Below are 70595 nucleotides of genomic sequence, written 5' to 3'. Positions count from 1 at the left end.
GGGACATGTCCAGACTGGCAGAGGCCTACTCTCCTCTCTGTATGTGGCTTTGAAGAAAGAACGTAAAAAAGTAGACGTTGTTGTTTTAAAGGGACATGATGCCGGGCTTCTCTCAGAGTAGTACATGAGACGTGACAAAATGACCATGAAGGCATTTGTAGGAAAAAACAGAAGACAAGGCAGGAGACACATTTACAGGCTCCATCTGCAGGTTCAAGTGAAGCTACGATACCACAGATAGAATGTAATGCCACAAATATAAATCAATAAAATGATACAATCTGCAAAATATGGATTAAATATATAATCAAATAAAAAAACAAAACATATGTTACAGTGTAAGTCCATCTCAAAGGTAAAAAGGAAATGGTCGTGTGAGCGGAGTGGCTCATTCAGCGAATGGCTCATTATTCAGACCATGGGACACTACCAGAACTGATGCATACCATCTACCTCACAAGAAATGAATCAGCACTCTAATATTAGTCGAACAATCCAATTAACTGTAGTTCAGTAAATACTGAAAGCTTGGTCCCCAACCTGGTCTCAAAGTCTCAATTTGGGTTAACACACTAATATTTGGCAGATGATGGACTCGCCTCCCACAACCCACACCCACAGAGAAATAGGGCAAAGAGAAAAAAATAAATTAATAAAGAGATACAGGTCTCTCCATCTGTTCAACTTGTATTGACTAATACTGTAAACTGTACAAGCCGTTTCTGATTTATGAAGCGTCATTTTCCAAAGTTAAGTTTTAAAGCCCAATAAATAAAACATTGAGACTTTTCCCTGTACTGTAAGATGAGGGTGAAGTCCATGTCTCATGACCACAGTGCTGAGCTAAGTGTGAAGGGTATTGTGGGTACTGGGTGGTAATAGTAATGCTTACATTTTAGTGTTGGAATCACCTTCATCGTTGCATATGATGGGTTAACTGGTATTCAAATGTTTGGCCATGTGGTTTTCACAATGTGTAAACTGGGAGCAACTCCAGTGATGTTAAGTCTCATGTATGAATTTTACTTATTGGGCTTTTTAAAAAAAAACAGACGAAAACCGGCCAAAATCTCACAGAAACCTTTTTTTTTCCTACATAGTCACAAAGGATATTTTTTGCATATTAATAACAGATAATACATTAGAGCCCTGACTTAGAACAGAGACAATTCTGTATACCAGACTGAATCTTATACTTCTAAGTCATGTTCCAGGCCATTCATTTAAAACACACTACACAAAAACTGACTTGGAGAAATATGACATTAAGTCTAAAAATCAGTAGAATTTGGCTTGTAGGACATGGTCTACGATCACAAATGTTTTGGTTTTACAGTAGACTGTACCTCGAGAGGCTTCCTTATTAGTGGCAAATACACACGAATCTCCAAACCCATTTCATGTATCATGATCAGGCTGGCATTACGCTTGCGAGCAGGGAAGGAGGATGTGGGCGTCATCCTAAACATCTGACACAATCGGTGCATCTCTTCCTTCTTATGGGAGGAGGTTTTCCTGATATCTCAAAGCAGCTTTTGGGTGGACAGTTTCCAAGTCCCTTAAACGCCTCAGAGGTCTTCGGTCATCTTCAATAGCTTTAGGAAAGCACCAACAGCCCCAAAATAACCCTGCACACAGCAGCATGGTCCATATAATTCCATATAATATTGGTCCATATAATATGGGATCATGGTAAATACATTTTGGCTTTTTAGACAAGAAAAAAATCTTTAATGTCCAAGTGAAAACAGATTTCTACAAAGTAATGTCAATTAATTAAAAATATATATAATGTATAAGAAGTAATCATTGCATAAATATTCACCCCATTAAAGTGACTGACCTAATTTAACTGAGGCCCAGGTAACTGGTGCTCGTAGTCTCACAGTTAGTGGAATGGAGATCACATTAGTGCAGTGAATGTGATTTAAGCTATTGCAGTATAAAGACACCTCTGTCTGAAAGGTCCAGTGATTGGTTAATCAGTATTCCTGGCTACAAATACATCATGAAGACAAGACAAAAAAAAAAAAAAAAAAAAAAACCTCTGAGAAAAGGTTGTTGAAATGTAGAAATCAGGGGATGGATACAAAAAAACTTCCAAGTCACTGATCATCCTATGGAATTTGAATAAACCTATCATTAAGAACGGAAGGAATATGAAACGTGTGAATCTTCCAGGAGAGATCGTTCTCACAAACTGAGTGACCATGCAAGAAGGAGACTAGTGAGGTAAGCCACCAAGACACCTACGACTACTCTGAAGGACATAGACGCTACAGCAGCTGAAATGGGAGAAAATTTTTATACGACAACTCTTGTCTGGGTTCTTCACCAGCCAAAGCTTTATGGGAAAGAAAGCTGCTGCTGAAGAAAGAAATTTTAAATCTCATCTACTAGTTGCCCAAAGGCACGTAGAAGACTCCAAGGTCAACCAGAAAAGGGTTCTTTGGTCTGATGAGGCCAAACAGAGCTTTTAGGCCATCAGACAAGCCTCTATGTTTGGCGGACACCAAACACTGCACATCACCACAAATACGCCATTACCACCATGAAACATGGTGGTGGCAGCTTCTCAGCAGTTTGCTCCTGAAGGCTTGTGAAGGTAGGGGGTAAAATGAACACAGAAACACAGGGAAACCCGACAGAGGATTGGGTTATATTCCAGCAAGATAATGAGCTGAAGTATATAGCAAAAGGACCACAGAAATGGTTTAAAGACAACAAGCTGAATGTTCTGGAGTGGCCGAGTCAAAGCCCACAGCTCAATCCATTAGAGAATTTGGACTTGAAACACCTGACAGAGTTTTGCAAAGCAGAATGGCATGTCCAATACTGTAATTTTACTGACCTGAAGTCAAGCACTGACTTGATGGGGGTGGATGTTTAAGCACTTGTTTTACATAATGTAGTTTTATTTAAATTTACATTACTTTGTGTAAATGTTTTCATTTTGACATTAGAGTGTTTTTGTTTGTAAATTGTAAATGCAGTGTATGTGTATATCACCTCTCTATACCTTACCGTCATCAGCAGCACAGGCTGGTGTTATAGCAGCAAGAAACCAATTAAACATTGATGAATTTGGTCAATAATTTGATTAATTTGGTCAAATTAGATGCTAATCTACTTGTGAACATTCCCTGAAGGAGGAAAAAAACTTACTTCATGTTCCAAAAATAGCGCTTTCAATTGTCCTTTTGACCAAAAGTCCATGGCGTAGGCTAGCAGCTTTGTCGACACCGTGTTGATTCGCAGGAAATTCCCAACAAAAACAACTCTCTCGATTTTCTGAAATTCAAAAGGGACAGCCTGTTATAATATTCTAGTAGCCTAGTTACTAATGAGAGACAAAAAGGAGCTCTACCACACATGCTTTTAAACATCACAGCGACTAAATAAAAAGTTTTACTGCCATCTGGCTGCGAGTTGTTGTGGTGTTGAAGGTTGCTGCCATAGCAAGAATAATAATGAAACATCTACACTCCGCATGCAGGTACTAACAACATAATTGGTTGGAAAAAAAACGTAAACCGGTGTTAAATTAAATCCACTGTTGTTTAATTGACTCTAACTGAACTCAGATAACCCTGTACCTTCGGGGAGGACTGGGCAGACCATTTGTTTATATTTGTGACAAAAGCCATTTCGTAACAATCCAAGAGCAAAACTGCGACGCACAAGATGTGTTCTTTGTGCCGCACAAGAAGAGCGAGAGTGAGAAACAGTAGCAGCTCGGGAAGGCGGAGGAGCACTGCAGTGGCTCCTGCTGCTGTTCTGTGCGCTTTGATAGCCCTGTACAATGCTGCTTGATCTCCATGCCACAAGGCAACACTGTAAAGAAGCTGAAAGCACACAGAGGGCTTTTCTGCTCGTACTGGTGACTTAGGGGTGTCAGGTGTACTTGTGGTTCATATACACTTCACATCAACAACGAAAATGAAGTCTCAAGTGGAATCTTGTGGCATAACCATGGCTCTCATGTTAAACCCTGAGACTCAAAGGGAACACAGGTGAATCCAAACTCCATTCCTCATTTGTCAATTCCCCTCTGGGATTAATAAAAGGGATCTATCTATCTATCCAGGTTCAATGTATATGCCTCAATGAATAATATGCCTTAAAATCTGATCTAAATAATAAGCATGAAGTTTAATGGTTTAAGTAATAAGATTCATAGCGGTGAAAGGGATCGTATGTTATGAATGAAGAAAAGGTGCCAAACCTCATTCACAGCACACATGCGGGCGATGGAGCCAATGTTGTTTGTGATGGTGACCAGAGTGGCTCTGGCCAAGTCCTCCTTACTGATGCTATCACGTTTCTCCTTGCTCATCATGTGACCAAAACTAAAGGGCAAAAAAACGAGAACACGAACTCCTGTGAAGCAGTCATTTCTGACATAACACCTCTATGAAGGCAGCGTCATGAAGGCCATGAGCACCCAGGGATCCTTTCGCACCTGGACGCCACGGCCGAGCCTTGAAGACCGAAGCGCTCGTAATCTCCGCCGTAAATGTCCTTCACCAGCTTGTCGACGTTAGTACTGTCACCCTTTGCTGCCATCTCCAAAGCCTCCTCAAACGTCTCGCAGCCAGTCAGCAAGCAACACAGGCCAAGGAATGTTCCACCTCCCAAACTGCAAATTACATGGGCGGCATGTTACCGACACGGCACACAACAGCATTTTGCACATCTATTTTTAGGAAGCTAACTGAGAGAAATACCATTTCACAGCCCAATAGTTTTCATCCAGGCAAAATAATAGAAATGATACCTTTTGGTATATAATATAATTTCAAACGCTTCGTAGAATTTGAGACGAAGAACAGAATTCTGAAACAAAATTACAAGAACTGGAGGAACTGTTTGTACAAGAAGTATATGAAAAGCAGTGAATTGTTACAAAGAAAAGTTCCACTTGCAACTAATGACAATGTGTATTTTGTAATGAGATACATCACAGTAGCGCAAAGAGTTAAATAAATTATAAAGGCTAACTGGAGTATTTTTCAGAGTGATACGTTTTTGAAAGAGAACTTTTCTTTACCTCCTATAAGTAGTTTTGAAAGAGATCCTACACTTGGTGATAAATGAGTACAGTTATGTTACAAGAGGCCTTACAAGAGGAATTGAGACATCAGACCATTGTTTCAAATGTAGTTGATTGTGATAATGTAACCATTGTTAATCTATTTCAAGGCTTTGATAATATTTTCAAGACATTGTGTCAAGTAAAGAGTATAGTGCTGTCAATTTGAAGTTGTATTTGTATATGGAAAGACTACTGAATCATGTGGTGAGTTTATTCTAATATATAGCACCTGTGTCAAGTGGGAGGCATGATACTCTTTGAAGGCGGATCATATCTGAAACGTGCCAGAGAGATTCTTTGTCCGTAGTCAGGATTTAATACAGGCTTTTCATTGAATGAAGAGAACAATGGAAAATTTAAGTAGGATTATGAGGTAATGCATCACGATAATATCATACCATCATATCACCCACCCTTAATTTCCAGACCTTATCCTGTAGAGACAATACACAGGACATTGTCACCACATGAGAAAACAGAGGCAGCAAACGCTTCCCCCAATGTTTCATCTGTATGACATCACTCAGCCTTTCTAGGTTTCTCCACCCACAGATCACTTGAGTTGTGTGATATGTGGGCGATATGGTTCACCATGAAACTGAGACAGCAACCACTACTGTCTAATCCTTAACCCTGGGAAAGCACTCAACCCTTCGCTATGGACTCCCAGGCACATGGAAGCTGAGCCACCGTCCTGATGTCTTCCTTTGCTTTTGTAATCATATTTTCTGGGTCACTACAGAGTCCAATTATGATTACTATAATGTAGCAAATGTAATTTAAAAAAATGGGATTTCCCAAATTACACCACTGTCAGACTCGAGATCTCCCAAGATGCCACAGCCATCTGTGGAGGCAAAGCCTGTGAAAGCATAATTTGCCTTGCTGTCTAGGTGGGTTGGATGGCCTAGTTCATCTCTCATCTCTTGAAGCTGGCCAGTAGCAGAAGTTTGTTATGTCACATGTACAAAATTAAATCTTGCTGTCCTGCAAGCGGTTTAGGTGCCCAGTGATTCTGCATGTGCAATTAAGATGCAGGGACTGGCTTCATATATCTTGATCTCGGAGGAAGCATACATTAGCCCTCACCCACCCAGGGTGGTATCTATCACCTGTTAGGAGAAATCCACCCGGCTAGTGGGTAGAAAGTGGAAACTATGAAACTGTCACTACCCCCCCCCCCCCCCCCAAAAAAAAGGAGCCTTCAACATATCATTTTGAGTGGTGAAGATTTGACATCTGTGTTGAAGCTGGCAGTTACTGGCTGTGAGCTCACTAGTGTTTCTGTGGACATGAGTGGAGGTCGCTTACCTGGTACCCGTGACCCGTTTGTAGTCATCTTTGGAGTAGACTGCCAGGATGCTAACCCCCGATCCAATGTTTACCAGCAACATGGGAAAAGGGTTGTCAAGGCAACATGGTCTCTTGACACAGTTTTCAGGGTCAGAGGGGTTCTGGAAAAAGTAGCACTCTGGGTGGCCATTGAAACCAACTGAGTCAACATAGAGCAGGCCCTGGATCAGACAGTCCAGTTCGTCCAGCTTCCGCAGCTCCAGATTAGCTACCTACAAGGCAGCATGCACCCACAGAAGAACAGTTGAAGCATCGTTAGGTCTAAAAACTCTCCAAACTTATCAAATGAACAACACACATCTGAGCGAAACACAGCACACGCTGAGGTGTTGACAGGATACTGCCGCCATGACTGGTAAAACTGGTGAATATATAGAGAGAGTACACAGAGTACTAAATTTGCCCTCTTTGCTTTCTGCACTTATGGCTTATGTGTGACCGTGAAACGATGCAAAAATCCCAGTGCACCCATGGTGGACCCTTCTCTTCCAGTACTCACCGTCCTGAAGTCCTCCTCGAACTTGTAGGCCCCGCCCCCAGTGGCACACAGAGTCGTGTGCAGGCTGGAGAAGTTCTTGTCGCGGCCCATCTGGATGAAGCTGTGCATGTCATGCGTGGGGAAGCGGATGAAGTGCAGGTTGCCCGTGCGACCGCACATGGTCAGGTTCCGCAGCTCGAGGTGGACGTCGCGGATGCCCGCGTCGCCGTACGCCACGTTGGATGTCAGGTAGCGGCGGATGCTCTTCAGGCTCTCCACCTCCTCTTGCTCCTCCTCTGCCGTGATGTCCTTGGGCTCGAAGTACACCAGCTTCACCAGCGTGCCGCCGATGTCCATGCCGAACCAGGGGAAGGCTGCAAAACAAACTGCCATTAGAGATGGATGCCTGACGCTCCTTAATGGAGTGAGAATGCTCGTTCCAGGTCTTCATGACATCGTTAGTCCCTTTCCTTGTTGAAAACACACAGTAACAATTAACAATAAACCAAATGAGATCATTTTAGCTAACTGACCTATATACTCTCATTAACCTGTGAAAGATGAAACCTTTTGTTGTTATGGTAACACTAGCTTGGGTGTGGGCTGCCTAACAATATGAATGACAAATCCTTTTGGATGAAAAAAGGTTTTCTGCACATAAAGAGCCTTCAGATACCATGTCTGTGTTCTTACATAAATACCCTTATTTTGAACAGGCATGAGTATAAAGATGCAATGTTTAAGATTGGAGAAAAGGTTATTATTATTTAATATATAGACTATGAGCTATTACAATAATCCTCTGAATTTCTGCCAACGCTCTGGCTGTTTCGATCTTTCCGGCCCAGAACACCACAGGCAGAGATTTTCACAGGAAGCAACAATCATCAGGGCAGAAGAACAGGGTTCATTAAAGAATGATCAGGACTGTGCTATAATCCAGTGAGACATATCTCTCTTTGCTGCTGTAACAGCGATATGAAGACAATTTCACAGTTAGACAGAAAGCAGTAGCCAAGAATAAGGGTTCAAAGGGTACATTAGAACAACCCTCTCATGTTCCCAGAGAAAACATACAAACCTTCAGGCTGACAGAGTAGGAGCAATGTCAATAGTAGAGACCATTTTCAACAGAAAAAAAAAGTATATATAATAATTAGTATGAATGGACTAACCAAATCTCACATTCTCTGTAATATTAAATTCAGTTAATATAATGTAATTCAATACAAAGCTGGAGTACAGCCTTTGGTCTTGAAATAAATGTCATGTTGTTTAGCTAACATCCAACCACGGATTGTTATGTCACCACACTTATGTTTGCTGTGGGCAATCTCTTCTGACTTTTTTTTTAGAATGCATCTGATGAGGAACCTTAAACTTATTACAATAGAAACACTAGACTGAGAGGTGTGTTTGTGTGTAGGTGAAAGGTATATTTACTCCTCGGTAGGAGGCTCAGAGAGAGCAAAGTACTCTACAGCTGTAAGAACAAAAGATAATAAAAGAGGCACAGACGCGCACACACGCACAAGCATGTAAACAAGGTAAGCATCATCTATGCAGCCATATTAAAACACCTTTGTGTTTATTTATACCATGTACAATTGTCTTTATGATTCCTTAAGATACAAATAAATAAACATAGATACATGCACAGCAACACCATTTACTATATTAGACAACATTTGTACATCGACAGAAATTCTGTTGAGCATTGGCCTTAAAGGAACAGCCTATGCAATACTGCATGTATGCATAATGTATCTTCATGCAGATTTCAGGCGAGCACTCAATTGTTTTTAAACGAAAATAATCTGAAGGGAGTAGATTATAAAAATTATTTTAGAGTCAGCTGCAAGATATGTGAAAGCAAGACAAAATTCTTCTTATTAGGAAGGCTGAGCGTGTCTGATATACCCTCAGCATATGCATGAAGACATGGCGTGCGCATGTCCTCATTAACTAACATTTGCACATGTGTGTTAGACGACATACATCAGTCCAATTGCAGCGTCTTGTGCATCTATCCAATCATTTCTCTGGTCTAACCCACCCCCAGTTTAGTGGTCTTCCCAACTCATTGGTTTAACCGCCTGTCATTCACACCAGACGCGTTCTGCCGGATCGCCTGAATCCGAGTTGTCCAATCAGATCCGTGCGACAGACGGTACACTATACACAATGCAAAAATACCAACATCGAGCCTGTTAATCGGACCATGACCGTGAAATGTTACCGTGTTGGTTTTCATGTCAATAATAATAATAACATTTATTTATAGTCAATTAGCGGAGGAGGTCAATAGCATGCGCTATTTAAAAACGTAGCTGGCATATTTTTGGTGCTACCACATCCGGAACAGCCGAGTGCAGTAATCTAGTTAAGATAAAGATATATAGTCTAGTCTTAATTCAATAACTGAACATCTCACGGCTCGTTTAAATTATAGTGGAAACAGACCAGAACAGCTCGAACTGATGTTTAATTTTAGGAAGGCCTGGCTGCCGGCTGTTATTAAATTCTCTTAACAGACCATGTCTATATGTGATCTGAGAGGACGTCGACGTCGACAAACCCTTCCTCAAAAATAAGACCATTTATACTTAATTGTAACGTAATCAATCAATTGTTGTATTAAATATTTATTATCTCCAAACCGTTTCACATATGAAATGTCCAGCTAATCCACTCTTAAAATATTTAGCCAGCTCACCATTAAGACACACAATACCGCTGTCTTTGTTTAAAACAGGGACCAGCAAATAAAGGCCAAGTGGACTGAAACGGTGCAGGACTTACGGGGTCTGTTCTTCTTCCCCGAATCCATTCGTCTCCGAAGTCTGCAACGTTTGGCAGGCGAGCCATGGCTGTGCACATCCTGATGAAGATGGTGGCAATTTTCGATACCATTATGGCCACCGCCACGGTTGGTGCCACTGTCATCGCCTCCTCCTCCTCCACCACCTCCGTTTGCACTGCAAGCATTGCAGCCCCCGGCGCCTGACTGCGACGGATGAAATCCGTTCACCAGGCCGTTTGTGTAGTGTGTGGGCGCTCCTTTTTCCTCGGGAGATTTGGCATTTTCCATAATTCAGGCGACACTGCGAAGGGAACGAAGCGAGCCTGAATGCTGGAAGACTCGACAGAAGCGTCAACGTTGACCGTTTTCCTTCGAGGTTACGAAGGTTTCCAGATCTACGGCTTTTACTAGGAAGTGAGTGCATAGGCTACACGCCAGCAACGCTAGCTATTAAGATATTTAAATAGTGTTTGAGAGCAGGGAGCCGACGTTCATTTTCTTCCCTCTCGCCTACTACACGAAGCTTCCGAGTCAAACACCCGGTTCACGACGTCAGCGCCTGCCGCATGTCTCACTAAGACGTCACGCATGTCGAGTAAGGGCAGGCTGCAACCTTACCACTACAACCTTACCACACAACCTTAACACTACAACCTTACCACACAACCTTAACACTACAACCTTACCGCACAACCTTAACACTACAACATTACCACACAACCTTAACACTACAACGTTACCACACAACCTTAACACTACAACATTACCACACAATCTTAACACTACAACCTTACCACACAACCTTAACACTACAACATTACCACACAACCTTAACACTACAACCTTACCACACAACCTTAACACTACAACCTTACCATACAACCTTAACACTACAACATTACCACTACTACCTTACCACACAACATTACCACTACAACATTACCACTACAACCTTACCACACAACCTTAACACTGAAACCTTACCATACAACCTTAACACTACAACATTACCACTAAAGCCTTACCATACAACCTTACCACTACAACAAGCAGCTCGCTGGAGCCTTCCAATGCCAGCATGGATTTTGGGACTTTTTGTTGACTTCAAACAAAAACCTTTCTAAATGAGGATCGACTCTGATTTAACTTTGTCATCGCTATTGTGTAAATTTTTTGGAGCATCTGAGATACTGGTTTTGCACCGTATGGTCTAGCTCTTCTGTAAGTCCCTTTTTAAAAAATACACACTATATAGGAGAACAGAAGTCTAGAAGTCTCTTGTTACTGTAAGTAAATTTTATTATTTTATTATATAGCATGTTTAAAACAGGAGTTGCTCCAAATTGAAAGGAGTAAAAAATTAAGAAAAGACAAAGGATTAAAATGAAAGGAAATGAACAGTACATAAAGACACACCACACCACAACACCAACACTAACCACACCACAACACCAACACTGCATGACTTCACCTGTTTTTAAATCCCAACCTGTATAAATACGTTTTAAATTGCGACTTATAGGACAGTAAGAAAGGAGCATGTCTGATCTCAATGGGAAAACTCCTCCAAAGCCTTGGGACCACCACCATGAGAGCTCAGTGCTTCTTCTTTGGCTGGGGAGCCCTCAGAAGGAGCTGACGAGTAGATCTCAAGGCTTTTTATGGTGTATAAACCTGAAATATGACCGATATATAAATGGGAGCCAGGCCATGTAGTGCTTAAAAACCTACAATAAAACCGTGAACTGAATTCTGAACTGGATTGGAAGCCAATCCAGGAATGTTAGGACTTGTGTAATACGATCATGCTTTTTGTGACAGAATAGCCAGGCTGCAGCATTGGACTAACTGTAGTCGTGCTAATGAAGATTGGCTAACCCCAAGAAGCATTGAGTTACAGTAGTCCAAAACAGATGAGACGAACACAAGGATAACCTTTTCCAGGTCACTGGCAGACCAATATAGTTTAATCTACTACGGTCAAATTGGTCAAATTAGAAGAACAAAATAAAATAACTGATTAAGTTTTAGAAAATTATTAGCCTTTCAGAGTTTAATATTCACAAGATAATTGTTTAGTCTCTTTAAAGCTGAGCCATCACCATACTTCAAAGGCAGATATAATTGTATATCATCATCGTAACAGTGAAATTGAATATTATGTTTCCAGACCATATAACCTAGTGATAGCACATAAATGGAGAATAAGACTGAACCTAAAATTGACCCCTGAGGGACCTTACAGGTGACTGTAGAAGTTGGGGGAGGACAGGTCTCAGATATTCACAAAGAAGGTGCTATCTCTAATGTAAGAGGCAAAACAATCAAACTCCTAATTCCAAGGTCAAAGGTGAAGTATCCAGGATTCCTAGGGAAAGGTCAGAGTGGTCCAACTCAGCATTAAGTGAATCATGATCTCACACACGCTCATATGTGTGACACGCATATTGTTTACTTTCTATATTAATGACTAGAGAGCAGTTCAAATCTAAACATTAATAAGTTAGTGACAGTACTATCAGTCTAAAGGCCTGGCTAAAGTGGGAAAGAATACATGAAATTTTTTTATTATTATTATTTTTTTTTAGAGTATATTTAAGAGCTTATTGACCCAGCAAAGAGGTGAGTCTTCAGTCTTCGTTTGAAGACAGCCTGTACCTCAGTTGTACAGACAGTCAAGGGAAGTTCATTCCACCACCTGGGTGCTAGGACACTATATCTTGTTTGTGTCTAGAAGGATGGTGGTTCAAGTTAAGACATTCTAGAGGACCATGATGCAGAATGAGGTTTGACTGATATTTTTAGGTACTGGAGCTGGTCCAATTTTGGCTTTGTAGGTGTGTGTCTGTCTTTTAAATCATGCAAACCACTACAGGGAGCCAGAGGAGGAAACACAGTAAGGGGGTTGAAAACAAGCCATGCAGCAGAATGGATAAGATGCAGTGGAGAAACTCGCTAGAGTAAATCAAGTTAATAAATGGTCAGGAATCAATGTGTAGATAAGTAACATTACTACATGTGACAAACAGAGCTCAGAAAGCAACCTTCTGTTTGCTTGGTCGGGCCAAGTAGATCCCAAGCAAGACTCAAGTGAAGAACAACCTGGTATTCATCATCATTGAGTTCATCAAGATTCAAACTAAACTGTGGATTATTAATTAAGTGGTATAACTACTTTTTTCGTTTTCAATCATCAAGTTAAGATAAAATCAAGTACATACCAGTTGCACTTCTTGTATGACATGCACTGGAGAGTCTTCTGTGGCTGTCTCAGGTGAATCTGCTAGATGTATATGAACAATTGGTCTGCTGACTCCAGCCAGCTGAAATCGCCCATGTAAGAAAAAACGTCAAAGCATTTGTTCATCTACCAGAAAGAGGGAACTCTCCATGAGGATTGGGGATGATGAAGTGACCAAATGAAAAAGTTCACCATCAAAGAGACAAGTCCTTCCAGTATTTCTTGTAATGGAAAAGTTAATATGAACACCACTTCTTTTTCCAATAAAGGTTAATAAACATTCATAACACTCATTGATTAATATCATACCCAGGATAATAGTGAAAATAATCTATGAATAACTACCGAAAACAACCAAATATGTTTGATGAGGCAAATCACCAGACTGTGGTGACCAAAGCCATTTGGGATTAGATATGAAGTACCCTGATATACTGCAACCTAACTGAATTAAGGTCATTTTGGACCATCCACAATCAAGATCTTGACTTGAAGTATTAGTGTTAACAAGCACAGACATTGTTATGGCATTGAATGGCATTGTCAGGCAAACAGTTCCACTATGTAAACCAGTTATACTGGTATATGTTGGTATGTTGTGCACTTCACTGCATATGTCCATTTCACATTTGACTGCATGATGATTGAGTTCGTCATCTCGAGCCTCCATGCTCATCCTTACAATCATTTTCATAAAGAAGGGCTTCACTGTCCAATCTACATGGATCATTCCTTTAGTGTAAAGGGATGCTACTCTTTTAAGATTTCAATGATTTGAGATAATTATTTTGCACAGGGAAAGTAACTATACATTTTCAGTACTACAACTCATATATGGTCTGTATGAGCAGATAAGGTTTAAAACAAAAATAACAGACAATCATTTAAGCATTTGTCTTGAGTTGCATTTGAGTTTACAGCATCATCACATTCAAGGTGAATGTTGATCCAGGACCAGTGCTGAACAAGGATGGTTCTTCCAGCAGCATATGTCCAGAGGCGGTATGCTTATGCAACACATATGCAACAGAACACAACATCAGTGATAGTTTCCCTAAAGAGAAAATCTAGATCTGCTTAAGGCTTTCATTATACTAATTGTCATTTCATTTGCACTTCTCTTTTATCTGATTTTCTGCACAATGATTATATGCAACATGGGGTGCGGTGTAAGTAGCTGACTGTGGGCCAAAGAAATAGTAATTCCTTGGGTCTTCAGGAACTATAGGCTAGTATGTCTTGGTAGATCTAGGAAACAAGAAAAACATAAGCTATTCTTTCACTGTATTCGTATAACAGGTACAGTGTGTCTGTACCATTAGTATCAAGTATGAAGTCTGAATGTAAAGGTGCAGACTTGTCCCAAGAAGAGGTGGGAGCATGGGAAAATTCAAAATAAACCAAATAATCAAATTACTAAAATCTTTAGAGTGCATACAGACCCTCTGTACATGGGTGGCCACTGCAGTGGAATGAGTAGTCCAGCACTTAGTTGGTCTGGCTCCTACTTTAAAGAGAGAACTTTTTGAGGGCCTATTCTCCCCCACGTCACCAGTCACTTGTGGGGTCCCTCAGGACATCATTAATGCCCAATTTTATTTTTCATGTGAATGCAACCTCTATGCCCCTTTGTTTAGAAACATATTTTATTTCACACTTATACTGATGAGTCACAGCTGGATTTGCCCCTAAATTATAGTGATGAGTTTGCCTTAAAGAGACTGGATAGCTGTCTTCTGGTTATTAAAGACTGGAAGGCTCATAACGTCCTGCCATTTAATGAGGGCACGTCAGTGTTTGTTCTGTTTGATCCTCCTGATCTAACCAGTGACTACCTTAAAAACCTAACATCTAATGTCGAGAGTGAATTTTGATTTGAACCTGAAATTTGATAAGTAAATTTCCACTGTGGTAAAAAGCAGCACTTTTTCTATAGAAATATCCACAGGATAAATCATTCTGATCTTTCAATGACCTGGAAAATATGATTCATGCATTCTTCCCATCTGATGTGAACGGCTGTAAGCTTCTTGGTGTAAGAGAATCTTCACTAGCATGACTACATTTAGTTCAAAATGCAGCAGCTCAACTACTCACTGGCACAAAATAGCGTGATCATATTACACCAGTCCTAGCATCTCTAAAATGGTGGCCAAACAAATTCCGAAACCCAGGTTTTATTGCTGGTTTTTAATCACTGAATGGACTGGCACTCATTTATATAGCTAACTTTTTTAGCTTTACATTCCATTAAGAGCCCTGATATCTTCTGATCAGCTTCTACTCAGGACCCTCCGATCTTCTGATCAGCTTCTACTTAGGCACCCCTAACACTAGACCTAACCCTGAACAGCACTTTGTCATGCACTTGTCAGTGGTGCAGCATCCAAGATGATTGGAATTCCAAAAACAGAATGTAATATGACTGCAATGCCTTATCTAGAGTGATAAAATATCAGTTACTGCTACAGCAAACAGTAAATGCTAAACATTAAGTCATTTATGTATTGTTTATAAGCATTTCAGCAATGAGTAGTAGGCAGTCAAATAAAGGGACCCTAGTATTAATTTTCAGAATAGATTGCTTTTTTTTTTCCATGAAAAGCTTGATTTGTAGTGTTCAGGAAATCACTGACAATGTTCAATTGTGACTGTTCTTTCATACCTTGAATCTAATAATTGACTAGCTTTCCAATAGTGGCTCATATTTACAAGTGCAGAGCAGCACATATCGATATTATCATACTGGACAAAGCAGAGCATATATGTTATGTAATATGAATTACATAAAAACATATGTACACAACTCAATGGAATTACATGTGACGTCCTGAGACGGGTGGACTGTGAACAGGACTGTATGAGCACATTAGTGGAGTTATATGTAGACAGTTAAGTAAAATGGCTGCATTTAAAGCAGTTGCAGTCTGGACTTTGATACTAAGACAATGAGTTGCTTCACAATATTGGCTAGATTAATAAGATTCATCCTGAACAATATTGTCATATAAATCAGCAAGCTGTAGCTAAACTGTATAGGCTCCATCAAAGCCACTAATGTTAATGAAAAATAATTTTAATGTAATTTACATATATAACTACTCACCTTACTTACAGCATTTGCAGATGTGCTAAGCCAGAGTGAGTTATATATTTATCAGTTTGTCAGCATGTATGCTCACTCGGACATAAATCAACCTGTAGTGTTTGTCTTGGAGTAACAGACTTTTCACAGGCGTAAACTTTATACATCACACAGTCTCACAAATCAAGTTTACAATTCCATTAGCACACATGAACAAGGCCTATCTGATGCTTGAACTTTAGAATAATTTATTACTGATATTCACATCAGTAGGTCTGTATATGTTTAGTCAGATTACTTTAATTGTTTGTCCTTGTGCCATTATATTCAGCTCTGCTTGAGTAATTTAGCAAGCGGCAACTCTGTAGCAAGTCTGTAATCAAGTGTGCTCACTGAAATATTAGGACCACCCCCAGACTGTTCTCATCTAGGACTGATAAGCCTTTTAAATTGTTTTTGAGTAGTGATTTATCACATTGCTGTTATTATTTTTTTTTACTGCAAATTTGCTAAATGTTTAATATAATACTTGTGTATCATATGAACCTTTTATACTTCAGAATATGTTTCCTGTGCCTTTAAAGGTGGGATCAATGATTTTACCACTATAAAATAGTGATTGTTTATTATCTTTTTCTATAAAGTGCAGCTCACATGAGATTTGTACACCCGAACAGAACCAGTTTATGGTCCATAAAGAGGCAGGAAACACTTTAAGTAGGATAGGACAGTAAAAGAAACAAAAATATATACTTTAACAGAATGGGGAGCAGAGTAAAAAATGTGACAGTGCAGTTATATTATACATGCTATCATGTTTTACAGAAGAGCAGTTTAATTTGGATTGAGAGCAGTTTTTATGGTATTAGGTGTTTGATATCATAATGGGACTAATTCCAACCAAGATTGGTAAATGTCTTAAGAATGTGGTGTTGTAAATATTTGCCAAATTTGGTTACAATATTTAGTCAGCTGGACCTAAAAAATCATAGTCATGCCCAATTGAATTATAACAGCCATAATGTGTTAAAAACTTTTTATTAATAATTTAGTTTCAAACTCTACAGTTTATTCTAAGACCAATTTTGAGATGGTCCTCAGATTAGTTTCTGAAAATCCTAAAACCAGTTTGAAAAGTGTGTGTTGCAAACAATCAGCAATAATAGAAAACTGCTCAGATTTATGACATTTGTAGTAGCAGAATGTTGCTCTGCCTTTCATCAGGTCATTACACTGTTGAATAGGAATGTTTTAAAATTGAACTTGGAGGAACTTTTGAATTATGCACACTATAAACAGCCCATTATAGCTGTCAACAATGATAAGGGAGGTAAACTTTCTAACTTTAGTTCATATTTACTGCTGTACATTAGCCCTCCTACTGCATTGGCAGTTACATCATTGGTGTTTGCAGGTCAATTTGGACACTGTACGGCTAATCCACCTCTAAACCGTTCTGCAACACATGGTTCTCTGCTATTGGATTTGATTCTACTTATCAACTGCTCACCGTTAAGCAACTTCGAGACTAACTTCACAAGAGGCCATTGATTACAAAACAGCTAAAGACTTAAGTAGCTGGACCCTAGTGCAGGAAATGGCAGCAAAGTAAAATGCCCAAGCATATCAAACCTAGCAGACAGATGCAGTGCGTGTGAAACTCATACAAGCACCCTAACAGTTCTGAAGGGGTGCTGCAGCACACTGTTAAACCCTTTGGCCCATAACATCTGAACCATGAGCCATAGATTCAAAACGGTTTGTTTTTTATGGATCATTGATGTCTGGTGAATTCTTCTAGGCCCCAACCATTCATTTCCACTGTAAAGGATTTTTTTTGTTTTGTTTTGCTAATTTGCATAATATGCCAAACCTACTTTTGCAAACCACAAAATTGGTGTCAAAGTATTTTTAAGAGTCTAATCCTCAATATTTATTAAAATATTTTTGATATTTGTAAAGAATTTGACTGTGATTGGCCAGTCAACAATCCACAGATAGCTGAGGCTATATTTACTTTAAAAACTGTAACTCCTGAACAGCATGGTCAGTTTTCATGAAATTTCCAAGTCACTACCACAGTTGATTTTGAGGTAGTTGTCCAAATTTGGAGGATCCTGTCAATAGGGAGCACTATATGTACATTTAACTGTTTCACAACAACTGCTGGATGACTCTTCAACACAGAGCCACTAGCAGGCTTTTGGAAGGCTTAACATTGGCCAAACCAAATTAAATTTTAATGTATTGCACAGGTAGGCACTTTTTATATGCCAATAAAATATTATAACATTTACCAAATGGGGGCCACTATTGCTGAGTTCAGTATAAAAACAAGCATATGTCTTAGAGAGATGTTACTGGATTTAAATCATGCATCCCAGAGAGACTGACAATGTTTCTACTACAAGTGTTATAAATCAGATAAGTTTATAAATCTGACCGGTTTTCTGCTATTGCTGATTGTTCGTAACACACTTTTCAAACTAGTCTAAGAATTTTTGCAAAAACATTTCAAACAACTCAAAATAAACTTTAAAGACAAACTAAATAATTATTTTTTTTAAATATAGGCTTTTTAAACACATTACATTTGCTACACTTCAATTAAATAGTTTGAGCAATGTTCTATGATATTTACATCACATTCTTAAGACATTTGCCAGATTTGTTGGGAATTGGCCACTTGTGGGTGCTATACTAGTGATTTGTGTTAAAATGAATTAGCGCACTACCACATTTGTAACTCTGCAACACAGCCATGCCTCTGACTTTGGATCAAAGTAACATAAAGACACAATTCTTTTTTCCTCTCTTTCCCAGAAACCTGCTCATTAAATGCTCCTTGGTTCACTTTTTTGTCTGCCATACTGAATCTGGAGGTTCAAAAAACATGAAAAACATGAAAAAGTATTTTGCAAACTAATCCTACGTTTTTTTCCCCCCAACACTTACATATTCGGTATCAAAATATTGACAAGAGACTAGATTTCAATATTTATCAAGAACATTTTGATATTTCTACAAATTATTGACTATGCCAATTGATCCTTCCAAAGTGTGCTTATTCATTAAAAATAACTGTAATTCCATAATTCCTTGAGTCATTATCATGAAACCTGACAGGAACATTTATTTGTGAACTTTGAATCTGCCAATCATGGTGGATTTCAACCGATAAGGGGCATATATATAATTGGTTAAAAATGAGTCAGTCTCGCTGTGTTTAAATTGTGGAATTGATGTTCAGTTTAAACAGTGCAATACTTTGTGTGACAGTATTCCATGAATGTTTCATATGCTTCACTATTTTTTAAAAGAAAAAAACCTAACTTGGTTGGTTGCCCTTTCACTTAATCTTTTCACTATGGGTCTAGAAACATTCTGCAGAACGTCGTTGTGAACAATGATCAAAACTTTGTCAACTTGTTACACACCATGGCTGCCATATATCAGGCACTCCTTAAGAGCAGGCTTTTTCATAAACAATTGTCTAAAACTTAGCCACGGAGTGCCAGATTGTCACCAAACATGCTATGCACAAATGTACATGCTAAAAAATCATGCAAAATTTGGTTTCAATAGGCTTTTGGGAAGTTCTATAGTTTGGATAATATGATTGCTGAATTGAACTGCTGACAAAACTACTGGCTTTAAAATAGAACTAAGATGCAAACCCCCCCCCCCCCCAAAAAACAAACAAACAAACAAACACTGCTGGCTTGTATCAATATGACGTGCAATCACATCAGCTGTCAAATTGCCACAGCATGCTAAATGTACTTAGCCCTGAAGTCTGCTGCTTGTAGTTAGCCTATGTCTATTTTGTAGTACCGTGCACATTATTTTTACTCACAGGTAACGAATTTTTATTGTTCGTTGATTAACTGTATTTTTTCCTAAATACCACTGGCCAGTTTGTGATTATTTTTAAGGCCACGCGATGGCGATAGATTCATCGGGAAGGACGTGTAGCTTCCTCATCTCATATCTAAATGTACTTTTACATCCCATGACACGTATTTTCAAATGGGATATTGTTTTAATTGGTTTGGTATTCCTGATGCTTTAACAGGACGTGCAGAATTTAGAAGAGGCGTTTATTTTATTTTATTTTATTTTATTTTTTGGTCTCTTACGGTCTAAGGATCAAACATCACTTGGGAACCTCAAGGTGATATTTTGACGCAGCGCTCTGACGTCATCGAGTATATAAAACCGTTCAGTCAAGGCCGGCATCAGATCTGTAGAGTTATCGGAGTATGAAACATATTTATTAGAAATGGGAAAAAAATATACTTAATACAAACTAGATAAAAATGTACCAGTTTCGGAAATGTATGATCGATTATAATTCGCTGTCTGATGGATATGACGAGTAATTTATTTTCCGGACCAAGGACAGGTCGCAAGCGACTAAGCGCAACATGCAGAAAGTAATTGTGTCCAGTCTGACTTCCGAGGTAGTGGAAGGTACTTTAGTGAAGCTGCAAGATACAACAACCTCCCCAGGTTCACGTTTTATGGACAATAAAACCAGCTGCGGTGAACGCATTTTGAACTATGGAAATATTGAAAAAGTGCTTATTGGAGGAGTATTGGCCATTATAATGTTTTTAACTATTTGTGGGAATTTATTATTAATTATATCTTTATGCAACGTCAAGAAATTGAAACAACCCTCTAATTATCTAATTGTGTCTTTGGCTATTGCGGACTTATCTGTGGCTGTGGCTGTGATGCCCTTTGTTAGCATCACCGAACTAATAGGAGGACAGTGGATCTTTGGTCGCGTTTTTTGTAATATTTTTATCGCCATGGACGTGATGTGTTGTACAGCGTCAATAATAACTCTTTGTGTGATAAGCATAGACAGGTGAATCTCACATTTTTCTTGAGGCTAAAAGTATATGTAAATGAATGAATAGGTTAGTAAATATGTATATGTTATAGAATTTATTCATTAATACTGCATACAAGCATAATGTAAGAGGAATCCCCCATGTAGGGCTGTATATATGTACATATATAAAGAGGATTTCAGGGAGTAACTGCAGTTTATATGTATAGATCTGTCAAAATCTTCCTGTTTCTTTGGATAGCTTGTATACTAAAGTGAAACTTTTACTACCCCTCTCTCTCTCTCTCTCTCTCTCTCTCTCTCTCTCTCTCTCTCTCTGTCTCTCTCTCTCTCCCTCTCTCTCTCTGTCTCTCTCTCTCTCCCTCTCTCTCTCTCTGTCTCTCTCCCCTCTCTCTCTCTGTCTCTCGTCTCTCTCTCTCTCTCTCTCTCTCTCTCTCTCTCTCTCTCTCTCTCTTTCTCTAATGTGTATATATATACAGTTGTCCTTCATCAGCTGGTCAACTGTGCAAGCAACATACTTCTTAATTTATTGGCGGTGGAGCCTGTTTACAGTTGAAAAAGTAGATGTTTAAATCATAACATTTATTTTGTGGGGTTCTAAAGTTCCAAGAGCATAGATCAGTTTTTTAGAATTTCCTAATTTAATTGCTGCCATAGAAACAACTGGATGAAGGACCTCTTCCTGTTTCTCTGGAAACCTTGTGTACTTCACTACAGTTTTGAATATCTCCACATTTCTTACTACAGACAAATGCAGTTACTCACCTTCTTTGTGCATGTATACATACACAGTGGCTTTTATTTTTAAGTCAATGAAACGGTACTCTACTCTCTAATTTCATCCCTCTCCACTGGCCTGTTGCAGATATCTTGGCATAACCAAGCCACTGACATACCCGGTGAGACAGAATGGGAGGTGCATGGCGAAGGCAGTGCTGTATGTGTGGCTCCTCTCTGCCTCTATCACCCTGCCCCCTCTGTTTGGCTGGGCACAGAATATCAATGAAGACAGCATGTGTCTGATCAGCCAGGATCTGGCCTACACCATCTACTCCACCGCTGTGGCCTTCTACATCCCAATGTTTGTCACGCTCACCATGTACTACAGGATTTACCGGGCCGCCAAGGTCAGCGTGGCCAGGCACACCATCGCCGTCCCGCTCAAAGCCGAGGGCGACACGGCCCACGCCGGCACTGTGCTAGAGCTGCGGGGGGGGGTGGCGGAGTGCGTAAACCTCTCGCACCACCTGAGGAGCGACCGCAGGAACGGCTCCGCCGGCAGGCGACAGCAGAAGGCAGTGGCCACGCTGGGCGTGGTGGTGGGAGCCTTCACCGTGTGTTGGCTGCCCTTCTTCCTGCTGTCCACGGCGCGTCCTTTTGTCTGTGGCGGCTCATGCAGTTGCGTGCCCCTGTGGCTGGAGAGGACCCTGCTGTGGCTGGGTTACGCCAACTCACTCGTCAACCCCTTCATAAATGCTTTCTTCAACAGGGACCTCAGGATGACCTACAGGAGTATCATGTGCTGCCACTACCGAAACATCAACCGCCGTCTGTCGGTGGCCAATATGCACGAGGCTCTGAAACTAGTAGACAGGCCAGATGTGATGATGGAGGTTGATTTTACACAGAAGGGTAGGACTAATGTGACCATGCCAGAGATATGAGGCTTTTTGACAAAGCGCTTATTGCCCCAGAGTGGTTTTCTGAAATGATACATTTTCTTCTACGGACTTGTAGAATGGCTATTTTACTCCACTTCCCCTAGGCGAACTCACTGAGATTTTTTATGAAGAAGATTTCCTGTCAACTTGCAGAAAAGGTTTCATATCCCATTAGTATGACCATTCTCAAGATTTCTAGGTAAAAATTAATATATCATGATTAGTTACACAAATGTTTATAATGTTGCCAAGCAACACAGTCATTCCCTTTCTATGTGGGACTGAGGTGAGACCACATTACTCTCTACCACTTACCACTAAGTACTCTTGCTTTCTCTGCCCTCTAAATGGTCAGTTCATTTGCCGTCAGTGACCATCAGTCTTAATGTCACTGCAAGCCAAGCTTGTCTCACCATCAGAACTCAGTATTGTTATTAGTAGCAAAGCTTTATATGTCTTGGAGCTCTGAGCAAGGCTGGGCAGGATGGAGATAATGTACCTAACATTTATTTTAGTTCATAAACTAAACTGCATGGAGTTTCTCTGAACATTCACCCAGCATAGAAAGTAGTGATGTTCTTGCATGTTCTTACCATGTGATGTGTAAGTGTAGACTATTGATGCACTTCTACGCATGATTAGTAAGTAAAGGAAGGGAGAGGGCTGATATTCAGGCTTAGAAGATGCAAATGCCATCAAGGATGATCTGTGTTTCAGGGCAGCACATTAGTAAGGTAGGTCAAAACGGTGTTAGAAAGGCTATGAATGAGACTTAAGGAAAGGATGAGTGAACTGTGGAAGCAGTGGAAAAGAGACCTCACACGTTTAGAAGGTTGCATTAAATCCACCAAAGGCTAAAGAGAATTTGTACAAAAGATCGAAAACTGCACATTACACTGTAACTGTAAGTCACTCATGATTAATGCACTCTTATAGTGTTCATTTGTGCGAAGTTTAACACCACACAGTATCAGCTGCACTCAAGTTATTCGTCCCTGGTGAGTTGACGGGGGCCAAGAAACATGAAATACCCTCACAAAACCCATTTGGTGAGAAATTATTAGTATGAAAAACCAAGCAGCTCTAAAGCAGAGAGTGAATGCAAATGCGTAAATAAAACGGCAGGCCAGAAATGAAGTTGAGTGTAAGGCATCAGTTCAAATGAACCGTCAGGATCAGCTACAGACATGGAGGTGAACTGGCAAGTAGAGATGAGTGCAGCACAGCGGCTAGCTGTGCGGGAGGCTGGCTGGATTTACAGAGTGGGAGTGCCTGGGGTGTAAATGAGGATATCTGAAGCCCTCTCACGGGGCCCCCTCAGAGCTCCTAAGTTAGAAGTCTGAGACCCGCTACATAATGTCTATGTTGATTTTTGCTTTCATTCTATAAAATGGATTTCTATTATCGAAATGATCAATGAACGTTGATCGCAAAAGGCAGTTGCTGCCTTGATAAACTGAATGAACAAGCAGTTACTGCACTCAATATGCAAAATTAGTGTACTTAATATGCTTAATAATGCTTAATATGCTTAATAATGTTATATGAAAGACATGTGCACAGTTGGATTTTATACGTGACCAGGACATATAGCCTGGGTTTTCTAATAATCACCTAACTATAGGCTTCACAGAAACACGAGCCTTCATTTCATGAGTTCTTTCTTTTTTAGTGAATGAGCTCTCTGCCATGTTCGGACACCCAAACCTTTTCTTCTTCATCATTAAACAAAATTATGCACTGAGGACAGAAAACAGTGTAAATGTTTATATTTATCCTTTTCTCTCAGTAGTTGATGTCCAGCAAAGCATAGAGACATTAACGGGCAGATATGACGGGAGAATTTGTGCAAATTCATGTTACGTTATTCGTTATTCATCTGTGAAGCAATAGATAACAAGGCTTGTTATATAACAGATAACAATGTTTGTCATACATATTTTTAGCTTTTACATTTACATTTTACAGCATGTAAAATCTATTGCATTTTACAGCATGTAAAATGTTTGTCATACACAGACAAAAAGCAGCCGTCTACATTTTGCAAGCGGTGTTTCAAGATTATATATAATAATACATTAAAATATTTATGTAAAGTGTATCTAAGTAATCAGTTATTACTGAATATTTAAGAAATATTAAGATTAAGGCTTCAAACAGACCTATTTGCGAGAACTATGTTAAAAGTTCTTTTGAAACACAATAAAGCTGTCACAAATCATCTGGTATCTGATTCCGAAAGTGTATAGAAAAGGGATGAGTTTTCTGCATGTCAGGCTTTGAAGTGATGTCAGGCTTTCTGTGCGGTGGAGTGTGAATGAGTGGAATTTAAATTCGAACATTGCCTCTCACGTTATCTAAATGAGAGAGGCATGCCCTTTATTTTAATATGGGGCTAATGGATCCAAAGTTTATGTAATGGAGCAAGCTATGTACGTAAGAACTTTGATCATCTGGGTAACTATGCAAATATTTAAAGGACTGATTCTAAAAGCTAAATGTAAATAGATATGCGCATAAATTTCACAAATAGCCACTGTATTTATGAATGTGTATTGTCTGTGCATGCATGGATAATACCCCTTTGTCCCGTTTGTGTATGTCAAGTGTATATTTTAATTCAATAATTGCCGCTTTGTTTTACCTTTAACTCCTCTGTCAGTGAGAGGAATGTTCATCATTCATTGGGAGCGGGGCCTCGGGTATAAAGGGAGCCTTACGTTGTCGTCTTTGCACAGTTCTGAACAGTTCTGTGGCAAGGTTTGTTAATAAAGTATGTATTGGCGATGGTGGGAGGGAGTTTGATAACATTCATTCCTTGGAACCTCTCTAACTCAGTAAGAACTAAATAGTGAACCCTTACTAACGCATTCTTGAGACACAGAATATCAGGCTGCTACGTTGAATTTTCAGGCAGAACTATTCCTCACTATTAAACTGACTGAAATGACTGCAAAAAGACCCTTTTATCCTAGTACACATCATTAAAAACTGAATTAACCAGTATCTGTATAGCATGAAGAAAGAAGTTTAATAGTAGCTGAGAAGGTAATTTTTACTTTGTTGGTATGGCAGAATTTTGCACTTTTACTCATTTTACAGATGGGCATCAGTGATGCTTTTAGAGACAGTTTCCCTTCTATTTAGATGAGCTCTTCCTGAGAACTCTTCATCCTTGACAGGGTGACAGCTTTTCAGCATCGGGTTCCAGCTGTCACGGTTTATTGTGGAAATCACTTGGAGCATGTCTGGGCTTCAAGGTGAAGTTTCTCTGCGCTTGAGAAACTACAGTAGCAGTATTTCTAAAAAATATCAGACTTTTTTTTTTTTTGCAGATCTGGTGTATTTGTGTGTGTGTGCGCGTGTGTGACTGGAATAATAACAGATCATTGATTATGTTGAGTACGCTAAATAATACAGGATAAAAGCAAGACTACTGAGAACAGATATTTTGCTTAAAGAGCTGATGGTCCTTTTCAAATGGATATTTTCTTTGAATTAAATATGTCAGTAATGACACCGTGAGACACCAACAGTCATAATGATACCGTGAGACACTAATCAAAAGTAGCCATAATGCTTTTCATCTTTGTCTTCCAGGACCCCCTCGACTAATTCATTTGTAATTTACCCCCCAGCATTTCAAACGAGAACATGTGCCACTCCTGTTTTCTGGTGTAGTCTCTACATTTGCTAGGACTGCTGGTAACAAGGAGGGTGCTCACATTTCACAGCAAGTGTGACTTAGTCCAGTCTTTTATTATCAGAATCAAGTGGGAGAAATTACATTTGCTTTTTTGTGCACCTATGGCACTGATGCGTTTGAATTAGAACGCCATCAAACACAGCGCACGCGCCTTCTACCCGCACGCAGACGACGCAGAGGGCCCCACTATTTATAGCACGTTTTTCAATAATAGAAAAGAGCTTTTCCTTTGTACATCCAGTGGAAGAAATTCACTAGTCACCAGCGGGTATTGCTGTTCTATCCTCCTCCACAGATGGCCCAAAGCTCCAAAGACCGGCAGTCCAAAAGTTGTAGTGTTAGGCAGACCAGGCCCCAGCAGGTAGGTTAGGAAGGGATCAGTCCGAGAAATCGGAGAAGTCATGTTGGAGTCCCCTTCTGCTAGCTGAACCCTATATCACGCCAGCGAGGCCACACCACCGCATCGTTCTGCTGTGGCCTTCGGGCAATGGTTGGGCTTCACCTTTAATCCGTTTGACTTGCGCAAAGCCATCCTTGGACCTCTTTTATAAAGCTTTATAAAGACTCCTCCATCATGAATGATTATTGGTTTGGGATGGGTACTTATAGGATGGAGTAATCATGATGTCTTTTCATACTCTCGCCCAGTTGCAGTTTAGAGGTCGTGTGTGGTGACTCCTCACCAATGAGATACTGCTAGTCCGAGGAGACGACGGCCATGGGGAGGGGGCGGGGCTTTCACGTGTAAACAAATGAAGGAGAAAATTAAAGCAGACACTGTTGCATTCTCATTAGTACGTGAGCCTTTGCGATGAAAAATCATACATACCCATTTACGGTTCTTCCGCATTCCACAAAATAAACATAATATAAAGCGTTATTGCACGTTTTATTAAATGCCCACATGAATGAAGTAAGGTATAAGTAAAGCATATTTAGCATTGTAATGGAATTTGAATGCAAAGGCAATACAAAATCAAAAACTAAAATAACTGATTACACAAAAAGGGAAAATGGCTGATGGTTTTTTGTTGCATAAGTCATACATGAGCCCACGTGGAGCTGAGAAGTGAGTCACAAAGCCAAGTTAGGGTTTCAGATGCTTTTGGACTCATTTGCCTTCAAAGCATATTGGCCCAAAAACTCAGTGCTTGTGAACCAAACCTTAATGTAAACTGATCATTATATAGGGGCCACGTGCTTTCAGATAAGTCTAAGGTATATAGAAAAAAGTAAACACCACATCTGATTACGTCTACACAAAGTCTTATTTCATGCAAGTGGATAGTCACTAATTGAACTTGGCCATTACAGCTCTGAAAGGAACATTATAGTTACAGGATATTGCTTATATAAAAAGAAAATGTTGATTAAATTAACTGCTACAGACGATGTACATCAAAAGCTGATTCTAAATGATATTTCCTATAATTTAAAACTATAGAAATTTCACACCAGAATAAAAAATAAGTGAAAACTAGCACTGGCCTGTCCAAAATCTCAAATCCCTCTGCATGACAGCAAGACTAGCAGATTAGCAGTCATGCTGAAGTTTAACTACCCCACAATCAACAAGCTGCCACCTACTTCACGCCTTCTAGAAATGACATCACACAGCAGCAGAGAGAGGCGCTCTCTGCTCGCCAGCACGGATAAACTTTGGAAGGCCACTCTCACTGGGCAGTTAGATGATGAATGAACATGTCAACCAGTTCATCACTGGATGGCAGCGGGTCAACCTGTATACTTTACATTCAACTGTGTTTTTTGGCCATATTAAATTCTAGCAAGTAAGGCATAAAATAATTTCACCCCTACTGAGATTTTCTAATGTCATGAGTTTAGATTTTGGGCACAGAGCTGATTTCTGGTTAAGTGATAAATGTATTCAGATTTGATTCATGAAAGGACTTAATGATAATATTTCCCAGACATGGGAATGTTTTGGTCTAGATTGCTGTAGCAATGGTGAATGACTACTGGGAGTCATTTTAGTCTGGGTTTAGGTTCTCTCATGGTTTGGGAAACTGGAAATATTTTTGAAAAATTAAAATCAACATTTTTGTTATCTTAAAAATCAGCTTTATTATATTGCGCCAAAATGTAAAAAATATACTCTAAAACAAACCTTTAGAAAAACTTAAAAATGACAACATGGGGCGATGGTAGAAGGCACAGAAGCAGGATACAGGAGCGAGCGGCACGTGGAACAGGTACACAGATAGCAGGACATACAGCGATAGACAGATGTACAGGCACTGGAAAACACAGAGAAAAGCCAGAACAATTATAACAGGGTCAGGAGAAGACACAAACGCAGGCGCCTATACAGATGACAGATCCTGGTTGTGCAGGAACCAGGCAGGCGGCCAATCAGAGCTGGAAATACAGCTGGCACATCTGGGAACCAGAGGACCGCCGTGGCACCTGGCCGATTACAGGCGAACGAAGATTACTGTGGTATTCACATCAGAAACGTGACTCTTCACTGCGTTTTGTACTGCAGGTATTTAAGATGGGGCATAGGCACAAGAAATCGAACTTGAGCCGAGAGGTGGAGTGAGGCCAGTTTTGGTTGCAACGTCACTCCAAATGACTTCTGTGTGTGGGGCGGGCAAGCACAACAGTGAACATGCAGCTGCACCTCACGCAGAGATCGAGAGGTGTCGGCTAAAATTTATGACTTACTCTTCTCAGATGACAACTACCTCCGTCCACTGACAGTGGTAACAAATGACTGAGACAGCATGCTGACCCCTCACAAACATCTAGAACATTCCCCGAGCCACTCACCCTAGATTGAGAGTCACTCCACGCCTTGCATGAGTGCACGACAGATTTAGTGGTTTTGCTTTTGCTCACCACTTACAAAATGTACAAAAATGTACAGAACTAACTGTAGTAGAACAATTCAACATGGATAAGAGGACCCGAGTTTGATTTTTGATGCTTATCTACCTCAATAACGACATCCTCTTATCGTAAAAAAAAAATATTTCTCAAAAAAAAAAAAAAACAACAACAACCCCACCACACTCTTAAATCATTTATATACATCATCCAGGAAAAATTCAATTCAAATCAATTTTCAGAAGACTCCGATTTTCCTTTTACTCTTAGTAAACTACTTCACCATAAAATGCATGGCTACAGCTTTATTTACTGATGTACAGCTGTGGTTGTCTTTTAGCAGTTCGTGTTCTAAGCTTCCTCTTGATGATGAAATGATCACTTTCCTTGTCATCTGGATCCATTTCCAACATCTGTGAAGGAAACCAGGAAATAGCTTGAAAACTGTACTTACATAAATCAACTCAGTCAGCCTAATAACAGTAAACACACTACATGAACGGTGCATAGCCCTACTGACCGGATGAGAAGGCGAATCATACGGGGATGAGATTTGACCCTTAAACAGCTTGCGTTTGGACCTCTTGGGTTTGCTGTTGGCTGCCGTGTCAGGCTGTGACTCCGGGGACTTCACCATGGCCATTATTTTTTTGCCTGCGGCGAGCATCAGTTAGCGTCAGAGGGGCGAGGGTGGATGCGAGCAGGGATCAACACCACCCTCAGAGCATGAAATAAGGAGCTGGTGCTGACCTTTGCTCCCGAGCAGGGTTGGTGAACTCTGGATAAAGTCCCCAATCTTCTGCAGGGCTCCATCCTTCCTGCTTCTCAGACTGGCGGGATCCTTACGCTTGAACGGACTGGATTTTTTACCGACTGCCATGGGCGACTTGTGGGAGGAGAAAAAACGGTTTACATTTTCGATGGCACTTTTAGCCAAAGTGACTTAAAATTATGGCCGAGTACAACATAAACAATTGAGGGTTAAGGCCCTTGATCAGGGGCCCAACAATGACAACTTGGAGCCGGTGGGACTTGAACTGGCAACTGTCTGATTACTAGTAGAGTACCTGAACCACTGCGCTACCACTGCCCATTCGTGACACATAAATGCTGAACCGTGATTTTGCTTTAAAATTTACTGCAGTGGATCCTGAAACATCTACGCTGGACCCAGAAAAAGTTTCAAGATATCATGGAGCAAATCCTAGCACTACAAACGAATGAACAATTCTACCAGCAAGTCTGTGAATGTTCATCATCTGCACTGGCCAGTCTCAGGTATCGCCTGAGTGTTTTGATCTAACGCTAACAAATCATAAATGTTCACCAAATGTTTCTTTAAGTATTCACTGATTAAAGTAATAACCGCAATTGAAATTATAGTTCTGGTCCAAGTTATTATGCAGCCATACGTGCAAGACGAGTTTCAACTGATCTTGCAGATACACACCTGCACAGGCAGCACTTCTGCCCTGGAGCTCCCCTGGAGTCGCAGTTTCTTCCTGTTCTCTGACTGCACCAAGTTCTAGATCACACACACACACACACACACACACACAGCACCAGTTTACAATGTTACTATTTACTAATACTGAGCAACTCGTAAAAGGAATAAAGTAAAAAAAGAATTCTAGGTTTTATTTTTAAGCCAATCGCAGTCCAATCAGGAATCCTGTTGGGGATTTCACCTCCACCGCTGCACTCCGCCTCTTCCGAGCCTTGCTCCCAGTTTTGACCGTGACGGACGCGTCGCCTCCAGGCCTGCGGAGGTTCACGGGGTTGGGCTTGAGGGGGGTGAAGCTGATCTCCACGTCAAGTTTGGGGAAGTGATTATCCTTCTCATCCTCAGTGGAGAGCGCTGAGCAGTCCTGCCAAGAGTCAGCAGACAGAGGGCCATTGATGACCAGAAGCCTCTGAACCAGCAGTGCTGATCTGAGATCAGATCTGTGCGTTTCTTAGGAGATGAGAGGCACATTGTCCGCTGCACTGTCTATCGGTTCTCTGCTGACCTCCAGTGTTGGGAAGGAAGCATTATTACGGACATATTTGGGTTTCAATTTAGTCCGTTTTAACGTCTAGTTTCTGTCAGATTTAAAGGCCATCACTAATTATATAAATTATAATTATATAAATTATAGTCAATTATATAAACTGAGGTTTAGTGTCTGGCATTAACTGAAAAACAGAACTGCTGCATTTCACTTAAACGTGGTCTCTGAAGTGTGTGAGTTTTACCACACCCGTCTCCCTGAGCAGTGAGGCTCAACCCCCCCCCCCAAAAAAAAAACCTTACATCTATAGGCTAAATCTTACTGAACAGCCAGAATGAGAGAAAGAAAAACATTTACCACATCAGCTGGCACTCTGCCATCCGTCTTTTGCTGTGGTTGTCCCGTCATCTGGTCTCTCTGCTTTGCCCTCCGGGGTTCATCGGGGGACAGAAGCTTTCCTCCTGACTGTACCACCAACTTCCTGGCTCTCTGGAACATCAGAAGTAATCACTTCCACTTGCTGCTGAAAACATTCCTCCGTTTCCCCATCAGAAATGCAGTAGCTTGGTAAATACACTGTGATCAAAGAGTACTGAGCTGTGCTTACTGTCCAGTGTCCTGTAGTGTCCTGTCCTTGACCTGCGTGATCAGGACCGGAGGCAGTCGCGTGCTCTCTCTGCCACTTCTTCAACTTCATGAGCTCTGTGAGAAATGGTTGCATGTCATGACCATCTAAAGCGTCAGCAGTCCCGAAAAACGAGCTCCTTAAGCAAGCAGTCACCTTCACTTAGGGATTCGATGACCTTCAGCCGAGCCGCAAGCGCTCGCTCCACCCGCGTCCTCTCACTGTCTGTTAGTGTGAGCTGCATTTCCTCCATCAGCCTGTCCTTGTCCGGAAGCACTGCAAGCAAACACCAGGCTGCAGGTCAGGATTCCTCTCCTTATCTTACGTACTGTAGTATGCAGCATAATAGCCTGGGATTAAGATGATTAGAGCAGCAGAAGTCTTGACAAACATTGGTTCCTCATTAAGGTCTTGCTACCAGTGCTGCTGCGGTGGGGGAAGCTTGTGTTAAAGCGCTTACATTCTTGGAGAGCTTCTTGCGAACTGGACTGTTCCTGCGAAAGACATGGAAAAAACAAACTATGAGAAAACAACATAAATGAAACCCCACATAGGATCACAGACTCGCCACTCACGGTGTTTGGCTGGGCAACAGTCTGCGCTTTGCTAGGCAGGGTGGACATTGCCCGATCCCTCTCCTCCTCTGCGTCGTTCAGTTTCTGTCGCAGAGCTCGGATCTCTTCGGTCAGGGCCGTGACCTGGGGTGGCGGGGAAAAACACAGAGGTCCGATGTGTTGGGTTTAACACCAGCCCACGCGCTGTTCCGATTTTTTAACCCCGATGTCCGATACACTAACCTCTGTCCGCAGGCGCTCAGCATCAGTGCTGCCCTGAGACACCTTGGCCTGGAGATCCAAGATGCGTTTCTCCTTCTGCTGCAGGTCGGCACGTAAGCTCTGAATTTTACCCAGCTCTTCGGCCACCTGCGTCTCGAGCCTGTGTAGACGCAATCCAAACCAATGGGCTGACACTGCATACCATCAACTGCTACTCAACATGTTTTCAGTTTAGATTAGACATACACATCAGACATATGCTATAAGGCAAATTGCATTTTATTACAATAGAAAGGACTCCGAGTACTGCTGAGTAAGGAGACCGGGACTTACTTTAAACTCTCCTGAGCTTTAGTCTTGAGTTCTGCATCTTTACATGCGAGCTCTTGCTCCATTTCTCTTCGTCTCCTCTCTGCCTCCTGGCTTGTGTTCCAGGCCTCCACACTCCTCTTCTCTACCTCTTCTGCGGTTCCACGCTGCTTCCTCAAAGCCTCCCGTGCCTGGGCCAGTTCGCTCTGGCACTGCTGGAGCGTCTCCTGCAGAGATGCGCATTGGGCATGTCTCTCGGCCAACTCCAGCTCCAGCTCCCTGGCTCTCTCGGAGCTGTGCGAGGAGGCCCGCGCCTGCTCCTCGAGAGCTGCCAACCGCTGCCTCGCGCCGTCCAGCTCCACCCGCAGCTCGGAGCTGTGTGCAGTCGCCTGCTCTGCCGCCTGCCTCTCTGCCGCCTGCCTCTCTGCCTCGTAGTGGTCCAGAGCATGACAGGCCTCCTCCCTCTGGGCGTCTCGCTCTCGTCTAAACTGCTCATGTGTGTTCTCCAGCTGGCACAGCTCCTCTCTGGCACGGCTGAGCTCCGGCTCCAGGGCCTCGATCCTCCGGCTCTTCTCCTGCGAGGCCGACATCATCGCCTCGCACTCTTTACGGAGACTCTCGATGGTTTTTCGGAAGGCGCAGTCGGACTCTCGTCCCTGAAAAAGCTCCTGGGCGTGGGCATGAAGCTTCTGCCTCAGGTTCTCCACCTCCAGCTTCAAGGAGCCAATGGTGCTGGACTGCTTGCTACGCTCTTCTTCACCTTCTCTGAGAAGAGCCTTGGCTGTCTCAAGCTCCTCAGAAAGCTTAATTGCTGCACTTATCTGGGTGCCTAAATCGGTTTTCAAGGCTTTGAGCTTGACGCTCATGTCACTGGTCGTCTGTTGGAGCTCACTGAGCTTGCTGGAAAGAGCCCGATTCTCGCCTGCGAGTTTGGCCGTCGCGGCCTTTTCTGCCTCAAGCATGGAGACGGTGCTTCCGTATGCCTGGGCCTGCTTTTTAAGCTCATCAGTGAGTTCCTTCACTTTCTCCTGGAGTGAATCCTGCTCATGTTTCAGCTTGTCTACAAGCTCGTCCCTCTCTTTCAAAGTCAGCACAAGCCGCTGGATTTCCTGGTCCTTCATCTCCTCCTTGCCATCATTGACCAAACACTTGCAATTATTTCTATAATGTAAGATTTCTTCTTTAACGGTATCAATAAAGGCCCTCTGAAGAAAACCACAGTAACAAAAACAGTCACTGCAGGTTTGCCTCTTTTGCAACACTTACAATATCACCGTTTTCAGTACTCCGATATCCTATTGTACGTTGCAGAGCATCAGTATGACAAAGTCTAGTTCATCAGAGTTAAAAGCACTTACTTCCTCATTAGCTGCCTCAACACTGCGATCTAAAGCTGTCTGCAGCTTGGAGATCATTTCATCTTTCTCTTGGCAAATAGCCATGAGCTCCTGACACCTCACTACCCGATTTTCATAATTCTACGAGGAAAAGCATTAATAAAAACACATACACATTTGTAATAACATTTCTAACAACAACAACAACAACAACAACAAACCAACCTTGTTGGCTTCCAGTAGCTGGTCACTGCTTTTCTGCCTCTGCGCAAGCACCGTATCCATTTCTGAAACAAGATTGACACTTCAGTCAGACGGACACGACGCGGGTGAGTCTCCTTTGTTTGCGGTGGGACCAGAACAAGCGAACGCACCCTTGGTTTTGACACCTAGGAGCCGCTGGCTTTCAAGCAGCTCCTCCGCCACCTTGTCCAGCTGTGCCCTCAGTCTGGCGACCACCCCGGGGGACCTGGCCGCATTCTCCAGACACTTCTGTGTCGCCTCGGCGTCTTGCTTTATCTTAGCCAGGTCGCCCTGCATCACTTCCATCATTCCATCCAGAAACTCCATCCTGGCCTCCTGAATAACAAACAAAAAAATATGCTGCTATTGTAGAATTTAAGGATAAACATTAAATACAATAAATTGTTTGTGTTCACTTGGAAAAGGCCTTTTTAAAAAACAAGATTTTCTGGTAAACAGAGTTCTGTTTTAAAAGGTATAAAATGTAAAAAAGGTACGCATGTTACACTGTGGTATTCACTTTGGTTGTGTTGTCAACAGGGCCCGTGTCTGCCAACCCACTGAAAGTTTCGTTGGTTAAATTCTTAAGTATTTCTAATCTCCTTTCAGTTCGCTCTTCTGCGATATCTTTCTCTCTCTGAAGACGTTCACTGGGAAAACAAACACGAATGTTCCACATCAAGTGACAAAACACCACTGAGAGAACCAGGATGTTGTGACAGGAACAAAAGCATTCTTTACTTGTAATCCTTTTCCATATCAGAAAACAGCTCCATGAACTCCGTGGAAACTTCTTGACGGATGCGAGATTCCATGGCCAATTTTTCCGATTCTTCATTAGAAAGCTTTTCCCGAAGCTCTTTAATTTTCTGATGAAGCTGAAATAAAAACACAAAATCATTAAATACAGTGTAAAAACAGGCAGAGTTCTGACAGTGTCAGAGAGACGCGGCACCTCGTGCAGCTCTTGATCTTCAGCTTCTTGGACCGTGTTTTCCACCATGCTCTCCTCATCACATTCTTCTTCCTCCTCCATTTCTTCATCATCCTCACCCTCCCGTACATCCTCTAAACTGGTCTCCCAGGCAATCAGGGTGCGTCTTCTCATCCACTCTTTCTTTTCCACATTGTTGAGGATCATGGAGACATCTCTGGCAGATTTCTTGGGTACAGCGCTAGATACTGGTTTTGGGTTCAGGACGACAACCTACATAGTGGGTGAGCAAAACAAAACATTCAGTCGATTTCCAGATTCTGAAAGATCAAAATGCTTTTTTGAACCACCTGCATTATTTACATTTATAGCATTTAGCAGACGCCCTTATCCAAATATTAGTACAATAAAGTGGCATCCCTGTGCTCCCAGACTCTGGCGGTTTTAGTCTGCATTGCAATTTATTCTCTCCCTTACATAATAGATCACAATGAGATAAAAGTTCCTAAACCTTATGCATGTAAACCTACTAAAGAGATGCTCAACTGCTTTTCTGCAGCCACTCATGTGATGCTGCCAGGTAAGAAAGCGCTGTGCACCAGGCGATCCGAGTACGGAGGTGGTGGTGGACACCACCTCCATGGCCTGACTGTAGCCTGACTGACCTTTTGAGCCAATGCAGAAAATTTGAGCACGTTCAGGGTTTCGTCGTACACAGAAGCACACTGGTTGATGTTAACTATCATGCAGGCTTTTCCACGGCCACAGAAGAACCCCTGTAGGTAGTGAGTTAGCTTGCTATCTCTGAAAGGGATATGCTGCTGGAACCTAGTAGGAGTAAAAAGAATTTCAGCTGCAATAATGGACAAATAAAGGTACTACGCTCACATTTGTTTAACCCAAATGTTCCCTGGCTCAGCGTGACCTAAAAAGAAGGCATCATCAACATAACACACACAATAATTTTCTTATCAATCATTCAGTGTCAGTTCTATTTGGGACCTGAGAGGTGCCAAAGCCTCACTTTGAGTAGGTCTGATTCAGCCTCAGGGCATTAATGCATTTTCCCAGAGTTAACAGGGATGTGTTGATGTTCCCAGATTCTTTTAAGCGCACTCCTCTGTTCTGGGTCTTTGTGCATCGCTCTGATCCTGCAAGATCACACAGGGACAACCTAGAGGAGCAAAAGATTGGGTTCACAATCACCAAATGCTGGGAGAGCACCACACTACACAGCACTGAGTTTTCCTATTTACATGGAAGCTGCTCAACAAGTGAATAGCTGTACAATTTGATGATGCGTGCACACAATCATTTGACTTTCTGACAAAAGTATTCTAGCAGGGAAACAACAATGTGTGCTGAAGGTTTGGCATTTAGAGCCAATGGTTTACGAAAAGAGAAGGTTCTTACTCGCTGATTGTCTGGACTCGAGGAACACCCACATCTTCAAGTCGTAGGACTCGGATGGAAAAAATGCTGTGACTGAGAAGAACACATGCGTATAAGTTATAGTCTTCTACAAATGCCTGCATGAAAACACCGAACATGAGCAGGTCAACTTCAGTAGTGGAGAATGTGAAAAGCAGTACCTTCTGCTTGAAACACTGTTGATCTTTGTAGAAGAGAAACTCTGATTTTTCCTTCCAATCTTTAAAATTCTGTAGGCTTCATCTGCACTGTTTACCTGGATCCAGGTCTGATCTGTCAAAAATATTTAAAGACTACTTTTAATAAGAAAATACCTGTAATAAAAGAACATAATTTTTATGATTGGTCCTAATCAAATTAACAACCAACATCTAGCAACTGCACTGCTGGAGGTTAAAAAGGTTAGACTACCACATGTAAAGCTCATAGGTAAAGCCATCTCATTACCTTTGACAAATGTGTTGCCTTTGACATCCTGGCACAGTCGCAGTGTGCTCCTTCTCTGGGAGCCACTTGAGACAAAGTCCAGCAGGTCATGGATATTTTCATTGTATATCTCACTGAAGGACACCCATATTGAGAACTTAATGTTGGAGTCCTCCTCCAAACAGAGACTTTCTCCATCTAGTTCACCATAACTATAACCTAAAGAAAGCAGATCAAAGATATTTAAAAAAAGAAAGAAACTTACTTGCTACACCTCACAAAAACAAAAACAAACAAAAAGCCTACAAATATGCAAATAGATTTGATATTATACTTGCCCTCAAGTAAGGAGCTGCAAGTAGAATTTGACACGTTGCAGGTGCTTTTTTGCAAACCACTCTAGAGGAGTAAAGGATTGAAAAATAAGCAAAATCCTTCAGAATTCATTTGCACCAAGAGAATACACTTTAAAATGCATGCAAACATAAATGGCCTCCTAAGACAATGTAAAGTTGCACCTCTTTTAATCTTCTTAGAAGGTTTTTCTTATTTGTGGCTTCCTCATCCTGCTGATCCTTGGTCAGCCTTGTGAAGTCTATGCAGCGGTGGGGTTTAATGTTGTTCTGAGTATAGAGTCGTCCTTCAATGCTGTTAAAGATGACATGCAGTGACCTTGGCAGAATTCCCCCATCGGTTTCTGGGCCTTAAAATCAAGAGGGAAAATATGTATCATGTGTCTTTATTTTACTTGCTGAGGCAAGACCACACAAAGGTAAAATCTCACCTAAAAATGTGAATGTTTTCCCAGCATTGGTAACTCCATAAGTGAAAATCAAGGAATTTTCTCCTTTGAGAACGTCCTTCACGAGTGCTTTCGTTGTTCCGTCAAACACCTCCCTTTGGGTTGCATCCGGACCATACACCTGAAAATTGAACTCAACAGTTTATACAGCATGCCAAGCACACCTATACCCTAGAACATGCCCCCAGGCCTGTCCACAATCAGTGCCGACACGGGGGGGGGGGGGGAGAACCCAACAGTATGTGACAATGCACCACTCTCAGACCTTTGAAAACTGAAAGCGCTGAGCGACTTGTGGTCCCAGTCTTTCACTTTGCCTGGCTGCTAGAGATGATCTCGGGGCTTTCAAAACCACCGTCTCCGGAGGATCAATTGAAATACAGCCCTGTTAGGTGACAGCACAATTTAAACAATTATGTTAAAATTATAATACATGATATACGTTACATTATAATGGTATTACATATGAACTTTCAATTCAGTAGCTTTAGCTTCATCACTTCAACTCATCTTTTTCAGTACCTGTGATTCACCAAAACCACTCTCTGTAGAGGTAAATGGACGTATTCGGAGATAAACCTGCAAATGTTCCTTCTCCAGCAGGACAGACTCCTACAAGGATATAAATGTTTTGGGCTTTTTTTTTTTCTTTCTTAGAAGCACATCCTGCACACTGCACAGAGGTACGTGTGTAATAAAATACTTTCGAGCATGTCGACCTATCAGCACTGCAGCCACGTAAAAAACAAAAGCGTCTACCATAAATAATAAACACGAGTCTCAGAAGGGAAAGATCTGCCAGTGTTACCTGGTATGTGGGTACTTTGGAGAATTCTGCAAAGAGATCTTTTCTTAAATCTTCCACAATTACAGCTCCTACTCTCTCGGGTTTGTAATTTAAGCAAGACTCCATTGTTTTAAGGAATAAAAGAAGAGCGCCCGTAACCAAGTTGCTAGGTGATATTAATTAACATTAATATTAGCTAATACAAACAACGGACGTGCAGCTAGTTAGGATAAGTTAGCAAGGGAAGTGGTATTGACCGATATCTAACTACTCGTAGCTATAGCTGTAAAGCTATTCTTTAAAACTATGCATGATGTCTTACCAACATTATTCATGTCCAAAGAGGAGAACATGAATTAAAGATATAACACTAGCTAGCTAACCTAGCTATCCAATCAGGTCAGCAAGCGAATCGAAGCTAAAAAGCCCAACTAGCTGTCTTAGCTACCGGATACTGAAACTGAGAACCACATACAGTTTGTACAAATGTGAAATACACCGACAGAACTAAATCATCGTCTTTACTTCGACTCCTTCTCTCGAGTTATACTACCTAGAACTCAAAAAATGCCAACCTCAGCGCTACCGCTAGCTAACTACTCCTACCGCGGGCTTCTATTTAAATTCCGCCAATCGGAACGTCCAAATCAGCCGAAAAGCCTTGTGGGAGCAGGAGCCATAGTTGTGTAGGGTCTATTGTTTTATCATATAAGGAGCGAATGTCGTCATATGGACTCCACTTCCCAGCAGCACCTGCTCTGAACGTTAGCCCACGTGTCTACGCAGTGTCCAAGTCTCCGAAAATCTGCTACTGGCTAGATATGCGTTAATAGATAAATGCGATTATGTGGCTCAGTTTATGCTCTAAATGAGGGAATACTATTAACGCGTATAAGTGTATATCTGTTCTGTTTAATGAAAGTATAGCTTTTTATTATAGCGTTAGTGTTCTGGCAAGAAATAGAAACGGAAATGTCTGTGTTTATGGATTTAAACATCTTGGCCATTACTGACAAGAAGAAACTTCAAAGTACGATAGAGACAGCAGCTCATCGTAAGTTCGCCCTTTAGTCACATAGGTTAGCTAGCTACTTAATTAGCATGCTGTAGAATCAGTCATCGACCGTGTTAATTTTGAACATTATGGACATGTGGATAAATGAGGAATTCAGGATCAAAATTGGGCTCTTTAAAATATAGCTGGCTAGCTATGCTGAGAGTGGCTCTGCTCTTCGTTGTGTACATGTTAACCTAGCTAAGCTAGCGAAGCGGCTATCGCTTGCTGTAGATCACTTGACTTTACCCCCGGAATGACCCTCGACCGTACTGCGACTGTTTTTTTGTGAGAATAACTAATACAATCCACATCTGGTTTATTTGTTTTCAGTTGGTTACTCCACAGTCGCAATAAATTATGTCGTGGAACCACAACAGAAGAAACAGGTATTGTCGTGTGCTTAATTCATGCTTATAAAAAATACTGAGCAAGTTGGAAGTTTGGTGAAGTTGGTACTTGTCTTGTTGATTACAGCAAATTCCTAAGCCCGAGTCTGTCACAGAGCTGTTTGAGAAGTTCCCAATAGTGCAGGTGACTTGGTTTATTTGTCACTGTTTAATAATTGTGGGAGACAATATGCTCATAAATGGGCCAAGTCTCTTGATTCCTGTTTTCTTTCACAGGGTAAATCCAGGCCTATTAAAGTGTTGAACCGTTTGACTGTGGTTGCCACTGATGCCTCACACTTTGTAAGTTTATCATTTATGTCAAGTGATCATGCTGTTTAAGTCAAGATCGCTATTATTCTGATATATAATGTGATGATGATCTTGTGTGACCTTTACTTTAGAGGCCATCCAATGAGTACAAAAGCTTTGACATTTTGGCTGTGTATCCCAAAACAGAGAAGCTCTTCCATGTAAGTTAACTGGTAAATAAATATTTACTGTTCTTTTTTTTCTCTCCATATTAGCCAGTGCTATAATTTTGTAGCCATAGCAATAAAGGCCGTCGTTGTATATCTTTAATTGCAACAGGCAGCCTGCATGACCTATGATGTGGACATCATCTGCATAGCAGTGACAGAAAAGCAGCCCTTTCACTGCAAAAGGTCACCTGTGAATGGAGTAAGTTTGGATTTAAAATATCTATATCACTTGCTGTTCGTTGCTTTGCTCTTATGCTGCATGTTCACCATCTGAGTAGGCACTGTGACTCCAGTAGACTTTAAATGAGATGTATACCTTAAAAATCAGGGACTTATAGTTGCTTCAATGCAACAGTCATTTACATTTACGGCATTAAGCTGACGCTTTTATCCAAAGCGACTTACAATTATGACTGAGTACAACTTGAGCAATTGAGGGTTAAGGGACTTGCTTAGGCTCCCAACAGTGGCAGTGGTGGGACTTGAACCAGCAACCTTCCAATTACAAGTCAAGTACCACATTGAATCCATTTTGTTAATTCTCCAAGGCCATTGAGAGGGGAGTGTCCTTCGAGATAAGCTACACAGCAGCCATCCGGGACTCCACCATGAAGAAATACACCATCGCAAATGCCATCAACTTAACGGAAGTATGCAAGGGAAAGGTACATCCCTGTTTATTTGCAACGAAGTCAAAAATGTTTAAGCCCATAAAGTCTGCGGGGTTGAAATGGCCAGCTTTTGTCACCGTTTCTTTTTCTCAGAATGTCATTCTTACCAGTGGAGCGGAGGTGGTAAGAACACAGATTCTTGATGCAAACATTGCTGTGCATACTGTATGGCACAGACCAGGAGCATCAAGCAATGCTCCGTCCCATTAAGTGGTCATTCTTCTTGCTTCTTTATTTAGCCTATCGAGTTGCGTGGCCCGTACGACATTGCCAATCTGTATCCTTTGCTGTATGGAGCTGCAGAAGTACATGTATGGTATTTGAAGGCAGGCATGTTTTGGAATGTCCCTTGACTCGATACGTAGGGGCCTAGTGTTCGGCCTGTCTGAGGGTGATGCTAAAGCTGCCGTCTCCACTAACTGCCGAGCTGTCGTACTGCACGGAGGTAAACATCTTCCGAACTCTTGCATCCATCGTTTCTATCTATTAAAAAAAAAAAAAAAAAAAGTCCATTACATGTATTGTGTGAAAGGACAGCGCAGTGTTATGATATCAGTCTCATTCCCGTTGAATTATTGAGGTAATGGCTGCCGTTAAAAACAATCATTCTCAAAGAGATATTTGTTGACTACGCCTGACAGAGACGCGTGCAACAGCACTGGGCATAATCCACACGATGAAGAGGATGCAGCCTACTGGCCAGGAGCAAGAGGAAGAATCTCCGGCTGCGAAGAAGGCCAAAGTCGTAAAGGTTTAGTGCAGACTCAGGATGGGAGCAGAGTGCAGTTTGATGTTTATTCGGCCCACTGTTTTGCATTATTTATTCATGACGACCTTTTTTTCTCCCTGTTGTCTAAATGGGTATCTTGAAGCTCCTGAGTTATCTGATTTTCTGTATTCTTTTTTTTAGTAGTTTGCTTCTAAAAGGATGAAAAATCAAATAAAATAATAGGAGCCAGTGAAAACAGTGTTTATTCAGTAAAATTAACAATTTCAAGAAACAAGATCTATGAAATAGTTTACAAAAGCAAGAAAAAAGTAAGCATTAAGAGCACCCCTTTTGTGAATAATAACATTTTGAAAAGAAATCAGATACAATGGCATAGTCAGACACAGCACACAGTGTGAGGCTAGGTCACAGAGTAACGTTCCACATTCATGACTAAACTACTCCAGCACGCTGCAGGGCAAGCACCAGGTATGATTTTTTTTTTTCTGTAGCTTTCGTAATCTACCACCAACCACGAGTCAATTAATGACGCGCCACTGTGCCATGCCGTACTATTCTCAAACCCTCACAAATACCTCATATCTTTGTTTTACTTTATGAAACAATTAACTGACCAGAATTAGTTTGCTACGACAAAATGAATACACCATCTAAAGCTTTGTCCTTTGTAAAAGCATTGGAATCAAACATTCAGCCTATTGGCTCTGCAACAACAGACAGTAATGCACAGCTCCGGCTGTGATGTTTCCACAGTGGTTTGTCACTGGTTAACCTGTTCACTTGGCTTGAGATTTTCGTTGTGCTTTAAACTATCAAGGATGGTTTTGGTGTCACACCGCCACTCCAAAATCACCTGTATGTCCATAGGTGATTTCCCCCCCTGCAGTGAAATAAGTCATGTGCCAGATTTAAAAAACGAAACTGCACGTTTGTGACTATTTCTGCCCTTCTTTGTTATATAATGCAAAATGCTATAGCAGTTTTTGTAAAGAGGTCCAAATATTGGAATAGGTCTCACGTATAAGTGAAGTGAAATCCCATCATGCAAATCCATTGTCACCTCGGTGCCTTGACATGTTTGTATTAGTGCCACTAGATGTCAGTATGGAGATTCTAAAACCAAGCACTTTAAAAAACAAGCCGTGTATGGATTTGAGGCGGTTTTGCTTTTAGGTAATTTTCTGCTTGAATCGCAATTGATCCAACTTTAAAGATACACTGAAAAAGGGGTAGGGCTTGTCTGCATGCCACAGTTAGTTAGTTAGTTTAAAAATATATATTTTCAGTAGGTAATATCTAATGCAGGAGAGCTCAGGGCTTAGTAAAAGTGTCTAATCTGTGTCTGGAAAAAAACCCAAAATACCCTTACATAGTTCTTCAGTTTGGGATTGACTCCATGTATTAGCAGTAACTGAATGAGTCAGAATCTGTTCTGGTGGACAGTGTTGTGCATCGGGGTGTCCCCCTCCTGAAGAGGGGGGTGTGAAGAAACTCAGCACGGCTTTTAACGTGACGTAGTAGAAACAGTCATAAGGCCATTAGTGCCACCTCACTGTGCCTGCCCCGTAGTGGATAAGGTGCTCGGCACATCCGTAGTGGCCTGCCCACACTGCCCCGTGGAGAGGGGTACTCGGCAGCCAAAGGTGCAAGGTTAGAGGGAGACATTCGAGAAGGAGGGTGCCATTTAATAATAGCATCAGCTGATGGCAGCACTAAGATCACGGACACAGAGGGTGGCTGGGCTAGTGCCTGTTACCTTGTCTCTTGCGTCAAGGTTGCTACAATGATGCAGGAGCAGCTCTAGTATGGGCAGGCTCCCTCCCTGGCATGCCCAGTGAACCACAGCTGCATCAAGCTGGGGAGCAATATAATACTGAGGTAGAGGCTCAGGAGAGGAGGATTACAGTGAGGTAGAAAAGCTGAATAGGAGGATTACAGTGAGGCAGAGATGTTGGATAGGAAGAGTACAGTGAGGTAGAAAAGCTGAATAGGAGGATTACAGCGAGGTAGAGATGTTGGATAGGAAGAGTACAGTGAGGTAGAAAAGCTGAATAGGAGGATTACAGCGAGGTAGAGATGTTGGATAGGAAGAGTACAGTGAGGTAGAAAAGCTGAATAGGAGGATTACAGTGAGGTAGAGATGTTGGATAGGAAGAGTACAGTGAGGTAGAAAAGCTGAATAGGAGGATTACAGTGAGGTAGAGATGTTGGATAGGAAGAGTACAGTGAGGTAGAAAAGTTGAATAGGAGGATTACAGTGAGGCAGAGATGTTGGATAGGAAGAGTACAGTGAGGTACAAAAGCTGAATAGGAGGATTACAGTGAGGCAGAGATGTTGAATAGATGAAATGATGGATGTAAAAATTAGATAAATGTATAAATGCTGGCTAGAAATGCAACAGTGGGGTAGAAGAGGGATATGAAAAGAGGAGCACTTTACTATCTGGTGAACTGGTTTATCCATTAACACCTAAGCTGCCATCACACCAAGTAACAGTGAAAATGACAGGCCTTGAATAGGAATGTGCAAAGCATGTGAAATTGCAGTGTCTTACGTAAACATTTTTTTCTTTTGCTAATGTAGCCAATGGTTGGAGGAAAACATTCAAGGTCATAATGGGCACTGATGTGTGGCTGGAAGCAGGGTTTTGGATTTGTCAGCCAATTGTTTTGTGTGAGTTCCATTTTAAACTGTTCAGATGCATAGCAAAACTACAGTAAATACTGACTTCATTTACTAATCTTTGACAAACTCAGGATGGCTGGAATGAAGACTGAGCAAAAAAAAGACAAAAACCAATAATGCTGAGCTCTGGAATACTTGATAAGGTTCAAGCATTGCCTTGTCCTTGCTTTCAATTAACATCCCAGCTTGCAGCAGTCTTCTCACAATCTCCAAGTTGCCTTGTAAACACTGTAGAGCTGTGCTTCGGAACTAGAACATGCGCAAGAGAGAGTGATTATCAGCTCCATGGAACTGTCAGAAACTGGCTGTAAATTCGGAATAACCAGAGCTGTGGGGTTTTTTGGCACTCACATTATCACATGCATTTGGGTCTGCCCCCCTGGCGAGATAATTCTCAATCACTGGCAATTTGTTGTCCACCACTGACTTTAGAAAGTCTTACACACAAAATCAGACAATGGAAACAATAAGGAATAAATATTGAAGGATTTACTAAAATCCCTAATAATTACGAACTTTTAAAAAATCAAACAAGTTTCTCACCACTTTTGCAGGTGCTTGGTGTGCTTTGCAGTCAGGTGTCCATTTTGCAATCTTCCTCTAGTACCAGAATCTTCGTGAGGTCTTTGATACTACTGTGGTTTAACTAGCTAGAAGTGTCAGTCAGCCGAAGAAAGCAAATGCAATTTCTTAACAGCTATACTGGATTGCTGTATTTCGTTGTTATACGTGAGAGGTGATTTGTGCTGTACATTACTTATGAATATATTCCTAATGGGATATTGATGTGTTGGTCTGCCTCAGTAATTTCAGTACCATTGTCAAGGTTACTTTAGGGCGCATCTCGTCTCTCCTGGCTGATGGACTCATATTCACCTGCCAGATAATCCTATTTTAAAGTGTCTTCTTGTTTGCTGTCACCATATTTATTGGCAGTCACCTTTTAAAGATAAAAGCAGTTCTTTGTGAAATTGGATATGTATCATTCTTATTGTAGATGCAGGAATGTTCTAGATGTGCAGACTAAAGAGAAATTAATTTCTGGAGGCTCAGGCCATGTCATCAGTGAATAATTGTACCATTAGATCTGAAAATCCTGGGCTCTGAAATCCTAGGCTGTTCAGTTATCTGTTCCTTTCTGCTTGTTTCACAGTAAGTGTGCTATGGATGTTTAGGTCTTTGTTAGAGATGTATGATATTCGCTGTTCATAAAAAACAGACTAATATAGTGCATCTGTTGGCTAACTGCTCCTGATGTGTCACCTCTCTAAATGCATTAAAAAACAAATGGGTCTTATGATAGAAAATCTCTGAGAGGTTTTAGAATTTTCCAAATTTGAGAACAGGAACACAGTTAAACCACGAATACAACACCTATCAGCCCTTGAACTCATAGTATTCCCATGTGTACCAATTGGAGTGAATGGAAATCCAGTGAAATGGCTGCCTATTGATTGCCCTTGTGCCATAGAGGACCCAAGTTAAATATTCTGTTTGTGTGGGTGTATACGCACTTCTGACGTTCTGTAAGATGATACCAGATCAAAACAGTAAATGTTTAAATGATAGCATTCAGTCTATGGGGTTTCAAAGTTCTGAGAGTGTAGATCAGTTTTGTTCTTTGAGTTTCCCAGAGCCTGCATGGCTCTGGAGTTTCCTAACTTGCTGCCATAGCAACAACCGGCAGTGCAAACAGATATGCCATTAATGTCCATTAACATTAAAATGTCTTGCCACTGGAAACGACAAATCCTTAATTTTGATGGTCTGAAAGTGTTCAACAAAATGATCAGCGAGACTTCTATTGGTTTCTCCAATGTACAACTGATTACATTTCTTGCAAGGGATACAATAGACAAATCCTGCAGGAAAGAGTGATAACAACTGATCCTTTTGTGAAAGTTATTTTAGTGGCTGTGTTAATACATTGACATGTTGCACATATAGAGTGGATGCAGGCTACAGTATCACAGTTATTGTTCAACTACCTCATCAGTGGGGAATCCGTAAAACGGGATGCTGTCTCTGCATTGCCTTGGATTTTAAAGTGTTTAAGTGGTGATAAGTAAACAGCAAAGGAATTCTTCTTGTCTTAATAATGGATTCATAAGTCAGGGAATTTGTTTCACGAACAGGTAAAAGATGAGCATCATCTAGGATATCTGTAGGAAAGCCACATATTCTGTATGAAAATTTTCACACAGTTCTATAATTCTCTGGAGGAAGTCTTCATTCCCACTGAAAATTAGTTTGAACCTTAATAGCTTGAGTAAGAGGATTTCATAAGTTGGTCCCATTTAAGTAACCACACTAAATCTTTTCTGTGAGTAGTTGGAGTTAAACATAAAGCAGTTTAGAGTTAACACAAATAACAACAGCCTTGAGAATATCTGTGGGAGGGTTATTTTCAAGTCTTGCATCAAGAAAATGCAAACTAAAGCTCTCGAATAATGAGGTGACCATTTGGAATGACCAAGTATGAACCTTTAATGCTCATTGAAAAAAGTCAGGAGATGGCAGGTAGTTGTTTTTGCATGTGTTAAATTTAGAAGGAACAAACTGAACTGCCACATTTGGCACAATTAACCATAATATGCTCATCACCCTGCTCTCAAACACTGGAATTATTAAAACGGTTCTTGAATTGTTCACCTTCTATATTTCTAATAGATCACATTTTGTTGTCTTTGGTAAACACAAATGGCACACTGATACCAATGTGTTCATTCAAGGTGTTCCCCAGGGATCAGTCCTTGGTCATCTCCTATTTAATCTATATGCTACCCCTTGACCAGATTATCAGCAGGCATGATCATCCCTTCCACTGTCATGCTGATGACATGTTTACATTAACACTAAAGCTAACACCACCGTACCAGCTCATGCTTTACTCTCTTGTATCCAAGATCTTAAACAGTAGATGAACATAAACTTCTGTTTTGTCAGGATTTACTTATAGGAAGTTCTACTTATTGGTTCTAAATCCAAAATCTCAAAATTCTCTGATTTTAAATTCAATCTGGATGTTGTCAAATCCTCATCTGTAGTTAGGAACTTTGGTTTCTTTTTGACTCCTCTCTCTTTTGAACTCCACATCAAGTCCCTGGTTAAAAATGCCTTTTTATCTGCAGTATCACTAGATTTAGGCCCATGCCCTTCAAACAAGATGTTGAGACTCTGGTTCACACTTTCATATGATCAATATGTTCAAAATTCAGCCACAAGAATTCTCTTACATGTTAGAAAATCAGCCCACATCACCCCTATTTTATATCAGTTAGACTGGCTCCTTGAATGCATTCAGTAGCAACTCCTCCTGCTTACGTTCAAAGCTCTGCCCGGTCTTGCGCCTCCCTACCTGGCTGAGCTCCTACACTCTTACTGGCCCAACTGAACACTTCGGTCCTTTAATGCAAGTCGTCAGGTTTAGATTGACCGCTGTAGGAGGCAGGTCTTTCAGCATCATGGCTGCAGTCCACCTCTCTCTCTGTCTCTGCTCTTCACTTTCCTCTTTCAAACCCCAGCTTAAAACACACCTCTTTTCTCAGCATTTCTGTTAATAGTTGTCAATTGATGTGTTCATTTGTGTTAGTGTTTTCTTTATTTTTCTATTCATCTGTATTGTTATTTCAAAAACGACCTTGAGAAGGCGATATATACAGTAAACGTATTATTATTATTATTATTATTATTATTGTTGTTGTTGTAGAAAATGTGAAGAGCCTTTAACATATGTGGGTAAGGACTGAACAATATGCTGAAAATGTCAATAAACTGGAATTTCTTTTGGGAAAGAAGAAGCATATACAAAATGACATCCAGGATTGTTTTCCTTGTGAATTTTATGGATAAGATAAAAGCAGCTGTAGCAAGGATTATCTATAATAAGATTCTGTGTGAAACCTGGGAGGTGTCCTGTTAAAATGGCATAATTAATAATTGAGTGGATGTGGGACTGTAACTGGAGTGATGTCACAGCTGTTGTGCCTGTAAACGCTGGGATCAGAAAACTGCTTGCATCCGTGTAGTGAATGTCTGCTCAAAACGACAACGGCTCCAGCTTTTATCTGACGGCTCACTAACGGTGCCACTTCTTTTGTTTATAGATCTTTAATCTATAAATCTTTAATCTTCCTTTGTTACATTTTTTTTGTTGCTTTGTTGAAATATATGTTACAAATTTCCTTTCTTTCGTAGGTATTAAAAACCCCCAGATATTGTATGTATCTCAAGAAGGAGGTGTTCAGGAAGGCTTGGTGAGTTATATTTAGATAAGTAAAGGTTTCCACAAGCACCACTGCTTGCAGAGTATCATGGACTTCTATAATAAAATCAGCATTTAACCTTAAACACAGAAAAATGGCTTTAGTGTCATTAATGGACTTTATTTAATTAAATGTAGTATTAGTAGGCACTGGGGGTACAAAGTTTAGAGCTTTGGATAGTACAGATCTCTTTGTAAAAGTCAATTTGGACTCATTGGAATAGTGACAACTTTCTTTTGGTTTTAATAGGCAGGAGAAACAATCTGTCCTGTAGTACTACTATTAGCATCAGTTTTCTTCAGCAAAGCCAACTTCTTGTTTTTAGTATGAGCCATGAATTAAAAAAAAAAAATCTGTTTGTGTTTGTTTAATCTGGGTTTATTATCGTCTATTTCTTCATTAAGGTTTTGAATTCTCTGAACGTAACTGCTGTTTGTCCTACCGCATATAACTTGAGTGGATTCAGTTGTCCTCACTGAGATGTAAAGAGCACTGAAATTGCTGACTGCTTGATAGTAGTCATGAGTGTAAGTTCACAGTTAAAACATGTCTTATATATAAAGAAGATTCCAGGGAGTGTGAGTGTGTGTGTGAGTGTGAGTGTGAGTGTGAGTGTGTGTCAGTGTGAGTGTGTGTGTGTCAGTGTGAGTGTGTGTGAGTGTGTGTGTGTGTGTGTGTGTGTGTGTGTGAGAAGGCTGCTTCTTTTGGATGAGGTCAGGTCCAGTTTCCCCTTCCCCTCTTGAGATGGGCTTGCCATCACTGATGACGTGCACACCTGACATGGTGTCTGTCATCCCTTTGAAGGGTGCTAAAGGTAAATAATGAAAAACAAGCCCTCTGAGGTGAGATGGCTCGAGCTGCCATCACCTCTCAGTGGCAGGAATCTGGGTGAAACATGAGTGGGCCTGACCGGTCTGCCCTACTGGGCCATTAGAATCTTACGGAGCACTGATCACCACCCACGCTTACAACTGACATTCAGTATCGCACATGGACGCAGGAAATGTTTAAATAAACTTTACAGCAAACTGATGATTTATACAGTCACCATATAAATAAAACAATATAACCTGCGATTCACAACTAGCGTGTGAAGTTCTCGCAGTGTTATTTCGGAGCATTACTACCAATTAAAAAGTGCTGCTACTTGTGAGTCAGTGGTAAATTCCGAGTCACAAGGGTGCTCGACATGTATGGCAGCTATCGTTCCACGCGCCTTTAAATCATGAAATGAAAAGGCAAGAATGTGAGGCCCTTGGCCAGCAAAGTGGAAATATATGATGATGAACAGCTGGAACTACCAGCTTGTGGTGCCTGTTAACCAAATGACATCATCTTCAGCGGTGCGGGTGGTACGCCGGAGTGTCCTTTACAGATTGGAATATCTAAATTATAAAATGTTGAGATGGAACCATTATTACCAATATTTGTTTCCAGCAACTACACTGATAAGGACACTTCATCTGCCCGGAGAAATTTAAATGGAAGAGGGGTGTGAAGGTGTTGCCTTTAGTCAGTCTCTCTCTGCCCATCCCTGTTGCACTTTCTGTCATTTCTGAGCTCTCATACAGGACGAAGCAAACCCCTCAGATGACATGTCATAAAAGCATCCGCCTTTTCATTCGACTTCTACAAGTGTGCAGCAATTTCATTCTCCCTTTCAGAGTGCTTCTGTGTAATGAGTGCTTACCGTAACAGTGCCAACACACTGCAGTGAATCCGAACAGATATAATGAAAACCAGACAACTAGACAAGCCAGGTTTCACAGGACCACTATCCGCTGCACCACATTTTTTAGCAGGTGTTATCAGGACAACATCTGAAATGCTTGGAAGTCTCTAGAATCTGAGTGGTCTTTTGTCTTACTGCTGAGAAAAATGCCTCAGCTCCTAGAGGCCTGTAAGCCTGCAGAGTGTGTCGAAATATTAGCCCACGTTGTTCTAGTTTTAGTCTACATTGTTCTAGTTTTAGTCTACGTTGTTCTAGTTTTAGTCTACATTGTTCTAGTCTAATTGCTAGTTTCAGACACAGCTATGAGTAAATGTTAACATTAAGTCTTGCAGGTCTCGTATATTTCTTATATGTGCATTTCGGCACTGGGTGAGGTAGTACGTCATAATAGAAGACCCCAATATCCTAAGTACTACGCAGCAAAAATTATTTTGTCTTTCACACTGGGCAAAGCAGATCACATTCGATTAAAAATAATTGCTAAACGCCATGAACATCTAACAATACAAGCCTGCAGGTTAGCTAATGGGAGAACAGGTGGCCTACACTCCAACTGTTTAAGGCTCTGATACTTTTTGTGGTGCAGTCAATGCATTTTTAATGTAGCTATTTTCAAACTGTAATATTTGTGAAAACTTTAACTTCTGCACCCAAAAAAAGTATCTTTGGCAGTTTATCAAGTTATTAATCTACCTAGCTACATTCATTAAAGACTGCAACAATATCCACTGTTTTTCTTTTAATTACATCTGTTGATAGAAATATGGATCATATTCTACTGGGGAAAAAAGAAACCACAATTATAAACAGAAGAGGAATACGACTAGAAAGAAATATTCTACAGTCTACAGTCGACTGGTCAAAGGAATCGACATGGAATCTGGAATGTTTCAGGCAGTCAGGTCGGTGCTGTGGGCTGGCGACTGCCACCCCCAAAAAAGGCACTGACGTTTGTAGGCAATTATTATATAAGCATGCTGGTGCTGAAAGTTCATATTTCAAGGTAGCTGGATATTTCCCTGTAATCCTCTTTACTCGCCAGTGTAAGAGAACTGGTTATGCCTGCCGACAAAGGGAAAATCTACCAGTTTTATTGCTATCGGATCGTCTCCTTGATCTGTTATTGCTCCCGATTGTGCGAAGTAATAGGTAAGGTGTTTTAAATGTTTTTACAAGATTTTGACTGTGTTAAGTATGTAACAGTGCTCAGTTGAACGTGTCTCCGGTTCAAGGCTTGAGAGTTTTCAGCCCGGTGCGTTCCATAGACATACTGCTTAGACATGTAACAGAACTGGGTGAGTGTCCATTAGCTGCAGCTCCCGTTCGTTCCCCTGCAGGGATCGAAATGAACCCAGCTCGTCTGAAGATGGTCATGGCTAACCTAGCAAGCCTGCCGGTTATCTAGTCCCTGCTGAAAAGCAGCTCGCTAACCTGTGAGGTCTGATTAAAAATGGCTTGCACGCCTACCGTACAGCCTTTATGTGTCTCGGATTAAAAAGAGCCTGGTGTCGGGTATGAGAGAAAATAACTGACTACAAAAACAATAACCAGTGCGCAGTAGAGGGAGCATGCAAAGTCACTGGATGTGGACATTTTTGTTGACGTTTTGCTGAATAACTAAATATATGTAATTGTGTGTGGCATCGGGTGGTGAGATGTACCTAGAGGGTATGAGAGGGGTTGTTATTCTTGTTCTACATACTTGTATACAGTGTATTCTCTTTTTTTCTTGTGTACATATTAGACTGTATATTGAATCTATATATCTGCGACTTGTATAATGTAGAATTTATAATGTGATGTGTATTTTGTATTTCCCTGTGATGCTGCAAACTGCATTTTCCCTTAGGGGACAGTTCCCCCCCACACACACACACACAAAACCTAACTGTGAGTCCTTATTGCATGTGATGTATTTTCTTTTAAAATAAATGTTAAGTGTTCAGCATAACATTGAGTTTATGTTGTCTCTTCATGTGAATCACATGCATAGAAAAATCACCAGAATGCATGAAATTAAATCTGAAATGTAAATTTGCCTGGAGGTGAGAACCTCTGACACCCCAACCCCCACCTCTCCCTGCTGCAGCCTCATGCCATCCCTCTGCTCTAGGTGAAATTTGCTAAAAGCACCAATGCAATGTGTCATACAATAAAACTGAGGAAATCGTTGTTTGATTTGTAGCTTTTTGTTTTGTTGCTAAATTACAATGCAAAGGCGCCTACTCTCATAGGAAATGAATGGTTGTCTGTCACTTTGTCACTTCATAGTGTGAAAGTACGGTCAGTCGGTCAGTGAGTGATAATGCCTCTTCTAGGCTTGCCTGATATGTGGACAAGCAAGAAAACAAACCAACAACAACAAAAAACCCACTCAAGTGGTTTTGTTTGTTTGTTTGTTTGCTTTCATCCAGCTGTACATTACAAAGTCCCTGAAGTTGTGTATGGTAATGTGTTTTTTTAGCTTTTGCGAACAAGATAAATTAAATAAAAGGTTATTATTCTATTTAAAATAGTGTCAAGTAATGTTTTCAATAACTTTAAAATCATTAGAGACTCAAATTAATATGTTCTAAGTCATCTTGTGCACAGAAAATAAACAACATGTTCTCACAAGATAATAAACTTGTGTGCCCAAGATAAGTAACTTGTTCTTACAAGATAATTAATGTGTGTGCACAGGATAAAACATATTACCTTATGAGATTTTACTGCATCCATGTGCTAGATTAGGTTTTCCAGAATCAAGATTTTGTTCTCAGAAGTGACAAAACTAGAAAAACTCTTATCTGTAAGCATTGTTTATCTGAGACAACACATTCTTCAGTTGCTATGCTGTATTCTCAGTAGATGCTTGAAACCTGTTGGCTCAGATTGTATGCAGCTTCACACAGAGTACAAATTAATTTGATTACTCATTAGTTCTAATAAAAGCCTTTTCCTTTCATTCATAACTGCTCAGTGAGTATTTCTCTTCTGTAATAACCAATCAAATTCATGACTTTGTCCCCTAAGCAAATGACTTCATACAACAATTATGGAACCAATATTACCATATTAAATTACATTAAAGTGAAAAATAAAAATGACATTTTTGGATGTGTTTATATCGGATCATTTCTTATAGTAAATTATCCATTGCCTTTGGTATTGTCAGTAGAGAATGTAGATTAGTTGTTATAGTTGGTTTTTAAGATCTTTCCACAGGCATTTGTATCCAGTCAGAGGTGGTTCATCCATCATATTTCACATGGCAGGTTGATGATTTTTGATTACATCTTTTGTAAAGTCAGATTGTAAAAACATGCTATAAAAATCTACCTCAAGGTACCGCAAAAGACATTGTTAGAATGTCAACATTTTCATGGAACGATGTGTTATACTGTTCAATCCTGGATGTTACTGAGTGCAGGTTTCTTCAATTACAGCAGGGAATTTGAAGTGTTACCATTGCCTAAATAAATAATAAATCAATCAATATGCATTTGGTCAGGAGCTACTAAACATAACTTCTTTCTTTTTACATTTTGCATTGCTATAGCATTTGTGAATAAACCAGTTATTTAGGACACAGCAGAATGTGTTGTGTACATTTCTAATAGAAAATCAATATTTGAAAATTTGGTGGCTCCATATGTGCTAATTCCTTATGCACCATGTAGTAATACATTAATCGCCTCTGTCCTTGAAGTTCAGAGGAGATAGGCAGACAAATGATCACATACACACACACACACACACACACACACACACACACACACACACACACACACACACACACACGTATCCACACTTTCTGCTGCCACTCTGGTTCAAAACACAGAGCACATGAACCTGCTGAGAGCCTTGGGCCGCTCAGAGAAGCATGCTAAGTGCTCAGCTGTGCCATGCAGCCGCGCGGATACCCATCGTGGTTTTGTGAGTCGCATAGCAATGGGAGGGAGGTCCCTGCCATCTTGCCAATGAGAATATGGGCAAGTGGGACGGTAACCAGAGCCCTAGCTGCTGGTGAGACTCAGCAATGTGCAGGAAGCAATAGTCATGCTAACATAAATAAAATAGAAACTCCTCCACATCCTTGTTAGTAGTCATTCAAATGTAAGAAATTTTTATTTAAACCCATCCTCCAACACTTTTGCTCATTTATTTATTTTCAGTTGCTTTGAGCGAGACCTTGGCTCGATTTTTGTGGAATTTTGGCCCTCGTAATATTGCTGGGGGAGTTTGCGTATCCCAGGCCTAACCGTTGGCCCTGACCCTGTGAGCGGCGTCCTTGGCTTTGAGCGCAGGCACACGTGAGTCAGCGCCAGCCTGGCAGCGCGGTGTCGGCAGTTCACAGCTGCTACCTGGCCGTGCCGAGGCATGCGCTGGCCCCAGGGGCAAAAACACAAGAAGTGAAGGTGTCAGGCGTGGGTGGCTTTTGCGTGTCATTCGCACGACTCGGACAGCTGCGGCTGTGTGTGTGTGTGAGATGCTGTGACACTCAGCAGGCATGCGGTACATGCATGGTGTCTGTTTGGAGGACTCAGGGAAGCGTTTTCCCACTGATCACCCTGTGTAGGGCAAGGGGTGAGTTCTGACCCTGCCCCCTCACAGATCACTCCCTCCATTCGCAGTGTTAATATGGAATATGAACTTGCTGCTCATGTTTCACGAATAGCATAGCAGGGGAGGTTTTGTTCAAACCTTTCATCCCATATCAGTGCGAACAGATTTAAGGACAGAAATGAAATTCGTCAATTTTATAAGTTGAAATTTGCTCGAGATGTTATTAGCATTTAAACAGCAAAGAATGCACTTGGCAGTAGTGACTCATGCAGGTATGAGGAAAACAGGAGCACAGGGAATGGATCATAATCTTTAAAAAAAAAAACATTTGCACTGTAAACGTTACCATGACACCAAAGGGCACATAAGCAGGCCATTTGCTGGTACGGAAGAGTACAGTTCAGTCTGACAAGTTGTCATACCAACCGACTACTTGTGCTTAGCCAGCAGTGGAAATGCGCAATTGGTGTAAGCGCCTCTTTATACAGGAAGCTCTATCTCTCCCTTAGCAGGTGCAGAAGTGCCAGCAATTCTATATTAATACACACTGTCAAGCAATGAGCTCATGTCTCTTTAAGATGCTTGTTTGTAATAAAATTTTAACTTTGGAAGTGTGTCACTCAGACAGCTAGTTGGCAGTTGCTCTTATCTCTAAGCATTTTTGAAAACAATTTGCCTGCCTGTCCACAGAAAAATGTGCTGCAAAGATGCTAACCCTTGTGAGTATTCCCCACTCGTACGATTCACCTTGACGAAATCCAGCTCATTTTTTTCACCAGGCAATAATCCCACAGAGTGTTGCAAAGCATGTACCCCTAAAACAGTACGAAAACGTTAGTCCTGCTGCCTTTGTACATCCAGATGGAAGACGAAGAATAAAGTAGGAAAAGCTGTAACTTTTTGAAAACATCTTATATCTCTCCATCACAGCAGAAGGAAAGCATTGTCTCTGCTTGCTTATGTGCGGGTTTGAGTTTGCATTTTCTTTTGTTTGTCAGTGATGGGAGACAACAATGTCATATTAATTTTTTTAGCTGCCTCTGCTCATAATAGAAATGTTTACATATTTATCCTGCTTGACTGTAATAGCTGCATTCAGCAAGTCACACGTGCATAGAGCACGAGCCTTGCTGGTGTAGAGAGCAGAGGCACTGCTATGTGTGGTATGTTTATTAATGAGGGTTCTGGGGGTGGGGGGTCTGAACTGACCCTTCTCTACACCAGCCTAATCCATTACTCCAGGGCATAGGTGACGCAGCCCGTGCGCATAATAGTAAGGTAAGTACAGTTATGTTCAGTGATAATCTACAATGTACATTGTTTGCTTTAGCAGTGTTCTTATACCATATATATTTATATATTTGTTTGCAGTCATTTCTAATGACAATTTTTGCAGCTTCTATTTTTGGACTATATGTAAAAAATCCACTGTTTAACAACAAATGCTATTCAGCGTGATGTGGTTGCTAACTGTCTAAATTACCTCTTAAAGCGTATCACCATAAGGTTTTTGAGGTGAAGGAATCCTTTAACTGAGCGTCAGGTTGATATCTTGATCAATACATTCCTATGGCAAGTAAGGTTAATACTGAGAGGCCAATACATATCTAGTGCAGTCTGTAAGTAACTAAACCAAACTTTCTCACACTCCATTGGAAATGAAACGCTGACTGTCAGAATAAACTGCAGAATGTTACCTTTAATTTAATGAATATTGACGCTAGGTAAATGAATGTATCTGTGTTTGGTGAACCAGACAACAACAGCACCGTACAGGAACTAACCGTCTTGGGCATGAGATTGAATGAGCCGAACTTTCATGGCTTTAAGTAATGTGTATACTGAGCTGTATGACTTAGTCAGCCAAGGATATTCCTCTTCGTGTTCCTGAAAACCTGCATTGTTTCTTCTAGCAGTTTTTCAAAAAAACTCTCCTGCTGCAAAGTGAAAGACCATCTAATGAGTTCTGAGGCATTTGGTTTGATCGGAATGGAAATGTTTATGTTCATTTCTGCATGAATCCTTCTCCTGCCTTTGGAGGTCACATCGTCAATAAAAGGAAGTGAATTAGATGCGCTGGCAGCCGTACATGATCACACAGCCGTGCCTCACGTATGCTTCGGGTCATCAACACTGCCTTCATTTTCCACACACCTTCTATTCATCGCTCTGGTACAGGTTAATCTTCAGGCTGTCCATCCGCGAGACTTGTGCCTGAGCTCTGCAGGCATTTGTGTGTTTTATTAGCATAACAGTCCTAATGCTTTACCTTTTGTGATGAACCCCCTGAGGTTCTGCCCGTACAGTTTCTGACACGTCTGCATCTGCATTCAGGATCATGTGTTTAAGCTGCGCAGGTGTGTTTCTTCAAGACTGAGGGGGCACCTCGGTTGCCCCACTCCTGCTACCGGTGCTTCCTTGGTCCTTGTGTTGAGAGACTCCAGACTGGGGTTTTCTCTCTTGTGCATGAACTAATGATGCAGCAGTACACAGCTGGACAAGAACCAGCGGAGCAGCCAAATCTCGATTATTTGCGGTCCCCTAAAATTGGGTTATATAACGGCTTTAATTCATACACAGTTCTTCCAGTGTGGATATACACATCCTCCAATTAAAACTCACAGTCTGCACACTGACTTGTTTTGTAATTGTTTCAGTATAATCAACATTGTACTGTACTACATTTGTACTATGCCATCCTTTCAAAGTGTCAAAACAGTGTACCAATCAAAGCTATATAAAAAATGCTAGATTAAATGGAGCTAGTGTTATGGTTAAGCTTAGTGTAGAGAGCATTTCTCACTTTAGAAAATCAGGTATTAGCCGATGTGCTTCTTTTTTGATAAGCTGCAGACAGTGATGTCTTTTCCTTGGATATTGTCAAGGCCTCTACTGGGGTTCAGCCAATGTGGAAACAGCGAAGCCACTTATGGTGACGTCCTTGCTTGTGTGTGTCAGGTTCTCTCCCGCCCACCAATTCTTTGAGGCAGTACTTTTTATCCTCAACACAAGCTGTGTGAAGCTTACACTCGCTGGGCCTCATCTGTCATTAAAGCTGTCAAAGCCAAGCTTGACCGTATGCGACTGTAATTAATGACTTTTCCTCCACTCTAAGTGTCCTACAGTGATGTACAGTCATAAGGTGGGTACAATCACTAATCAATCGTTTAATTATTGAAAGGTTAAGAAATGATTTTGCAGACACAGATTAAACCGAACTCTATCCTGGCTCAAATTCCACAGATTCTGCCCTGTATATGATTTTTATTCCAAGGCAACACTTGGGTCTGTACAAAATAATAACTAAAATAAATGTTAAAATTCTACTCAAACATTACCTAAAGACAAACAGCAGAAAATGTGCACACTTTTAAAACAGAGCTATTATGCTCTCTGAGTGTTCAGGCTTTCAGTGTTCATTCCATCCTTTTTTCCGTTAAATTGCCTATATATCTGGGTAACATTTTCCCCTGTCAAGGATTTAAAATTTGTTTATTATTTTTATTTATTTGTTTTTTAATGAGAGGTCCTCACAACAGCCGAGGGGTAATCATATCTCACTTTCAGCTGGCTACCCTGCAGTATTTGGTCCCACCCAAGAAATAGATCATGTCCTGCAGGGCTGCTCAGACCATGTGTGGTGCATAATTAAAACATTTGGACACTAATTCGGGCATAATTTGGACATAAATGCAATCTACAATTATTTTGGTGTATGTATATATATATGAATGCCTGAGATAAGACTTAAATGGTGTATAAAGAGTTCTCCTTGACTTTATCCACCTACAACAAATGGTTGAAGGAACAATGTTTCTTTATGGGAATCCCACAGATTTTGCAAATCGAACCGCTGTTCTGAGTTTTTATCTATACTGAAAGACTATAGTTATTGAGTTATGTTTATACAAAACAGGAAATCTGAATTATCATTGCGTAGACTGAGCAATAAGATGTTATCATTCAGAAAAAAATATATAAAACGCCGGCTAAAAAGAGAGTTCGTCATCATATTTCATCAATCAATTTCATAATATCATAACCCCTAAAATATCTTGTGGAAAGAAATATTAAGTCTACTGCGGAATGTACAAGGGCGTAAAGCAGAGCTGAGATGGTTTATCATACTGCGTAGCTGAACATCCTGGAATGGCCCAAACAGGTTTCAGGGAGTTGCACGGTGCGAGGACGAGCGGGTAATTGAAGGCTCGCCCTAGTTTGTGTCCAATCAGAGACTATCTGCCGTGGAGTGAATAAAGCAGCAATGCGTAAACAAGCGCCGGAGACTCCTCCGCCCCTTTCCCCGAGCAGCTCCGCGCGCTGGGCTCCTGCTCTCTCACGCGACGGCTACTCGAGGGCGCTCGGTCCACATTCCAGTCGACGGTGCACGTGCGAGGTGACCGTGCGCCGCGCGCGAGGTCTCGTGATTTAGCAGGTAAGACACGGGCTTTAAAGTCATGCGCCATGCGTGTCGTTTTCGGGTGGCTTCGTAGTAAAGTTTCCAGTGGGATGGGAACGCGATCGTGTGTCACGTTATCAAGTTGCTTGGCCATGTGTTGGTCCCGGTGTTGGATGACAGGTTAGCGGGAGTTATTTAGTGGGGGCTATTTAAACGTTTTCTTCTCCTTCGCTTAAAGTGGCTCGCAAATGCTAGCAGATTGGGATGAAGTCCGCTTTAAAGGATTAGGTTTATCGCTGTAAACGTAGCCGATTTTACAGCGAGGTGGCGAATAGGATGTGGCAGTATTTCAGTGCAGGCATGTTGGTGTTGATGCCGAACATTACGCTGTTACAAGTTTACGTGTCTGTGCATAACGCCGTCACGAACATCTCGCCATTCGTCTGGACGATGTGACATATCTGAGTCAAAAGAAAACCCCTCCGGTCCCGTGTCGAGCGAGTGCAGTGCTGAGGCTGCAGAAACTTTAGCAATCTTGTGATGGTTACAAAACTTTTAAGGAAACGCACTAAACCGACATGTCGAGGTTACACCACGTACGCTTCGTGACAACGTTGCTGTCAAACTGTACAATGTTCGTCTCCTCGTCTAGTCATAGACATGTTTGAACTATCACTTTCATGTCACACACATTCCTCCTGAAAGTTTAGATGTAAGCCAGTGTTTTCCTCTTGCATAGCGTATGCATGTTATTTTGCGTTTTGCCTCTGACCTCGGGCGCGCCTCTAAAAGCCATCGCTTTCGCTTTGAAAGAATGGGCGGGGCTTATACGTGTCACATAACGTGCACCTGTACTGGTGACGTTTCTTGAAGATCACCACCACTTACATCTAGTCATAAAGGCACAAAAACAAGATACCCTGGAATTTTAGGAAAACGGACCATCATTTTTGCATAGTTACTTAGGCAACGGGTACATTAGCACGGAAATGAAAAGATGTATTTTTTCTACTCTTAATTTAAATTTTTTTCCAGATACCATGCGCTTCGGTACAGGAGCACAGTGGAGAAAATGCAGCGCACGCGACATGGTCCAGCATGCCATGAAGTGAAGAAGAGGCGCACTTCAGCAGACCAGTTCTGAGGCCCCGGTGTACAGTCCATAAATCTCCCTCATCACCCCCACACGCTCTCGTGTATCCCTCCACCAGCCCAGCGGCAACGGATGAAAATGACCACGCAGAGGAGGCACTTAGTCAAGGAGTTCAACCACTTCATCACCTGCTACATGTGTAAAGGATACCTGATCAAGCCCACCACCGTAACCGAGTGCCTGCACACCTGTGAGTGAGCTGCTACACTGCCACCATAGCCCGATTCTGGCTCCGGGTTTTAGAACAGACCATATGCTAAACGTAGAGTATCGTGCACACATTGTGTGTTTTGTGGGCTGTTTGTCAGAGGCCTCTACTGCTGTAACAACAGCTTACCAGCCTAATTCTTGCAAATGCTTATCGAAGCTTATGGATTTGAGGACATGTAATGCACAGCCATAGCTCACGAGGGCATGCTGTTTGTGCTGGGTAAGCTTTGTTCTGAGTATGTGCCTATACAATAGATGATACCTTTTCTGTTCTGAAACAGAGCGAGTTACAGTTATTGACCATGGTTATGATTGTGAATATGAGGTTGGACTGAAGTGTAATCTGAACCCTAGTTGTCTGCTGCATGGGATGTTCACTGGTGGTAAATATTTGACTATTTGTTGTTGTTGTTGTTGTTGTTTGTGGTTTGTGTATTTACCTCTTTATCCAGTAGGCCAAAAGTCTGCGTCTGTTTTCTTGTATATTTTGATGGAGTGTGATGATAAAGGTGAAAGCTCACTCCCAGAAATGACACATCTCCAGTCGTCAGGGTGAACACAGTCATCTGTAGCCTCAGTCACCATGACAACAAATATCTTCCTCCTTGAATAAGCTTTGTGTGTGTGTGTGTGTGTGTGTGTGTGTGTGTGTGTTCGAATTATTTGTTTGCAGGAGTCTGTTTCTTATCTTTCAACAGACCGTGATTCAAAGGGGAAGAAAACCAACAAGGATTTTGGTTTATTGCAAAGCCTAGCTGTAGTGTTCCGGAGCTGACAGGAAGATTTGGTTTTAGCAAGAAGTGTATTAGAGTGGGGCGGGGGGGATAAGTGTTGCTGTAGTGTAGCCATTTCTGTGTGTGTGTGTGTGTGTGTGTGTGTGTGTGTGTGTGTGTGTGTGTGTGTGTGTGTGTGTGTGTGTGTGTGTGTGTGTGTGTGTGTGTGTGTGTGTGTGTGTGTGTGCGCTCCCTTATTGCCCAAATATAATACATTAGAGGTGGTTGATTGATTAATCTTTCGCACCGACAGTGCTGGTCAGCTGTGATACTGATTTCGTTTTCACAAAGGGATGACTATGACAGCAGAGCTGATTATGACGTATAGGTCAGCCACTCGTGTACAGCTAGGCAGTTATGCACATGTTGCAGTTTGCTCAAGAGGCCAGTCTGCTCTATATCTTGGCCCATCCCTCTGACCGGTCTATATATTGCTGACCTGGATTCAACTGCTGGGTTTGACATGGTTCAGAAATATATGAATTGAGAGCAATTTGTGTCACCCTTGGTGAGGTCTGGTTGATTGATATTGTGTTTGTAAACGTGTAAGTCGGCGCGTGCGTGTGCGTGCGTGCGGGGGTCAGCAGTAAGTTAGCTGTCCGCCACAGCAGTTGGCTGGGGCGGAGTGATAGGTGCCGCTCGCCCAGACCCAGCCAGCTGCAGCGTTATCTCAGCCTCAGGCCCCATGCAGCGTTTTACCCGCCATACAGACCTCCAGATTCCAGCCCTCCAACCACAGACGCAGGGGTTCGCAGAACTGTAAAACGTTTGGGGAAGATGCAGGAGATTACAGCTTATGGCAGTGATATCCCAGTACTGCTGGCAGACACTCAGGTGGCAACAAAGCCATGTTTTGCCCAGAGAGTTGGGTGGTCTTAAGTTTCTTTAAAAAAGCTGCTTGAGTTGAATACTGCATACTGCAATGTAAAAATACATTTAAATCTGTTTGCCTTTTGTTAATAGTCAGTACTCATGAGTATAAACCAGCTTTTCTCTTTGTTGTGAGTTCATGAGAATCATATTTTGACTTTGTCTCCCTTTGATAGTTTGTAAAAGTTGCATCGTCCAGCATTTTGAAGACAGCAACGAGTGTCCTAAATGCGGCATCCAAGTCCATGAAACAAATCCACTTGAAATGTTAAGGTGAGAAAACCGCTGAATCCTGCACAGTTCACGCATTCAATGAACGTGCTGCAGGGTCCAGCATAAAGATATATTTGTATCTTAATGAGGCAAGGAACCCACCTGTCATATGATTCTGAAATCACTAAGTTAGCAGAATACATATAACACAGGTGTTTGTTCTGTGAGTTTGCTATTTGATTTTTATTTCATTCCAGATTTTAAGGCAGCCAGGTTGCCTTTTTAAATGTAATGCTAATGAAATGCATGTTGTTTTCTTCAAACTATAGTTAAGTACATTATATTACTATTTAATAAGTCCAGCATGGTTGAGTCTAATTGCACAATTCCTGTTGCATCTGTCAGTACTGTTCTAGTAGCTGTAAGTAACCTGTGAACTTTAAGTCCATTGCACAATTGAAGGAAATGTTTAGCAGGTCAATGTAACACTCTGACCCCATGTGTACTCCACTGGCTGTAATCAAATTCATGATTAAGTTGTGACTCATTCCGTCACATTAGGAATATGTGCTTACAAAGATCTGTTCAGAACTCTCAGGTGAAACGTTCAACAATCAGAGGTGCCAGACCAGAGCCCTGGTCGAGCTGTCTAGCTACGATCGTGTCATATTGGGCCGGGGCAAAGTCCCCGGAAGATGCAATAAATTTGAGATTTGCAATATTGGAGTGGGAACGTTTCAGTCAAGAGCTGGACTGCTTGGTGTAGTCAAGACCTCAGCTGGGCCTCTTCCCAGATGCCGGCCACCTCTTGACCCCACAACCCCCCACCCCGGCCATGTGCCCAGATACCGCCTCTCAGCCCTGCCCCACCCACGGCAGCTGAAGAGCGTAGCTTCCCTTCCTGCGAGGAGAGGGTCATGGCTGGTGTGTTTTCCCTGCCCCGTTCCCTCGCTTTGGGGCAGGTGTTTCTGTAAACTCTCTCTCTCTTGTATACAAAGGTTGGACAACACTTTAGAAGAAATCATATTCAAGCTTGTGCCTGGCCTCCGAGAAAGTAAGCATGCTGGTTCGCTTGAATTCTTGGTAAAATTGTGTTTGAAATGCCCTTAACTCTTTTGGTTGTTGAAGACAGCAATTCACTGTGTCGCTGATTAGGCTGAGTAGGCAGAGTGCTGAGCCATTTCCCCGTTTCAAGAAGTCCTTGTCGTTTTCTTTCTCTCGCTCTCATTCTGGGCTCAGAGGAACAACAACAGGAGATTGAATTCTGGAAAAAGAACAAGTCAAAAGAAAACTGTGACGGTAAGCATTTTTCTTCTAATGTCCAGTTGAAATGACAAAAAAAAATCACGACAAAAGAATTCAGATGGCCCAACAACAACTTTAAGATAAGCAGTGCTATACAGTGCTATTCTTTCTTTCTTTCTTTTAAAAAAAAAAGCACTTCACACAATATCACAAGACCTAATTGAAAGCATCTAGGTAGAGCCTTGTGTGAGTCACAGCCTGAATGCCTGTTGCCTATCACTTGTGTGCAAAGGTTAAAGTCTAGGGCCTGTGTCTGAGCCTGTTGTCGAGACACACAGCTGTGCAGGTGCCAGTGGGGGTGTTAAATTTCGATTTTAAAGGTGACAGCAGACAGCTGGCGCTTGGCAGACCTCTCCGAGAAACTCTGATTATATCTCTCTTCATGTCGACACACCGAGGTGTATGTGGAGGGAAGCAATCACTCAGACACAAATACCTAAGAGGATTATGCTCTCTGGTGTCCCATTGAGTACATTCTTAAGCAAAAATACTGGTCTGTTTCTCAGATGTTCCCTCAAAGAGGTTCACAGGACTACATGTCTTCATTATACTGTTCCGTGTACACTGTGACTGGAAATTAACAAGCCACATCATTTACAGGTGTGTCGTGTTGTTGATCAAGCCTGGAGGGAGGATTACTTGGTAGAGTAAAAAAAAAAACAAACAAAAAAAACCCGAAACTTTTGCAGTGATTTATTGTGTTTTTTAGCAGACGGGAATATCAGGTCAATGTCGGATCGTGCGGCGAACATCTCACTGGTCTGAAACATGCTGCATCGTGGGTTTGAAATTAAAATATTGTGGATACACGGGAGCGGTTGGGCTTTATTGAGCGCCTTGCAGAAAGGGCACTTTGTGTCCCTGCCGTGCTTTTAGCGCCGAAAATCACCCAATCACACGTCAGCCGAGCAGATTTCACTGAAGGGCTTCAGTCGCCACGACAACTCGCAAGAGTGTGCAGCTGTAAGCAATTCTTAATGATCGCATAATTACTTTCCTCTTCATTTCCCCCAAGTGCATCTTCTTGAACATCGTCGCTCGTATGTGTGAGACAGAACGGGGCAAGACGCGGCCGTCCTTTTGAAACGGTGGCTCTGTTCCGTTCAGCTGCGTTGATTGTTGGGCTTGTTTGGGGTAGATTCACACGCTGGCTGTAAAAACAATGCACCCCATGCATCAAGCGTGTTCTGGCGGTCCCCTGCGTGCGTTCTCACGTAGCCCCACGAAGCGCGACGGGATCTCTGTTTCCGTCTGCCTGATTCCACCATCGTCTCCAGGTCTGCATTTCTGCCCGGGCCGGGTAAATCCAGAGGCAGTGGCGAGCGTGTTTGCTTTACAGATGATGGCCCCCTGTGTAAGAAGGTGAAGGTGGCCGACGAGAACAGTGACGTGGGCGATGGAGACTACCACAGGGGCGACCCACAGATAGCCATCTGCTTAGACTGTCTGCGCAACAACGGCCAGCTGGGAGAGAACATCGTGAAGGTTAGCCACACTGGGTCTCTCTCCCCTAATTCCCCCTGATTGAGTACTGAAGGTGTCACATGATGCGTTGATGAAGTAGCTTTCCTCGCTTCTCAGTTTGATGCCTGCTCATACGTAAAGACCCTTTTGGTCATGTGATCAGGCTGTGGCTGTAACGCCTGCTTAACTTTCTCACTCATGAAAAGGATGAAGGTTTTTTCCTTTTATTAAGCCTGTTATCCAGATTAATTTTTTTCTCAGGCTAACAGGAGCATTTGAGTGTGGTAGTGTAGATCGCGTTGGCCGCTTCACCTTGGAGCTGTGTTTGGAGAGCGCAGAACAGCTGTCGTGATGCGTTGTGTGTTTTATATTGTCTGCAGGGCTTAATGAAGAAATTTATCCGCTGCTCCACTCGAGTCACTGTTGGAACAATCAAAAAGTTCTTAAGTCTGAAGTTAAAGCTTCCAAGCTCTTATGAGGTAGTGTGTGTGTCTCTGTGTGTGTCTCTGTGTGTGTGAATAAAGAGCTCAAAAATGTCTCAAATGCATGTCAACCCATTGTGAGCATATACAGTAGTTGCCATTAGACTTTACATGATACCATCAAATAAATAAAAATCACAAAAGTATCACCTTGCAGTAGTAACCCAATCTTCCATGTTCTTTCTGCAGCTAGATGTTCTATGCAATGGTGAAATCATGGGAAAAGATCACACCATGGAATTCATCTACATGACAAGATGGAGGCTTCGTGCTGAAAACGTAAGCTGGGCTAGTGTCTCGTATTCTGTCCTGCCACCTGCAGAACAAACGGGAGCGCTCTTATCTTCATTCGGCCAGGGTTTGATGCTAAGCTAAACACCTGCTGATCAAATGGCAGAAACTTGACCCTCACGGTTGTCACATGATGTTGTATGTTAAGCTTCAGAGCATGTCACCTTGCACAGCATCAATGTAACAAAAACAAAACAAAATACACAAGCCACTAAAAACAGAAACCTGATTATACAGTTGCGCAGTGTGTCATTGATTGGACAGTGGCTCAATATTTATTGGGTTTTTTGGGGTAGGATTTGAAACGGTGACCATGAGGCTAAATCGCAGACTGTCTTCATTAATGTGAGGATACGTACATGCCCAGCTGTGTGACCCTGCATGTTTAGTTCAGAATACACTTTGGTGTTGGCCATTGCTTCTGCAGAGTGGTGCTGTGGCTTTTCAAAACGAGCTCCAAAGAATACCACTAAATCACGCTAGCACAAAGACGAAGATTCAGAATTGATCAGTCAGACACGCAATCAAAACTCTGCTTAAAAAAAAAAAAAAAAAAAGCCACTAAAAAGCATTTATGTGCTGGTAAACCTAGCAATAGAACATCATCTGGTAGACTACAGAAAACCATAGTGATGGATGAACACTTTCAGTCCTGAAAAAGAAAACAATTTGTCAAGAACTATACAAGATGTAGTCATTTTTTCATAATAGTTTTCGTCCACAGGAAGGCCCATACAGGTACACTATATGACCAAAACCCCTCTTAATGATTAAATTCAGGTGTTTCAGCACACCCATTGCTAACAGGTACGTCTAAGTCAAGTACATAGCCATGCACTGGCAGTAGAATGGGTCTATCACTGTTAAACGTGGCACCGTCAAAGGATGTCACCTTTGCCACAAGTCAGTTTGTGAAATGTCTGTGCTACTGTATCTGCCCCAGCTGAACTGTTCAGTCAGTAGACACAAAGCAGTAGACCATGGAGTGCTGAAGCACGTACTGCCAAAAATTGCACATCTTCTGTTGAAGATACTACAGAGTTCTAAAACGTCCCATGGAAGAAGGATTGAGTGGTGTGAGAGTCATGAAATCATGGTCAGGAACCTAAGATCACGATTCCGAGTGCCAGCTGGAGTGGGTGAAGCACGTCGCTGCTGGATTCCTGAGAAGTGGAAATGTTCTCTGAAGTGTTGAAACGCGCTTTACCATCTCAGTTTGGTAGACGAATCCGGGATTGGCCGTTACCAGGAAAAACCTACTGGCATGTATAATGCCAACAGTAGTTTGTTGGTTTGGGGCTGTGTTTTAGGCTGGACCCCTTAGTTCCAGTGGATGGTAACGTTAATACTACAGACTACAGACATTTCAGTTTTATGCCTCCAATTGTGTTGCGCCAGTTTGGTACATGTGAACTTTAGATAAGTGAATTTTGAGGGGTTGGTCAAGTGAAGTAGATCTTAACCATCCAGATGCCTCCACTCTAAATCTGGCCCAGTTATTATCACTCTTGGATGAGGCAGTGAGTGCTTAGGCAGCTGCAGGATCAGAGGTTGGGTCACGAGAATCTCATCTGAAGCACTCAGGAATGGGCTGAAGTCACTCTTTAACAAGATGCCATGCTGACACCTTTGCTAGGACCACAAGTCTCTGTCCTCGTTCACCATTTCAGTTTGTCAATGTTTGAAACACTTTCCTGCCAGTACCTTGTCAGCCTCTATTTAAATTTAAATCTGGTAAATGCAACACGTGCTCTTTTTTTTGGGGGGGGGGGGGGGTGATAACTGAATTAGTTTAAAGGTATTTTGGTCTGCTTTTATAGGAGGAGGTGTCTTATTAAAGTTTAATTATGTGCAAATCAAGAGAGCACAGTCTTCATTGTCAGGGCTTTACTGTAGGTAGCTTTAATGAGTTCAGCAACTCACTATAAGGTCCAGTCTTTTGAAATTACTGTTTTCATATGGTTTTTTTTGGTTGTTTGTTTGTTTTTTATAATAGTTTACCGAATGCCCTGTGTACACAGTAAAATGTTAAGCAGCGTATATACTGAGTTTAAGGAATGAGTAGACCTGTTGAAGATCTGTGCTGGAATCACTGGAATATTGATCAGCATCTTGGAAAATGGTATGCATTAATATTTGCCAAGGAGTGTAGAGAGCTCATTTATCTCTAGGTAAAACAGGAAAAGGGCTGAGGGTATGCCTTACCACCAGCCCATGTTCATCACGTGACTCAGAAATCAATATTTGAGCGGTGCGATTGTTTCACATAATAAGCGCTGGGGCAGACAAAGGAGTAGTGTCATGGAGGTGTAGCGTTCATGGTGTGCGGAGCTGGGAGAAGGTATGCCAGCTACCTGAGGTTCTTCAGGAATTCCCACCGGGTGGCAGAAACATAGAAGTGGGTCAGTGAAGGCCTACGCCTCATTTCCTCTCTCTCTGGCAACACAGAGAAACCTTCTTCTGCTTTCTCTAAAAATAGTACCCTACTAGAGGTGTGTGTGTGTGTGTGTGTGTGTGTGTGTGTGTGTGTGTGTGTGTGTGTGTGTGTCTCACCTGCACTTCACTGCTATCCAGATGCTCTCATTCTCGCTGCCAATGAGCCCTCTATAATTCACCAGTGTTTACATGTGTAACCTTATTCATTATTCCAGGCAAAGTTATAGGAAACGCTTATGAAAGCTTTAGAATCAAACCTTTAATACTTGTGTGTAACGTGCTACTTTTCTTTCATGTGCATCTGGTGGTTGAATTTGAAAGTGCCTGTCGCAGATATAACTTGCAGGGAAACCAAGTGGAAGTGTCTGGGGGTTTTACTGTCACAGAACCTTTTTCAGAGGTGCAGTGGCAAAGTCTCAAGTCCTCAGTCCGTGACTCATTTACAATTTAAAACCGTTTTTGCACTTGTATTCGTTTCTGACTGACTGTGCCTTATGCTTTTTCTACTAGGTCTATCCAATGGTACTTGAATATCGGCCCCGGATCGACTTTGGCTAGACAGACTCCTGCACCCTCCTAGCCCGTTACAGGTGGAGCAGTGAATGGACGTGACTCACAGGAGCAGCACCACCACATCACTGTTCACCCTTAATCTCTCATTTGAGGTCTTTCTTTCATGTATCCTTAATCCCACCCTCTTCTTGAACTTTCTTAGCCCTTAAATGTCCAGCCACAGCAGGGACCATAAGTGTTTGGACGCTTGGTGACTCCTGCCTCAGTCTAGTCTGCGGGTATGATGCTTGTTCGCCATTGGTCTCTCGTTCCGTTTCGTGGTTCGTCGGCAGGACTGATGACATGCGGAGTGGTCGGGTCAGGGGCCCGAGGAAATTCACACGCCACAGGAGAACTGAACTCTTAAGTGCATTCAACTGTCACGTCAACTTCAACTGTCCTTATAGTAGTGCCTTTTCCCACACATTCTGTTTTGGCGACGTTAGTGGTTTTTGTACAGATACTTAACATTTGAGCTTTGTTCATAGCCAGTAAGAAAACACAGTAAGTGTCTTATGAGCCCTCAACATGTTCTATTTTGATTAAAATCAGTTAATTCTGTCAATATCGTTCTCATATCACATTGTCTAGAAAGCTGCTACTCTAGGAGACCCATAAAGGACGAGTCTACAGTGTCTACTGGGCTTTGGTCCAACAATACCTTTGGAACAAAAAAGTAAACCAAGTTAGCAGTGATGAAGAATGTACTTAAAGCTTTCATTAAAGTAGAAGTAACCTCATCAAATATTATGTCATTTCTACTTGCGTTAAAGTTTTAAATTCATTGCCATAAACGTTTTCTTAAAGATAAAACGTGCACATACAACCTTTTTAATATTTATGTAATGCTTTCTCAATCCCAGCTGTGAGTTCACTTGTGAAAGATGTGAAATTCCAAATAGTTACATTTAACTATCAAAAAATGATTTTGGTTTCCCTTTCTTATACAGACATGCACAAATATGCAAAGTTTACAAACTGACCAAAGCAATGAAACATTAGCCAAATGTAGTTGAATCAATATATTATACATCTTTATAAATTGTAGTGGCATAAAAGTTAGAAATCATTTTGCAAAACTAAGTAACTAAGTAAG

The 70595-nt window shown here is 41.5% G+C and overlaps 5 protein-coding genes across 8 annotated transcripts in view; 3 read left to right on the top strand and 2 right to left on the bottom strand.

The window, feature by feature from the left end:
- Positions 1-10280, bottom strand: part of pank1b (pantothenate kinase 1b) — an 11959-nt gene extending 1679 nt beyond the window's left edge. The window contains exons 1-7 of the mRNA XM_027013468.2: positions 9729-10280; positions 6948-7300; positions 6407-6660; positions 4463-4639; positions 4226-4349; positions 3166-3291; positions 1-1628 (exon numbers count right to left, since the gene is read on the bottom strand). The exon at positions 1-1628 is cut by the window's left edge and continues 1679 nt beyond it. Coding sequence (XP_026869269.1) covers positions 1569-1628; positions 3166-3291; positions 4226-4349; positions 4463-4639; positions 6407-6660; positions 6948-7300; positions 9729-10017 — 1383 coding nt within the window. The 5' untranslated portion in view covers positions 10018-10280 and the 3' untranslated portion in view covers positions 1-1568. The remainder of the gene's footprint in view (positions 1629-3165; positions 3292-4225; positions 4350-4462; positions 4640-6406; positions 6661-6947; positions 7301-9728) is intronic.
- A 10202-nt stretch (positions 10281-20482) lies between these two features.
- Positions 20483-22638, top strand: LOC113579512 (5-hydroxytryptamine receptor 7). Its single transcript, XM_027013504.2, has 2 exons — positions 20483-20931; positions 21782-22638. Exons 1-2 carry the CDS (start codon positions 20483-20485, stop codon positions 22578-22580), a joined length of 1248 nt encoding a protein of 415 aa, XP_026869305.2. The 3' UTR covers positions 22581-22638.
- Positions 22639-28369: 5731 nt separating this feature from the next.
- kif20bb (kinesin family member 20Bb) lies at positions 28370-39368 on the bottom strand. Its single transcript, XM_027013437.2, has 29 exons — positions 38816-39368; positions 38530-38619; positions 38273-38392; positions 37990-38128; positions 37724-37908; positions 37544-37604; positions 37227-37424; positions 36941-37052; positions 36762-36833; positions 36373-36522; positions 36014-36176; positions 35370-35621; positions 35156-35292; positions 34935-35064; positions 34546-34750; positions 34397-34458; positions 34193-34312; positions 32859-34039; positions 32547-32685; positions 32325-32447; positions 32141-32243; positions 31906-32025; positions 31732-31826; positions 31482-31613; positions 30822-31001; positions 30584-30658; positions 29884-30019; positions 29654-29787; positions 28370-29546 (listed from the first exon to the last, which is right to left on the bottom strand). The coding sequence occupies exons 1-29, from the start codon at positions 38918-38920 to the stop codon at positions 29439-29441; spliced, it is 4827 nt and encodes a 1608-aa protein (XP_026869238.2). The 5' UTR covers positions 38921-39368; the 3' UTR covers positions 28370-29438.
- A 208-nt stretch (positions 39369-39576) lies between these two features.
- rpp30 (ribonuclease P/MRP 30 subunit) lies at positions 39577-49442 on the top strand. Of its 3 annotated transcripts, none has more exons than XM_035533604.1 (11): positions 39577-39824; positions 40182-40237; positions 40326-40382; positions 40475-40540; positions 40642-40710; positions 40829-40918; positions 41268-41384; positions 41484-41513; positions 41630-41667; positions 41756-41835; positions 42032-49442. In XM_035533604.1, exons 1-11 carry the CDS (start codon positions 39767-39769, stop codon positions 42145-42147), a joined length of 777 nt encoding a protein of 258 aa, XP_035389497.1. In that variant the 5' UTR covers positions 39577-39766; the 3' UTR covers positions 42148-49442. The 3 variants fall into 3 exon arrangements, with proteins under 3 accessions (XP_035389497.1, XP_035389496.1, XP_035389498.1); XM_035533603.1 differs by having other exon boundaries at positions 39577-39848; XM_035533605.1 differs by lacking the exon at positions 40475-40540 and having other exon boundaries at positions 39577-39848; positions 40696-40710.
- A 10188-nt stretch (positions 49443-59630) lies between these two features.
- Positions 59631-70244, top strand: pcgf5b (polycomb group ring finger 5b). Of its 2 annotated transcripts, none has more exons than XM_027013463.2 (9): positions 59631-59786; positions 60786-61093; positions 62933-63029; positions 63968-64023; positions 64209-64268; positions 65614-65759; positions 66119-66217; positions 66410-66499; positions 69458-70244. In XM_027013463.2, exons 2-9 carry the CDS (start codon positions 60976-60978, stop codon positions 69503-69505), a joined length of 714 nt encoding a protein of 237 aa, XP_026869264.1. In that variant the 5' UTR covers positions 59631-59786; positions 60786-60975; the 3' UTR covers positions 69506-70244. The 2 variants fall into 2 exon arrangements, with proteins under 2 accessions (XP_026869264.1, XP_026869265.1); XM_027013464.2 differs by lacking the exon at positions 59631-59786 and adding an exon at positions 59825-59930.
- The last annotated feature ends 351 nt before the right edge of the window (positions 70245-70595 follow it).

Source organism: Electrophorus electricus, chromosome 14, assembly GCF_013358815.1.
Source record: "Electrophorus electricus isolate fEleEle1 chromosome 14, fEleEle1.pri, whole genome shotgun sequence".
Classification (NCBI taxonomy): Eukaryota; Metazoa; Chordata; class Actinopteri; order Gymnotiformes; family Gymnotidae; genus Electrophorus; species Electrophorus electricus.
The sequence above is the reverse complement of the archived record's forward strand: the minus strand, read 5'-3'. Positions and strand labels throughout refer to the sequence as shown.

Excerpts from the sequence above, each read along its gene's own strand:
- pcgf5b (XM_027013463.2), top strand. The coding sequence starts at position 60,976 with ATGAAAATGACCACGCAGAGGAGGCACTTAGTCAAGGAGTTCAACCAC. Across the intron at positions 64,024-64,208 it reads TGTGCCTGGCCTCCGAGAAA|AGGAACAACAACAGGAGATT; the intron begins GTAAGCATGCTG and ends TTCTGGGCTCAG. Across the intron at positions 65,760-66,118 it reads TGGGAGAGAACATCGTGAAG|GGCTTAATGAAGAAATTTAT; the intron begins GTTAGCCACACT and ends TATTGTCTGCAG.
- LOC113579512 (XM_027013504.2), top strand. The coding sequence starts at position 20,483 with ATGCAGAAAGTAATTGTGTCCAGTCTGACTTCCGAGGTAGTGGAAGGT. Across the intron at positions 20,932-21,781 it reads TGTGTGATAAGCATAGACAG|ATATCTTGGCATAACCAAGC; the intron begins GTGAATCTCACA and ends GGCCTGTTGCAG.
- rpp30 (XM_035533603.1), top strand. The coding sequence starts at position 39,767 with ATGTCTGTGTTTATGGATTTAAACATCTTGGCCATTACTGACAAGAAG. Across the intron at positions 40,541-40,641 it reads CCACTGATGCCTCACACTTT|AGGCCATCCAATGAGTACAA; the intron begins GTAAGTTTATCA and ends CCTTTACTTTAG. Across the intron at positions 41,385-41,483 it reads CGGAAGTATGCAAGGGAAAG|AATGTCATTCTTACCAGTGG; the intron begins GTACATCCCTGT and ends TCTTTTTCTCAG.
- kif20bb (XM_027013437.2), bottom strand. The coding sequence starts at position 38,920 with ATGGAGTCTTGCTTAAATTACAAACCCGAGAGAGTAGGAGCTGTAATT. Across the intron at positions 32,244-32,324 it reads CTGTTGCCCAGCCAAACACC|GAACAGTCCAGTTCGCAAGA; the intron begins GTGAGTGGCGAG and ends TGTCTTTCGCAG. Across the intron at positions 30,659-30,821 it reads GGCGGAGTGCAGCGGTGGAG|AACTTGGTGCAGTCAGAGAA; the intron begins GTGAAATCCCCA and ends TGTGTGATCTAG.